Source organism: Prionailurus bengalensis, chromosome B2 (assembly GCF_016509475.1).
Source record: "Prionailurus bengalensis isolate Pbe53 chromosome B2, Fcat_Pben_1.1_paternal_pri, whole genome shotgun sequence".
Taxonomy (NCBI): Eukaryota; Metazoa; Chordata; class Mammalia; order Carnivora; family Felidae; genus Prionailurus; species Prionailurus bengalensis.
In genome coordinates this window covers 79,779,549-79,850,839 of record NC_057349.1, presented here as the reverse complement: position 1 = coordinate 79,850,839, position 71,291 = coordinate 79,779,549, and the positions used below count along the sequence as shown (strand labels likewise).

The window sequence follows — 71,291 nt, the reverse complement described above, 5'->3', positions numbered from 1 at the left end:
CAGTCCTCATAACTTTTTCTCATTTCTTGCCTTATTGTGCTGTCTAGTCCTTTCCATACAATATTGAATAGAAGTGGCATTTATATTCTCATCCCATTCTCAATATTAAAGGAAAACTTACAACACTTTACCATTAAATATGATATTTATTGTAGCTATTTTTTGGTAGTTATCTCTTTTCAGATTCAGGAAGTTCCCTTCTATTCCTATGCTTAAAAAAATCATAAATGGGCACTGATTTTGGCAAAGGCTTTTTCTATTAATATGAAGGATTATATTGATTGATTCTATTTTTGTAGTTTACAGTTTTAAGAAGAATTTCCCAATCTTAATTTTTTAATCTATTTCACTTAGTATACTAAGATATTTTTTTAATTGTATTTTTTTAGAGTTTATTTATTTTTAAGAGAGAGAGAAAGGGAGAGAGAGAGAGACAGACAGACAGACAGACAGACAGAGAGAGAGAGTGGGGGAGGGACGGGGAGAGAGAGGGAGACACAGAATCTGAAGCAGACTCCGGGCTCTGAGCTGTCAGCACAGAGCCTGATGCAGGGCTTGAACTCAGGAATGGCAAGGTCATGACCTAGGCCAAAGTTGGATGTTTAAACAACTGAGCCACCCAGGTGCCCCCACACTAAGATATTTTAAAGTTGATGCGATTTCAATATCTAAAGCCCCTTTTTCCTATTCTCAATTTTTTTCTGCTGGTTATTGTGTATGTCTTATTGTGTGCCTGGTTATTTTTATTATGAACTATATATCATATTTATGATATTTTTAATAGATATAATTGAAGATAACACCTGGGATGGTGTTATCTTCCTCCAGAGTGGATTTCTGTTTATTAATACCAGATGCCTGGCAGCACGAATACTCTGTGCTGCCTGAGGCCACTACCACTCCAGATAACTTCAACCTACTGACAGAGTAGGGACTGATGTGATTTGAAGCTGAGCTACATATCCCGCAAGGGCCTATCTACCTTCACTGTTAAGGTATACTTTTGGAGATCCTAAGGTGGAGCAGCCTGCTTGGTGGGCCCTGGATTCTAATCCCAGCCCCAAAGCTTCCTGAAACCATCAAAAGCATCCTTCAGCTTCTCAGTTGCCTTCCTCAGCTAGCAGATGCCCCCAGGAGAAGTGGATCCAAACATTGAACATCCCTCCTTGGGACTCTGGTTCCTTCTCACATCCTCATCTAGGTTTATTTTGTTAGTATCAAAGTCTTCAGAAATAAATTTTTATATTTGGTCCAGCTTTTTAGTTTTCAGTAGAAATGTTAGTGTGAATTATTTAGCTTGCTAGTATTCAACGTTGGAAGACTTTGATTGATTTTCCAGTGTGAAAACAACCTTGCATTCCTGGAATAAACCTGATGTAGAAGTGATTTATCTTTTTTTGTTTTTCTTTTTTTTTAATATATAGCTGGGTGTGATTTGTTACTATATTGTTTAGGAGCTTTGATTCTATGTTCACGAGTGACACTGACTGGTAGTTTTGCTATCTAGTGCAGTCCTTGTTCTGACTTCATAAAATAACTTGACATCTTTTCACATGGATTTTGATTTTCTAAATATTCTTTTTATATTTTCTGGAAGAGCTTATGTAAGATTGTGCTCTTTCCTCCTAAAACTTTGCTAGAATTTACTGGTGAAGTCATCTGGACCTATCATTTTCTTTGTGGGAAAATTTAAAGACTCCGTTTTTAAAATAGTTAAAGGACTTTTCAGGTTTTTGTATTTCTCTTTTTATCAGTGTTGGTCGGTATATTGTATATGCTTGGGGATTAGATAATTTCATCTAAATTTTATTTATTTATTTATTTATTTATTTATTTATTTATTTAATGTTAGTTAGTTACCTGTCTGTCTGTTTTTGGAGGGAGGAAGGGCAGAGGGAGATGGGGAGAGAGAATCTTAAGCAGGCTCCTTGTCCAGCTTGGAGCTTGATGCAATGCAGGGCTCAATCTCATGACCATGAGATCATGACCTGAGCTAAAATCAAGAGTCAAGAGTCGGACACTTGACTGGGCCTCCCAGGAGTCCCTCATCTAAATTTTAAAAGTTATTGGCAAAAAGTTGCTCAGGATAACTTCTTTAATTTTTTTTCATGTTTGTAGCATATACAATGATGCCTTTTTTGTTCCTGATAGTGGCTATTTTTGCTTTCCTTTTTGCAAGACCAATCTTTTTAGAATTTTATCAGTTTTACCAGTCCTTTCAAAGAATCAATATTTGGCTTTTAACAGTATCCTTTCAATTGTGTGTTTGTTTTCTATTTCAATACTTCCTGTTTTTACTTTTATTATTTCCTTTTATCTACTTAAATTGCTTTTCTTTTCCTAAGTTTTAAAGATGGATGCTTAAAAAAATAAATAAATAAAAATGGATGCTTAGCTCATTGAATTTAAGCATTTCTTCTTTTCTGAGATGGTAGTTAAAGTTATACATTTTCCTGTAAAAAACACTTAGCTTGCATTCCATGAGTTTTGATGTGTAGTACTTTTTGATCATTTTGTTAAAATTTTCATTATGATGTCTGCACTGACCCATCAGTTTTTCCAGAAGTATATTGCTTAATTTTCAAATGTATGGAGATCTTCTAGCTATATTTTTGTTATTAATTTCTAGCGTTCATTGAGTTCATAGTTTATATAAATTCTAACCCTTTAAAAGTTGTCAGAATTGCTCTTTGGAACTGTATATAGTAAATTTTTGTAAGTGTTCACTGAGTGCTTCAAATTAATGTTTATTATATAGTTTTTGCATTCATTGTCCTATATATGTCCATTATGCCAAGTTTGTTAAATGTTTTAATCTTATGTGCTCTTACTGGGATGTTTTTGGTCTACCTGTTTTATAAATTCTGAAAGAGATGTATTAAAATCTCCCACTATAAATGTAAATTTTTCTGTTTCTCCTTCAATTATGTCTACTTTTGTTTTTGCATTCTGAAGTTATATCAGTAAATGCACACAAATTTATATGTATATTTTGTTGGTGAATTGAGTCATTTATTATTACTAAATGCGCCTCTTTATTTATCTCTTTGTCTACTTTATTGATATAATATAGCTACACTCATTTTCTTTTGGTTAGTATTTGAATGTTTTATCTTTTGCATTTCATGTTCTACTTTTCTGTATCTTATATTTTCAGTGTGTCTTTTTAAATAGCATAAAGTTGGGTTTTGTTTCTTGATCCCATCTGACAAACTTTAGCATTTCTGAATTATAAAGTTGGACAATGTTTGTTTGTTCAATGGAGCATTTAGTCCATTTTTATTTATGAATAACTTATACGCTGGCTTTAAAACTATCATCCTACTATGTCTTTTTTATTGTCCAACCAATTCTATGTTCTTTCTTTTTCCTTTCTGTTTTTTTGTGGATTGATTACTTTTGGTTATTCCTATTTTGGCTTTCCTATTTTAGTTTTGAACATGCGTACTCTTACTATTTGTCAGTGGCTTCCCAGAAAACAACAGGAACTCTTGGCTTATCATACTAGTATGTTAATTAGCTACTTTTACTGTTCTCCCAGACAATGCAAAGACCTTATCACTTTTACTCCATTTATTCCCTTTCTCACTTAAATGTTATTTTTGCTTGCATTTCTGTTTAGCTTTTTCATTTCCACAATACGTTATTAATATTGTCTTATGGGGCACCTGGGTGGCTCAGTTGGTTAAGCATTCAATTTCGGCTCAGGTCATGATCTCAAGGTTTACTAGTTCAAGCCCTGCCTTGGGCTCTGTGATGACAGCTCAGAGCCTGGAGTCTGCTTCGAATTCTATGTCTCCCTCTCTCTCTGTCCCTCCCTCGTTCATGCTTTGTCTGTCTCTCTCTCAAAAATAAATAAACATTAAAAATTTTTTAAATAAAATTCAAAATAAAATAAAGTATTGTCTTACATAGTCAGTGTTTACTTAGAATTGTGCATATGTTTACCATTTTTGTTGTTCTTTATTCATTTTTGCATCCCCAGCTTTCCCTCTGGGATCAAATTCCTTCAGCTTGAAAAACCTCTTCATTTAGGGCAGGACACATGTTGGCAAATTCTCTGTTTTAGTTTGTCTGAAAATTCTGTCTCATATTTATTATTGGAGTCAGTGGGGAAGAAATGACATATATTTTAATTTCAAAAATGGATAAATTCCTAAGTGTGCTTTTTAGGACCATGTGAGGAGAAATGATAGGAAGGCTAAGAACTGAGAAAATGCTTGACTACACAGGTATCTCCCTTACACTGCCTTGCATTTGTCACCTCATTGGCTATACTGCATGAAATCCCACTGGTGACTTCTATTTAGCTTACCAGATCCCTCTCTTAAAGCAGCAAAATCCGTAGCAGTGTGAAGAGGCCAAAGCATGAATGCCTACTTAGTTTAACTAGGCTTTTCTGTCTATGGGACCCAGGCTTACTCAAAACATAAAATTGTTCACGGAAGGAGGAGAAAATCCAGTAATTTGGAAGAATTCTCCCAAAATCATGTTAGGAAGGGTCACAAAATAGACAGTTCAGGAGAGCCTGGAAACATTAGCCCTACTAGTGCACGTCAAAGGCAAAGGTCAACTCCATTGCACTCAGACCAAGGAGGACAGAGCTGTTGGTTCTGTTCAAACTTGAGATGTGAGTCCCTAGGAATATAGCTTTAGAGCCTCCTGAACACACAGATTGTTTACCTCCAATGACCCAGGTCTCCTGAGAACTTGACCTGCACTCCCACGTGGGCAGTACCTCCGGAGCGCTGACGTCATCCTCACAGGCATTATCACATTTCTCTTAGGGCAGCTGTGGAGAGCAGGGCAGGCCCTGAGAACAGAGAGACACAGTAACAGGCTCCAAGCAAGCTGATATATTTTATCTTGAAAATGTCCTTTGCCAAAACCAGCTCCTATTCATACACCGTGCCCATTATCTGAAAACCGGGCCACTGGGAAGTAGGTTCAAAGAGGGCGATGGCTATATTGTTTCTTTCCTTTGGCTCTTGGAATGACCTGATGTTGCAGATCCCGTGGCACCTTAGAGAAAGGGAGAGGGGGAAAGGAGAGCCGGTCAAGTACAGCACACATCCATGAGAGGCAGTGGTGCCAGGGTTAAGAGCTCAGACTCTGGTCTGTTTTAACATCTCTGGCAACAAAGGGTCCAGAGGATGAAGGAATTAACCAGCCCCACTTCCCCGATGGCAATGCTGGGGGCACATAGCCCCACGAAAGGGAGCAGGGTCTGGGTACTAGGAGAGGACCCTGGCCAGGCTGCCCGCAGACTCTCCCTCATGTTGCAAGCCCCCTGGGGGAGAAAGGCAGACCAGTCAGACCTAGGAGGGAGCCTCCTCCCCACACTGAACATTGCACTCTGGCACCTTCAAAGCACCCTGGAAGCCTAGAATAAAAAGAGAACACAGCTGTTAGAGCAGGGACGTCTCACGGGCCCTGACCTAAGCTCTCAGTTGAAAAATACGAGAAAATAAAAAGATCAGCTTACCCCCTGATTTATCCGAGAGGGAAAAAGTAAAAATAAAAAATAAAGCATTGTATTCATTTACTTTCATGTTTCAGAACATAGGAAATACCGATTAAATTCCACTAGTAATAAATAAAATTCTTCCATTCTATTAGACTCGGTCAAAAAAGAAATCTTCAATGGTGGGATTGCAAGTATTAGCAGGTGTACGGGGGACATTTGAGGGAGTTGGTGAGCCCATCCAATGCTCTAGGCTACCTCCATGAGGACCCTTGGCCCCCCAGTTTGGGCTAGAACTGAGGATTGAGCCTTCTGGTTCCTACTCCATGTCAGAGTCTCCCATCCTTTTTCCCAGCCCATGACCAAAGTCTTGGTGCCTTCCAGACCTTCCAGACCCTCTGGTCCCTCCCAGACCTTAGGTCTCTTCCTAAGACTCAGACTCCTCCAGCCACCCTAAGGTTCTCCCTGCTCAGACCACAGTGGGTCAGCGTGCCCTCGTCCTGCACCCCCTGGCCAGGGTTCACAGGCTCCAGGTGCCACCGGGCTGGCCTCATGCCCTCTGTCCACCTGCCACCTGACTCTCAGAGATGTTTTTTTGTCCATAACTATAATAGCATGTGTTAATATGCTTGATAAACACAGATTTTTGGCTTTTTCCATTCTAGATTTAAAAAATAGATTAAAATCTGGGGCACCTGGGTGGCTCAGTCGGTTAAGCATCCGACTTCGGCTCAGGTCGTGATCTCACGGTTTGTGAGCTTGAACCCCGCATCGGGCTCTGCCCCTGGAGCCTGCTTCAGATTCTGTGTCTCCTTCTCTCTCTGCCCCTTCCCCACTCATGCTCTGTCTCTCTCTCTGTCTCAAAAATAAACAAATGTAAAAAAAGTTTTTAAAAATCTTAAAATCTAAGAAACATTTTATGGAAGTATAACATACACACACAAAGTACACAGATTAAAGTGGGCAACCCACTAAGTTGTCACAACGTGAGTGTAACCATCATCCAGCCCAAGACATAGAACAGGAAGCCACAGATAAACCCACCGCTAAACATGGTTTTGGAAATCTTGCCACAGGCCAGGTGGAATTGAGTGTCAAGCCCCTGTGCTATGTATTCTCCTACTTCTCATCTGACACGACCTGAAAGGTTTTAAAAATCTTGTACAGTTATGTCTTTTGCAGTGATCTGACTGCACAGAGATCTTGTCTCACAGCAGACTGAAGATTTCGAGAGGGCAGGATCCCAGGTATCTGTTAGGTCCTCTGTAGGTAGAGTTTGAATAATCGAACAAATCTAGCCCTGGGCATGCAGGTGTCCCAAGCCCAAATCAGAGGCCATTAGGCATTATCTGTCCTCTTTAGATGTCACAGGAGGACAACTGACCAGGGTCCCTACTCAGGCACTAGAGCATTATTCCCTTGACCCTACAGAGATAACCCTGGGATGTAGAAAGTAGTAATCCAGCTCATCAATTCATCCAACAAGCATGGGTTAAACATTCTCTTTGTTTGGCCCAGGAAAGGCAACATAAGGCAGACACAGTCCCTGCCCTCAAGAAGAAAGCTGAGGCACCCAACATGTCAGGAAGTAGCAAGAAAAAAACCCTCATAGAATTCGAGCCACTGCCTCACCCCTGCTCCAGTCAGGCTACCCCCAGGAAGGGGATTGGGGTTGCTGACCCAGTGGTAGATAGAAATGTACCTTCACCAGATGTCTTTGCTCTTCTGCAGGCCCTGCTATCCCGGTGGGTGTGGACGTGCAGGTGGAGAGCCTGGATAGCATCTCGGAAGTGGACATGGTACTCAGGGCCCTTGGTGGGGCAGCCTCTGGTGCGGAGTCCTGGGGTTAAGGTTCTGTGAGCACCCGTGGCTGGTGGGGCTGCATGGGTGCAGGCTGTCCCCTGGTTGGTGGAGCAGGGGCCGCAGGGAATAAAACGGGGACTCACTCAGTTGGCTCAAGTGCACTGAAGCCTAGAGCAGAGATTCTCAACTTCATGGGTAAAAGTAACTTGGGGAGTTGGTTAAATGCACATTCCTGGACCCCACCGTAGACTTCCTGAATGAGAGTTTCTGGGAGTGGGACCCAGCACGTTATATTTTGAACACACTCCTCAAGTGATGTGACTGGTGAGATGAACCACACGTGGAGGAGCACGGGAGGTGGACATTTTCAGACAGAAATTCTGCAGTTTCTGCTCTCCAGTGCCTGCCTTGAGCATCGCTCCCCTATGCATTCCTTGGCAGGGTCCACCGAGGCCAGGTGGTAAGGGAGGGCTCTTTGGAGAAGCCTCGTTTCAGCTAAGACTTGAAGGGTAAGAAGTAGACAGTGCGGGGAGCGCCAGAGCAAGAGCAGGAAAAAGGCCCCTGAGGCAGAAGAAACAGGTTTACAAACATAACCTAAAACAGTGCAGCATAAAAGGAGGAAGAGGTGGGAGTAGAGGACTGGGCAGGTAGGGTGCTCCCTTCCATGGGTGACCCTGCAGGACAGCCAGAAGATGTATAGGTGTGCTGGTAAAGTAGAAGTTTGTGGGCACTATGCTCTGAGACCACCACCACTAGGTGTCTTTCCATCCTTGCTCCCAGAAGAGGGTGTTTGGGAGCACTTATTTACTTATTTGCACTTATAACTTAGCACTCGTATCTTCTGGCTATGGCAGAAGAGTCAGAGTCTTGGTCAAAGCATCAACTATGCAGGCAAGGAGACACTGTTTAGCAGAATGAGCTTTGAGGATGAAATTATAGCAGATATGCAGCTGTCCAACCCTTCATGCATTCATTCCTATGCCCCCCATTTTTCCATCCTGCAAATATCTATTGAGCGCCTACTGTGTGCCCTGCCAGGCACTGAGTTAGGGCTTAGGGATTCAGTGGTGGGCAGGACACACTTCTGCCTTCAAAGATTCTACAAGACCAATGATAGAAACTCTCTTAAACGGTTTCTATCATTGACTGTACAGGTTTCTCTAAGTGTGCGCTAACTTGAAACTGAATGCTTAGCCAACAGGTAAGGAGCCCTGTGTGCACAAGTCGAGGTGAGAGAGAGCAGGACTTTGGGGAAATCCCGCCCTGCTGTCCCCCATGCCATGCTGTCCGCCTTACAGCTGCGGGTTTCATTTGCAAAGCCTGAAGGATAGGCTGCTCAATTTCCTGGGCTCCAACCTCATGATGCACTATGAACCATTCTCTTTCCTACGGTTTCCTAGCAGCACCATTGTTGCGGCCACTGTCCTACAGGGCTGCAGAACTGTCACCTCCAACTCTGGAAGCTGAGTCTGAGGTGTCTGTTACATTGGTTGATGATGAGTTGGCTGTAAGAAAGGAAGATTTCTGGGGCGCCTGGGTGGCTCAGTCGGTTGAGTGTCCAACTTCGGCTCAGGTCATGATCTCACGATACATGGGTTCAAGCCCCGTGTCAGGATCTGTACTGACAGCTCAGAGCCTGGAGCCTGCTTCAGAGTCTACGTCTCCTTCTCTCTCTCCCCCTCCCCTGCTCATGCTCTGTCTGCTTCTGTCTCTCAACAATAAATAAATGTTAAAAAAAAAAAAATAAAATAAATAAAAAGAAAGGAAGCTTTCTAAGCATTTCTGTTTGGTGTCATCTCGGGCTCCCATAGGACTTCACCATGACCCTGTACCTGCGGCATTACTGGAAGGATGAGAGGCTGGCTTTTCCCAGCACCAACAACAAGAGCATGACCTTCGATGGCCGGCTGGTAAAGAAGATCTGGGTCCCCGATGTCTTCTTTGTTCATTCCAAAAGGTCATTCACCCATGACACCACCACTGACAACATCATGCTGAGAGTGTTTCCAGATGGGCACGTGCTGTACAGCATGAGGTAAATGCCCATGGGGTCACTGTTTCTTTGTCTAATGCCATTCTACTATGTATGATCAGTCTCTTTGGCCCTGAAGAGTTTATCGCCGTCGTTGGGCTTGTGGGCTATACAGATGGTCCAAGTCTCCTGACGCCTGTTAGAACTTTCTAAAGATGAAATGATCACCCTAGTAGCCAGTGACTTCCCGTCATCTGGGATCTTAAACTCAGGCTAGGAGACTAGTTAGGCTCGAATGAGTTTGGGGAATCAATGCCCTTCTAGATACCTTCCACCCCTGAGAGCCTATGATTCTAGTTTGTTGGTAATAGAGATTTAAAAAGGTAACAATAGGGGTGCCTGGGTGGCTCAATCAGTTATGCGTCAGACTTAGGGTCAGGTCATGATCTCACAGTCCATGAGTTCCAGCCCCGCGTCGGGCTCTGTGCTGACAGCTGAGAGCCTGGAGCCTGCTTCTGATTTTGTGTCTCCCTCTCTCTCTCTGCCTCTCCCCCACTCCTGCTCTCTCTCTCTCTCTCTCTCTCTCTCTCTCAAAAATAAATAAACATTAAAAAAAAAGGTAACAATAGCTACTGTTTATTGAGTGCTACTGCAGATTGACTTGTGGACTAATGAGTGTTACACAGGCTTATTCCACATCTTCTTGGCCTGCTTGTATGCTTCACCAGAATTCAATGCTAATAGCCTTGGGGCGGTGGAGAGTGGGGGGAGGGCATAACCACCCAGGCATCCTTGAGGGAGGCAGCCCGCTGGCTGAGGGCAATGCCCACAGAAGGGTGCAGATGTGGGCCACTGACGGCCAACACCCTCAGTAGCCAGGACCTGGGCCATGTCTTATGGAAGGACAGAACTCTAAAAGTTAGGGTCCTGCAACTTAGATACTGGGATTTCCAAACTGCTGAAGTAGACGTGAGGAGGCAGCTGCTCTTGGTCATGCCAATAACTCACTGCATGAGCCAATATGCTCTTTTGGGTTGCCTAGGATTACAGTCACTGCCATGTGCAACATGGACTTCAGCCACTTTCCCCTGGACTCCCAGACCTGTTCTTTGGAGCTGGAAAGCTGTAAGTATCCGTATTCTTAATGACAGATCTTTGCCTTTTTCCCTGTCCAATCCTTGTGCCATTTTAGTAACGTGAGACCACGTACTGCCTGCCAGTGTTAAGACCTGTTTTCACCAAAGCTGGTGTAGGATTTCCCTGTTGTTTCAGCCTGCGTCAGAATCAAAGGAGTCAAATTAACTTATTTTCCTCTCCCCAAAGATGCATATACAGATGAAGATCTGATGCTGTATTGGAAGAATGGGGATGAATCCCTGAAAACAGATGAGAAGATCTCCCTGTCTCAGTTTCTGATTCAGAAATTTCACACCACTTCCAGACTGGCCTTCTACAGCAGCACTGGTAGCTGATGTTTGCCATGGTCTAATTCAAATGTGGAAGAAAATACATGAGAATTCGCCAACCTTAAACTTTCCCCTTTCTAATGAAAATGAATTTGCATTATTAAATAACGCATAGTTCTACCAAACATTAGCAGCGCTTAAAAGCAGAGTTTTAAAAAGTTGCTGTCATGTCTCTCATGGCCAGAGGCAACCACTCCTAACGAAGTGGAACACACCCTTGCAAACATCTTGCTTTAATTATGTAATTGCACAGTTGTGGGGTCATGTTTTACATGCTGTTCGGTAATCTAGTTTATTTGACTTAATGATATAGATGATAGCTTTCCGAGGAAATGTATTTATTACTTATATTTCAATCTATAGATTTATGTTTAATGCTTGGTGTAACGCATCCTGGACCCTGGGCTGTGTCTGAAGTTTTGAGACGATGCACTTGTCAGTCCCTTTCTAATCTCACTGTGAGCTCTTGTAGTAGTTTTCAGAGGGCTGTCATAATAAAGTACCATGGTCTGGGTGCCTGAAACAACTGGAAGGTATTTGCCACAGTTCTGGAGGCCAGAAGTCTGCAGGCCATGCGCCTCCCTTAGGCTCTAGGGAAGAACCTTTCCTTGTCTCTTACTAGTTTCTGGTGGGTGCTGCATTGCTCTGATGTCGGCTTCTGTTGTCATATGGCATTCTCCCTGCGTCCCTCTCTGTGTCTTCACATGCTGCTGTTTCTGTGTCTCTCTGTCCACACTTCCCTCTTCTCTAAGGACATCAGTTGTTGGATTATGGCCCACCCTAATCCAATATGACCTCGTCTCATCTTGATTCCATGTACAAAGACTCTATTTCTAAATAAGCTCACATTCACAGATACTGGGAGTTAGGATTTGGACATATCCCAATTCAACCCACGATAGCCCTGTGGTAGCTACAGGACCCTAGAGGACTTCTCACTTAATTACTCTTGGTGTATTGGGAAGCCCAGGCTCTTCTGTGGAAAGCTTTTGTTCTACTTTCTGCCCCCACATGGCCACCATCTCCCTGTTCATCTGCCCCCCACACACCCCTCTGTCCCCAACATCAAACGTGGAGAAAGTTCGAGCCTCAGTCAAGGTTGTGTTAGTGTTTAGACAGCTCAAGCTTTCTTCACTTTATGCCCACAGTGCTTGTCCTCATCCCTTTCTTCCCTTTTCCGTCGATACGTAGGTCGACAGAATTTTCTTTTCTCATATCTTCTTGGTAAGTTCAAACCAACTCTCTTTCTAAAACCAATTTTAAGAATGTCTTACATAACTTTTTATTATGTGCCACTGTTTTTTAAAAATATTTTTTCTTTTTTTATTGAGGGACAGAGTGAGTGCATGCACGCGCCCTCGCGCACAAGTAGGGGAGAGGCAGAGAGAGACGGAGACAGAGAATCCCAAGCAGGATCTGTGCTGTCAGCATAGAGCCTGATGCAGGGTTCCATCCCACAAACGATGAGATCATGACCTGAGCCAAAATCAAGAGTCAGACACTCAACAGACTGAACCACCCACGCTCCCTTTTATTTATTTTAGAAAGACAGAGAGAGCATGAGTGGGGGAGAGAGGAGAGAGGGGGAGAGAGACAGACAGAGAGAGAGAGAGAGAGAGAGAGAGAGAGAGAGAGAGAATCTTAAGCAGACTCCATGCTCAGCATGGAGCCCAACATGGGGCTTGATCCTAGAACCCTGGGATCATGACCTGAACTGAGATCTAGAGTTGGGAGCCCAAAGGACTGAGCCACCCAAGCACCCCCAGAGTATACATTTTTAAGGATCCTGGTTTCTTCCTAGTGTTTCCAAGGCAACTCTCCCTGATTTTCTTCCAAGGAAAGGATAGTGGATTAGTCCTTAGCAGAATGAGGGCAACTCTCAGCCTTTCCAGAAAAACCCTGTGCAAACCTAAGGAACAATGTGATTTGCTTCATGGGTGCCGATTTAAGTGTGGAAAATCTGACATGACTGGGTAAGTGCTGTGGTATGAATAAAGGATTGGGAGTTTCTGTCACAGTTGAAGATTACTTTCTATTTATCCACTCCACTGAAAGCACCTACCTCATTGAAATAACCCATGAACTTACACAGTAAACCATGTGCCAAGCTTCTAATGGACCCATCCTATTGTTCCAGCCTTTCCCTATTGATCCACCCCTTCCTTTCCCTGACTCAGTACTAACTTTCCATGCCAGCCAGTTGGGCTTTGTCCCCTTCCTCAGCAGCATTTTTCTGGGTGCAGCCTGAGGTCCTCCTGCATCCAAACCATCAGGGCAGTGTGCTTGACAAACAGATTTCTGGGCCCTCTTGCAAGCTACTGAGTCAGCATCCCAGGCTGGGCTGAGATGGGAGTGGGGTAGGTGTGTGCACACAGTTTCAGTCCACTTTATACATTTATACTGTCCTTGCCACCATCTGTGGTCCCAGTGATTGGGTATCGATTTTGTGGATCATTTGAAGCCTTACCATTTTAGTCCTTGTTTGCAACCACTCATCTTGTGATGTATGTGGAGGTTGGCTCAGCTGATAATCTACAACAAAGGGAATAGTGATAAGATCCCAGCTCTGCGGGCTCCTGCCTCACTGGTATTGGAATCAATAAAATAGAACCTGTCCCCCTGTCTTAGGTTCCTGAGCTGTGAGTCCTCAGGAAATATGGTCCTGGTTTGCAAATAACAAATACCAAACAAGCAGCTAAACATAGATCTCTCTTTCTACCTTTTCCCAAAGTGCTGTGGAGAGAAATTAGGTAACATTGAATAAATAAATGTGTTTATAGGAGAGAGGGCTTCGATTTTAGAAAGGAGATATATTCTATTAAGTCAATGATCATTCACTTTGAACTTTCTGCTGGAGATGAGAGCAATATGGGGGAACCCAGGGAAGGAGTTTGTTTTTGCCTCTTTCACTGAACCTCACGCGCTTCCTCCTGTGTCCCCCAGGCTGGTACAACCGTCTGTACATTAACTTCACGTTGCGACGCCACATCTTCTTCTTCTTGCTCCAAACCTATTTCCCTGCCACCCTGATGGTCATGCTGTCCTGGGTGTCCTTCTGGATCGACCGCAGAGCTGTGCCCGCCAGAGTTTCACTGGGTAAAAGCATGTGATAAGGTGTGATAGGGTGGTTATTTTTTCATTACTGATCACTATAAAAAGAAAAAGTAGGGGCGCCTGGGTGGTTCAGTCGGTTGAGCATCCGACTTCAGCTCCGGTCAATATCTCGCAGGTGACGAGTTCGAGCCCTGCGTCAGGCTCTGACAGCTCAGAGCCTGGAGCTGCTTCTGATTCTGTGTCTCCCTCTCTCTCTGCCTCTCCGCCACCCATGCTCTCTCTCTCTCTCTGTGTGTCTCAAAAATAAAGATAAACAGTAAAAAAAAAAAAATTTTTTTTTAAAAGAAAGAAAAAGTAAAATCATTATTCAGAGTTCTTAACTGATTGGCTGCCGGAGCCAAAAGGAGCAGACTTTCCTCCTGCTTCTTGCCCTCACTGTTCCCACACTGCTCTCAGCTTCCTAGACTATTTTATGAAAACCACAGGGAGCTACAACTGCATCAGCTTTGCTCGAGTCATTTCAGAAGGAAGAGGCTTGTCTGGGGAATAGATGTCCACTACCAGCAGTCTTAGAGCTCACTACGTCGATGAATAAGACAATTCTGCAAATGCCAAAAACTTATTTTGTAAATACAAGAATTTTGTTTGCTGGCCTTGTTTGCATAGAGTGAGAGTTTGAAAGCAGGGCCTGTATCAGGAGACTTGGGGGGAAGGAAAGGGCTGTATGCCCTGGAGTTGTGGTTTTAGTCCTTGCAGACCCTAAATTCCAGAGTGAACCATAACAGCTCATCGTTGTCAATCTGGACAAAATCAGGCTGGGCTCCCAGAAATGTGAGGGTTTAACCTGCAAGGCACAGGGAGGAAGAAACTAGCATGCAGGCTTCCGGGAATTTCCACAGTCTTCAGAGACTTAACGTGGCCCAGAGAGAGAATGAGGCCATTCCTTGTGGTGTGGGAAGTTTCCTTTAGTGGTGTCCTTTACTCACTGTTTCAAATTCCACATCTGGACGGGTCCTCCGTGAAGCCCTGCTGATGTGGTCAGCCATATCGCAGAGACCCAGTCCCCCAAGGGGTGTAGAATGAAAGAGGACCAGCAGTGAGCTGGCCAGGAGGGGGGCTGCCTGCTGCCTGTGGGGCAGATCCTCAGCATGGATGTTTCCATGCCCCGGGGGTTTCTCGTTAGATTTAAGAGATGGAGAATATAACACAGTGACTCAGTGGACTGTGGGAGCAGTTCTGTACCCTTGTTGGCGGCTGAACTAGAGCTGGATGTTGCAGGTATCACCACCGTGCTGACCATGTCCACCATCATCACGGGCGTGAACGCCTCCATGCCCCGCGTGTCCTACATCAAGGCGGTGGACATCTACCTCTGGGTCAGCTTTGTGTTCGTGTTCCTCTCGGTGCTGGAGTATGCAGCTGTCAACTACCTGACCACGGTGCAGGAGCGGAAGGAGCGGAAGCTCCGGGAAAAGGCGAGACAAGTTTCATTCATTTCCTGTCCTAGCTCAAGCTACTGGTTGGATGAGAATGGCAGGAAGGAGGGTTGTGTGTAGAAAAGGGCGATGTTTATGCAAAAGGAGGGAGATCTATTTTAGAGTAGGTTCTAGCTTCTACCACAAAGGATCCCAGAAAGCAGAAAGTCTTTGGATCAAGACTAGGAACAGGAAGACTTGGATCCTTAGGTCCAACTCTGCTACTTATACTGGGCTTCCGTTTCCTCATCTGTAAAAATGGTATAGCTGAACCCTCACCTCGCCTTCCTCCCAGGGTTATTGTAAAGATCTCATGAAGTAATCTATATAAAAATTATTTTGAAGCTGTGGGGTTCTAGAGTATCTAGTATAGTATAGTATCTAAAGCATCTAGATAGTATAGTATCTAAATTGTCACTGTTACTATTGAACATGTTTAGGGAAGGTGCCTCCATGTCCTATGACCAGACAAGGAGAGTTCTAGAGTTGAACATTCCTGTGTTTATCTGCGCTCTCACCCAGTGAAAATTCAGCCACATACACCTTTAGCCTTTAGACTCATTGGAAATACTATGCTATATACACTGCACTGCAGTATATTAACCCATAGTATGAGATACAGTGGAAATGAGGAATTCAGGCAATGTGCATAGGCCTTTGGCACAGGGAGGGAAAGTCAATTCCTTTTGTATTCAGACTCTCATTAATCGCAGTAAGAAATAAAATGTCAACTTGTTAACCAAATCATTGCTCATCATCGCACCAATCGAAATGGGCATTCTCCTAAAAGGTATAAAGATCAGGGGATATGAAAATCCCACATTTATGCACATCTAGGTGGCTAATAGCTCCTTCACATAAGGGACTTTTAAATTTTAGGAAAAGAGGATGTGTTACCTTTTCAAAAATAGTCTTTCAATGCCCACATCATACGTGTTAAATATTTCTACACTGCCTCCAAATAGGCTAAATCGTTTAAGAATTTATTTTTAAAATTCTATTCAAACCTTTTCTACTTTATTTTTTTATTTTTATTTTTTATTTTTATTAAAAAATTTTTTTTAACGTTTATTTATTTTTGAGACAGGGAGAGACAGAGCATGAATGGGGGAGGGTCAGAGAGAGGGAGACACAGAATATGAAGTAGGCTCCAGGCTCTGAGCTGTCAGCACAGAGCCCAACGCGGGACTAGAACTCACGGACCGCGAGATCATGACCTGAACCGAAGTCGGCCGCCTAACCGACTGAGCCACCCAGGCGCCCCAAACCTTTTCTACTTTAGCATTTGAGTGGCATTCACTCAGATTTTCAATAATCTGTGCATCAGTCATTGTCAAATGATTTTGGATTATATTTAAACATTTTTTATTTATAATCAAATGAACTTCCCCATATAGAGCTGTTGAAAAAAATAACAAGCCTTCACCTGAAAATATGGGCTCATGAATTGTTGAATGGTGCCAGCTAGAAGCCCACTCTTTGCTGACTCAAATTTTGGAAAGAAGTGAAACCATTTCCTTCCTTAAAAAAGGCATTGCAGGGGCATCTAATGGGCTGAGTTGGTAGAGCATGTGACTCTCCATCTGAAGGTTGTGAAGTCAAGCCCCGCATTGGGAATGGAACCTACTTAAAAAATAAAACAAAATAATAAAAATGCATTGAAGGCACCATGACCTTTTATGCTTTAGAATAAGGACACTCTCCTACCTAGTCATCTTTTGATTCATGCACAAAGAGGTGGAGACCCACAACTGGAATGAGAATGCGCAGGTTTAAAGTTTTGACTCTGACGCTAGCTATCTAATTTCAGGAGAACTATATAGCCTCTCTGGGTCTTAGCCTCTCTGCAGTTGAGAGCATGTGAACTCAATCAGTGATTCTGGACCCCGGCTGCACAGTAGAATCACCTGGGGAGCTTCGAATTAATTCGTTTAGAGTGGAGCCTGGGTGTGGCCATTTTAAAGAGCTCCTGGATGATTCTAATATGCAGCCAGGGCGGAGAGTCATTGGACTGAGTGATCTCTGGAGATCCTTCTAGTTCTGCCTTTCTGTGGTTCTGAGTAGACAGAGGGCTTTGCTCTCGGCCCAGGCCACCTCCTCTGCACCTCCACAGGGTCTAAACATGCCTGCCACCTCTCTTGTGTTTGCTGCCTGCAGTTCCCCTGCACATGTGGAATGCTTCATTCAAGAACCATGATGCTGGATGGAAGCTACACTGAGTCTGAGGCCAACAGCCTGGCTGGGTACCCACGAAGCCATATTCTGACAGAAGAAGAAAGACAAGACAAAATAGTGGTCCATCTGGCTGTGAGCAATGAATCCAACTCCTCTAGGAAGAAGGGGCTTCTGAAGGGCCAGATGGGTCTTCGCATCTTCCAGAACACCCATGCCATTGACAAGTACTCCAGGTTGATATTTCCTGCCTCCTACATATTTTTCAACTTAATTTATTGGTCAGTGTTTTCCTAGAAGCCCTGAGACTATGCTTGGGAAAGGACATAGACATCTATGGGGCCTGGCCAGCCGTCTGCACATGGACCTGCTGACCACTCTTCCCTCACCAGACGGAGCAGCTGCCCCTGGACCACCAGACCCTGGACCATGATGGCAGTACCCCCTCTCAGAGGAGCCCAGGAGCCCTCCAGCTCCCCTTTCCCTGACCTCATGGGTTTGCTCCTCATTAACGGTGTGTTCTGTGTCCTACTTCATGCCTCATTGGGACTGTCTTCTTCTGTTCTTGTGTGTAAACAAGAGCACAAGAGCCCCCCCCCCTCCTATAAAAATGACTCAAATGCCTCCTAGATATTCTGATACCCTAAGGAAGCCCAGGATTCAGTTGTGAAGGGACAAGGAAGAATAAAGGGCAAGCTTAGGGGCTTTATGGATAAGAGACAGGAAATAGGATTCAAAATAGGAATTAAAAAATATGTAAACCCGTACAACTAGATTAAGTGCCTACCTGGGAAGGAAAAAAAAAAACTCAGATCCCTGATTGGAAATGATTTGACCTGTGTGAGTCTGGCAACTCACAGGATTTTGCAATCCATTCAATCATTCGTTAAATATTGAGCACCCACCTTGTGCCAGGTACTGTGAAAACAAACCAATAGAAGTCTCTTTTCTCAGAGAACTTCTCTAAGCTTGCACTCATATACATATGGCAGAGGGTACTTCTGCCCTTCTTTCTCTCCCAGCCCCCACTTACCCCATGGATCTGTTCTGTTTGCTGGTGCTTTTACTTCTATGTCTGTCTAGAAAAGCACTTTCTGTCTCCTGTGAGGCCCTCCTAAGGCCAGCTTAATACTTCTTTCTTGGAATCTCCATTCAGGGCAAGTGTAGTATTGGGGAGAAGGCCAAGGATTTGAGAATGGGTGATAACAGAACTTGGTCTTGGAGAGGAAGGAGCCATGAGTTTGCTGTGGAAATGTGTTCCACATGCCGTCCTACCTCCCTTTCTGGGCTTCTCCCCCAGCAGACAGATGACCTCAATAATTCCTGTGTCCACCCCTTTCCCCACCCCAAGGGTGGGCAGAACTGCCCCTGCACCCTGGAATGATTTCTCCTTTCCGCAAGGAATTGACTTTCCTCTAATGTGGCTAAGCTCAAATTAGGAAAGCAATCTGATTTATTGAATCTATAGTAAGTTGTGAATGACCATTCCTCTTAATCCTATTTTAGGTGTTTTCTAGTTAACTCAAGTGAACCTCTAATTAGCAGTATTTATGGAAATATAAAGGATATGATTTTGAGAAGGGGGCCTTTTCTTTAAATCACAGCACTTGGAATCAGAGGGCTGATCTGGGGAGTAGGGAGGGAATGCCCAGCTCAGATTTCTTGTGTAATAAAAGAAGTTGTTCTGCTCTGTCCCCTACCTGCTGCCCCTTCTACCTTCCTGCTCAGGGTCTGAGCATCTAGTCCTTTGGTCACAAGTATACAAATGGTACAGGAAGAGAGTATAACCCTGCCTTAAATGAAGTGAGCTCTGGCCTGTGGAGTCTGCTTTGCAGCTCCTGACTTCCAGGAGCAGAGCTTTTTAGTTCCTGAAGATTAGAGCACAGGTAGGTACCAGAGCCTCCTGAAGTTTCAAGTCAAGGGCCCGTACATCCCTGATCTGCTCACTTCTCCCTCACCACAACCGCCATACGGTTGCCCTGTGCATCTCCGCTTCTCTGGTCCTTCCTTTCATCAGTTACCCACCCATTTCCTCTGTTCCCATACCCATTCCTTGTGTGATCCTGGTCCCAGACACCCCTTTGCTTCGCCACTCCACTGTCCCTGTTGAGACCCAGACTCACCATCTCTGGCCACCAACCCTACCAGTCCAGAGGCTGTGTGATCAGGACTGGGATTTGAGGAGTTAAACTCTCAACCGGACAGCCTCCAGGCAATAATATGGCATAGATTACCTTGGGCAACTGCAAGTTTGGGAGGTTCCCAAGACCACTCTCAGGTTTAATAATTCACTGGAAGGACTTTCAGAACTCAGAGGAACCATTATACTCACAGTTATGCTTGGATGTGACAAAAGGATACAGATTAAAATCAGTGAAGGAAAGCAGCATTTAGGGCAGAGAGCAGGAGAGACCAGGCACAATTTTTAACTGTTCTCTGTCAGTGAAATCATGCAGTTAGTGCTTATTTCTCTCAGCAGTGATGTTTGACAATATGTACCAAGTATTGCCAACCAAGAAAATGTACCCAAGTCCATCAAGGTGTGCAGAGTTTTTATTAGGGGCTGGCCAATGTACATACAGCTAACTGCCCACCTGGCTGACCTTAGTCTCGAGCCCTTTCAGAGGTTGAGCTGACAACTCTTATCCTTAGGCCTCCATCATAAATCACACTGTTAGTATAGACTATCTGGCTTGACCCAAGGCTCCAAAGTAAAGACTCTCCTATTAGGCAGTATATTCCAAGGGCTTAGAAATTACCTCCAAGGAGCTGAGGCTGATCCAAACCCTTTCTTTTGTCAAGGCTAATCCTTTACTGCACAGCAATCTTTGTAAATTACTTATTGTTAATGCTGATCATTGGGTTGCTATTATAGATTCATGCAACAAACATTTTAAACATGCCTTGCACTGGGATGTTCAAATTAAGAACAAGCGTCAGTTGCAGCTGTCAGAGAGGGTATACATATATAGAGGACAGTGTACACAAATATCTACAAGTTAAAAAGTGTTAAGTGCTACAGTAGTGGTTCAAAGTGTAATGGGAGTGCAGAGGAAGGAGAGAATGATTTCTACTGGGAACACTGGATCTCATGGAGAAAACACCCCTGAGCTGCCCCTTGAAGGTTGGAGATTTGGAGATGAACATGCTAGACGCACATCGCACATGTAGAAAAGTACATACTGGATCTGTGCCGTCCAATATGGTAGCCACTAGCCATGTAGCTACTTAAATTTAAGTTAAATTAAAAGTACGGTTCTTGCCACTGCACCAGGCACATTTTCCAAGTGCTCTTCTCAATTGCCGCATGTGGATAGTGCAGACCTAGAGAATCTTTCCGCAATCACAGAAAGTCCTGTTAGTGCTGCTGTGGATGAAGGGGTCAGCCTGAGCAGGGGCAGGAAAGTCTGGGGCTGCACAGTGTAAGGTTTGTGGGACAAGTCATCTGTTTTTGCTGGGTCCTAGGCTATGGGAAGAGGAGGTGAAAGACCAGCACTTTCCACAACACTAGGGTCATGGCAGGCTTCCCCCATGCCAGTGCCAACAAGGACAGCGCCCCCTCCCTGGAGTTGTCTGGCCCAGAACCACTGGGTTTCCTAGCCTCATGGACAGATGAAAGATGAAACTATGAAAAACAAGGCTTATTGGATGATACAGGGCATCTGGACTTGTTTAGAAATTTTTAGTCTCTGTAGATTCTGGTAGGCCACAGTGCTACTCAAAGAATAATTATGTTGTCATTAAATAGATTGCTGTAGTTGTCTTATTTAATTCCAATACTGCTCTGCTTCTATGTTGTCTTCATAAATTGAGGCTCATATAACATGGTAGCCTGTTCACACTCAAAAAAATAAAGATGTGGGGCGCCTGGGTGGCGCAGTCGGTTAAGCGTCCAACATCAGCCAGGTCACGATCTCGCGGTCCGGGAGTTCGAGCCCCGCGTTGGGCTCTGGGCTGACTGCTCAGAGCCTGGAGCCTGTTTCCGATTCTGTGTCTCCCTCTCTCTCTGCCCCTCCCCCGTTCATGCTCTGTCTCTCTCTGTCCCAAAAATAAATAAACGTTGAAAAAAAAATTTAAAAAAATAAAGGTGTATTTTAACTAGCTTACATATTTAACTGGAGTTAATAGTTAATAGTATGATGTTTACAATCATAAATAGCATTTTATCATGTAGAATCATAATATAATGACACCACTGTATTTAATACTGCCTTACTGCAGTGTAACACAGTCTGACTCTACTTAAGAAAAGTAGAGAATTAAAAGGAGGTAAAGAAGAGACAATAGTAGGGGTGTCTGAGTGACTCAGTTGATTAAACATCTGACTTTGGCTCGGGTCATGATCTCCTGGTTCACAAGTTCGAGCCCAGCGTCAGGCTCTGTGCTGCAAGCTCGGAGCCTGGAGCCTGCTTTGGATTCTGTGTCTCCCCCTCTCACTGCCCCTCCCCCGCTTATGCTCTGTCTCTCTCTCTCTCAAAAGTAAATAAACATTAACAAAAAAAAAGAAGAGACCATAGTAGGAGTAGAAAACAGGAACTAAGGAAATGCTGAGGACATGGAATGATTCACTCTAGAGGCAGGAAGACAGCAGTAAACATGATTGTTATCAGGGATGCTTGAATGATACTTTATTTCACTGACTCTAAGGCACCATTGATGTAAGATGCACCCATATTTTATGTACCACCAAGAAAGAAAAAATGCTATGATTTAAATTACAGCATGCTAGTGATTATGAGTCCTGATTTCACCAATATTAAATTGTGAAAAAATATGCATGTTGGATAAATGAAATAGGTATTATACAAAAGCTGGTGACTGGACATACTTCTTTGACACCACAGAACCAACATTTATTATGCACCTGTCCTCAGGGGCTCGTGCCTGGGTGGGGGAATGGGTGATGGCAGATACAGAAATAAATGGGAAACACCTTTCAGTGATTAAGAAGTTTACATTGCAGTGGATGTGTTTCAAATTTTTTTTTTAACGTTTATTTATTTTTGAGACAGAGAGAGACAGAGCATGAACAGGGGAGGGGCAGAGAGAGAGGGAGACACAGAATCTGAAACGGGCTCCAGGCTCTGAGCTGTCAGCACAGAGCCCGACGTGGGGCTCGAACCCATGGAGCGCGAGATCATGACCTGAGCCGAAGTCGGACGCTTAACTGACCAAGCCACCCAGGCGCCCCAGCAGTGGATGTGTTTCAAAGGAGAGAGAGAGAGATCATAGAATTTGAGGAATAAATGCTATTTGTGGTAAATTCTGAGCAATGGGTAGATATAATTTCAACTGGTAGAAAGGGAGAGTGGGGATGGTAACATGGCAGAAGGAAAGCTGAGGTGTGTTCAGGAGACAGTGGGCAGATACCCTACCAAATGTACAAAAGTCTCAGGTTCCCATCTTTCTAGTTCCATGACCCTGATATCAAGAGTCCTTTTAGGTACATTCTGCTTAGAATAAACCTGGGGAAGAGATTTGTCTGGTCTGGACTGGGCCACACATGTTGAAGATGATCAGAGCTCTGTGTTAGAAAGTTAGAAGGTTTAGAAAGTTTAGAAAGTTAGAACTCTTCAAAGACATTTTGATTTGGTTCAGTATTTTTGTAAACATCTGCATAAGGGAGACCAGGAATTCAAAAAATGGAAAGCTGTGTAGTCTGAGGGAACCGATGAGGGGGAAAAATAACGATAAGTATAGTGGAGAAAGTTCACATTAAGTTCAGTTATATGTGAGAACCACAGCCTGTGTGCTGACATTAACAGAGACTGGGAAGCCAGGGGAAAGAGCTATTCCCTGTGGAGGGTGAGGAGTTTGGTCCTGGCAGACAAGTGGAGATGTGAATGAAAGTTATAAACATTGGTCTGGGGCTGGAGGGAGGTAAGGCTCCCTCTTAGATGCTCAATGAAGCTCAAAGCTCAGTGAAGCTGTCAGAGTGGGTGGAGCTCCAGGAGCAAAGCAGAAGAGAAGAAGTCTGCAGACAGGAGTTTAGGAGTTTATTTTTAGGTGGGAAGAGAAGGACTGATCAGAGAAGTAGGAGACCCAGAAGACTGTTGTGCCTTAGAAACTGGAAGAAGAGAGACTCTCAAACGGAGGAGGGTACAGCTGGGGGCAAATGCTAACCATAAAAATAGAGAAGGATAAACACTGTGATCAGACATGGCAAGATGGAGGCCAAAGGCTTGGTGGGATCAAGCACACAGGGAGATGTTAAAGAAGAGGGACCTAACTATAAGTGATTTAGGGAGGTAGAAGGGAAAACGTTCAGAGAATTACTGCTATCTATTATGGAAAGAATATTTTAGACTCTTGTTTTCTTGGAGGATTTAAACATAACACAGTGGCATACCTGGCCTGAATGAGGATTGTGATCTCAGTGGTTGGTTTCCCAAATTATTATATTGGAATTTAGGGGACCGGTCTGAAAACAGTGTTTACGACCTAGTTGCCAGGTCTGTGGACCAGCAACAGTCTTGAGGACTTGTGCCATCCTCTGTTCCCACATGCATGGGGCGGGCACCACTGGAGACAGTGTGGCCACTGCTTCAGCCATCAGGGAAGATAGAACAGATGTTAAAGCAACCTCATTATGTAAAGGGCCAGGTTTTGAGTGCATTCTCTTGTGCTTGGCACTGTGGTGAGAGTGGATATATGGTTCCCAATTCAATTCTCACGTAAGCCCCGCTGAGGTGGGAAGGATTGCCCCTACCACATACCCACCAAAGCGTGCTGTCTTCCATAATTGTGTTCAATACATTTAGGTAGGTGGACTTCGTGAAGCAATTATTATTTCCCATAGTATTTTCAGGAAAAAGGGCGATTTATTCCCTTACTTAGATGGGCAGAAATGAGGTTGGAAAGAGTAGAAAGAAAAGAAAACCCAAGCTGGTCTGGGTTGTGCTGAGACATGTGGGCATGGAGTCACCCCTACACCCAGGTAGAAACTTGGAGTCAACTAGGACACGTGGCTAGCTCTTGAGGCTGGAAGCTGGCCTGTGGGACCCACAGCTATTCAGGGCGTCCAGGACAAAGCAGTATGGGTTTCCATCACCTATGCTGTTATAGGGAAGGAAAGTTTTCCTCGACCCTCTTAGAGTCCCTGGCTGAGTCTGCAAGTGAAACTGAAAAAGACAGAAAGACAGATTAATAGGAGAAAAGCATACATGTTTATCTAATGTAAGTTTCATGTGACACTGAGGATTTGTAAAGAAATGAAGACCCAAAGAAATGGTTAAACCTGAGTGTTTTTGTGCTAGATTTGATGAAGTGTGAAGCGTCATCGGAAGATACAATAGGACAAAAGGTATGAGGTAAGTGTAGTAAATGGGGGTGGGGGGATTTAGCAAGCCTTGTTTCTTCAGATTCCTTCCTGTGTCCCTTCATCTTTGGAGATAAGGGTGCTCCTTTCCTGTGGGTGTGGAAAGGGCAGCTGTCACATAAAGGTTATGACTTGCTTCAGGGGACGGTCAGAAAGTCCTTGCTGCACAAGCCGTTTCTCAAATTCCTTACTCTTGAAATAGTCAATAGGTTATAGTTTGGGGGTTGCATGTCCTGTTTAAATGGTACAGACCAGCACGATTCATAACCCCACCACCATAGACCTCTTCCTTTTTCCTTTCGTTGCAAAAGAACAGACAGCTGTGCTTGTGGGATTAACACTGGATTGGAAGCAGCTGATGCCCCCACCCCCACGCGGTCACTAGGAAATGTGGCAGGAGTTAAAATGGTTCCCACAAGGAAGGCTGCGTGCCCAACCCATCTGAGGGTGAACGTGCTGGCCGGTTTGCACAGAGACCCAAATCCCGTGCCAGGAGGCTGCATTGTCCCAGCCTGTCCCACCCCCGGAGTCACCGGTGAGCATCTGCACGGGTAGTATAAAAACATTCGCCATTAGTAGATTGGATAAAGCACTCAATCCTCACCCTCAGACCTTCAGATGTCATTACGAAATGACATTTGGGTCAGCCATTGAGAACATTAGGTTTGGGATTTATTTTAAAAGAGAAATTGAAAGATAAACCTCGGCTATAGTAAACCATTGTTTAAACCGACCAGGTTTGTGGTGGCAAAGCTCTTCACCCTGTCCATTTAGCCCAAGGCATCCCAGATTCTGCAGTGCACATGAGTAACCTGGGGGGCTTGTTAACATGCACACTCACATCCAGTAGGTGGGGAGGGGACCCAGGATCCTGCACTCCCAGCAAGCACCTGGGAGATGTTCCAGCTGCTGGTCTGCAGACCACGCTTCAAGTGGCAAGGCCTTAGAGACCCCTGCTCATCATTTAAAGTTGAGCTTAAATGTCACCTCCTCTCTGTTGATTTCCTGACATCCTCTTCCTTCCCAAAGCAGAATTTATTACTACCTTACTGGCATCCTCCAAGCATTTTATGCATTTGAGCATTAAGAAATTTCCTTTATGTTGTGATTATCCTCCTTAATCCGTGCTTTCCTAGCTCTGGCTAATGGTAGTACCTGGGGAGTTTAAAAAAAAGAAATCTCAGTGCCTAAGTCCCACTACCCCAAGAGTTTCTGATTTTATTATGGTCCGCACTCTTGTAGCCAGGGCAGAGGGGTATCAGAGCACCTGGCTCCGGGGTCCCACACAGACCAGGTTCCTCCACTTGTCACCGACAAAACCCAAAGGCAGAGAAATGAGTGGTGGTGAAGAAGAAAGGAGTTTGTTTCAGTGAGGCCAACACTGAGAAGACAGCAGACTAGAGTCTCAAAGACTGTCTCCAAAGTGCTGAAAATACTTCCAGGTTTATGTGAGAAAATGTGGGACAAAGGTTGGTGGGAAAGTGCAGGAGGGCAGCGAAGATCAAATTGCACATTGTCCTGGAGTCAGTCGGAGTGGAGTCTTGCTGGCTCAGGGCGGTGCTTGTTGCCTCAGGGGGTAGTTTCAGTTCCCATCAGAGGATGCTCTGCCTGCAGGGTCTTTTGCCTGAGTTAAGTGATAAGCTGGAAAGAAGAACTTAATCAATTAGAAAATACAGATCAAGGTCAGAATGGAGGTAGTTGAAGTCCTCTTTCACTCTCTGTCTCTCTTTTAAATAACACTGATGCTTTTTTTGAAGACTGATACTAAAATCTGAAATAAATTTCTTTGGGAGAGTATTGTCTCGACTTGGTTTGCATGGTTTGCAAACTGTGGTCCCCGGGACCCAGTGGGTTCTCTGGGGGTGCTTCAGGGACTACTCCAGGGGTGAGAGATGGGAGAATAGGAATGAGCAGAGGGTGTGGGGACAAGGCAATGGACCCAGCCAGAGTGGGGGAACAGTAAGGAAGGAACAGAAGCTCATCCTTCCTCTTTTCCCAACAATTTTTTCATCCTGCTCTTGGACAAAGCAACCAAAACAACAAAGAAGACAGCCTACTGTAAGCAAGTGCCCAGTGCTTTAATCTTTCTAAGAACCCCATGAAGTAGGGTTCACAGAGGAGATAAGAGGTAAATACGTCAAGTTACAGGGCCAGGACTGCAACAGAACTTCTGACCCCAAGTCCTTTCACTTGGCATGGTTCCCTGCAAGAAAGCTGTGGAGTCTGAGACACACAGGCCCCCAGGGAAGCCTCAGTCTTCTCCCATCGGCACTGCTCGGATCAATCCCGAAGGTGCCTGGCTTGTTGGTGGCACAGGTGGAAGGGAGGTTAGAGGTGGGAGGGGCAAGTAGGCACCAACCACCCACAGAACTTTAGGTTTCTGCACTGACATCTGCCCAAACTATTTGGAAAAACTCCCAGCCCTGGGTCCTGGTCTTCTGGCCTCCAGCCTTCACGCTTCACCCACTTCTTCCCGTCCCCATCACCTCTCCTCTTCCCTAAGAGAGCACCACTGCTCAGCCTCCGGGAGGAAGCTGGCAGCTGTTGGCACGAGGGCCCCATTTCTCCCCTGATGTCTGCTCTGCCATTGTAGGGTTGTAGAGTTGAACATGGCCACAAACCTTTTTCATTCCTCCTATGAGCAGAAAGAGTGCATGTAGGTGAAAGCTGCAGCAGAAATGCCATCACAGATGTAATGAGTCCTAGAATGTAAGCTCCACAGGACAGGGATTTCCATCTATATTCTTAATTGCTGTCTCTCAAGGCATGACAGTGTTTGGCACATGGTGGATGCCCAGTAAATATGGAAGGAACGAATGAAGTACCCACTATGTGCTAGACACTGTGCCAGGGGCTTTACTTACACTATGCCATTTCCTGTTAGCTACTGAAATATCCTACTCGTGTTCAGTGTGGAGGCGGGAGGCTGGAGATTCCGTGAATGCATTTTGCTAACCATCTGACATTGAGCAATGTACTTAATCTCTCTGAGCTTTAGTTTCTCCATCTGGGGGGAAAAAAGATGGTAATTCTGGCGTCTTAGGGTGGATGTGAGGAGTGAGTTAACCTGTCTGAAGCACTCAGCCCAGTGCCTGGCCCAGGAAAAATACAATGTAGGCAAAGGAGAGGAGTTTACCCCACCACCCTTACCACCCTAAAATGCCCTACCACCCAAAATATCAGTTCCATCTGTGATTGCAGTCATTTTTTTTTAAACATTTATTTATTTTCAAGAGACACAGAGCATGAGTGGGGCAGGGGCAGAGAGAGAGTGAGACACAGAATCCAAAGAAGGCTCCAGGCTCTGAGCTGTCAGCACAGAGCCTGACGTGGGGCTCGAACACACAAACCATGAGATCATGACCTGAGCCAAAGTTCGCCGCTTAACTGACTGAACCACCCTGGTGCCCCTGTGATTGCAGTCACTTCTTTTTTTCTTTTTTAATTTTTTTTCAATGTTTATTTATTTTTGAGAGATAGAGAAACAGAACACGAGTGGGGGAGGGGCAGAGAGAGAGGGAGACACAGAATCTGAAACAGGCTTCAGGCTCTTGAGCTGTCAGCACAGAGCCCGATGCGGGGCTCAAACCCACGAACCATGAGATCATGACCTGAACCAAAGTTGGATGCTGAACCGACTGAGCCACCCAGGTGCCCCTGCAGTCATTTCTAAAACAACAAACATTTTAATACTAACCCTGATCACAGCGTATATAAAATTCTTCGCAAGAGAACCCGGTTTACATTTCAGCCAGCCATTTTCATCAAAAGGGTAGATGAAAACTTTGTCATGGATCAGTTCATGGTTTGGGGGACCACTTTCCTTTTTAAAAATGTTTATTTATTTTTGAGAGAGAGAGCATGTAGGGGGAGGGGCAGAGAGAGAGGGGGACAGAGAATCTGAAGCAGCCTCTGTGCTGACAGCAGTGAGTCCCATGCGGGGCGTGAGCCTTGACATGGAGCCGAAGTCGGGCGCTCAACTGACTGAGCCACCCACCCAGGCACCCTTTCTGTGAGGAGGATTCATTCTTCATTTTGCAGATGAGAAAACAGACCCAGGGAGGTTGAGTAACTTGCATACTGGCAGACAGCTAATTTTCAAAGGAAAAATGCTTACCCAGATACTCTCTTCTGCCAGTTACAGAATTTAGTTAATACTCCTCAAATGACATGAATTGGTAACAGCATGTGACTCGGGTTAAGACTTCTCCCTTTGTCTGGAGATTCCATCTTCTCAGGCCTGTGACCCACTGGGACACCTACAAATGCCCAGACTTTGGTACTTCATGTGTTTTTTCTGAAGTTGGAAGATGACATGGGTTACCTCTCAGGATTCTTCACTCAGTCATGCTTTTCACTGAGTTTCCTAGAGCATATCTCTGGCCTCAGGAAAACTCCTTTGAAAAAATTGGCTTGGTGTCATTGAATACTATCCAGGTTTATGCATTTGCTTATAGTGACTTGCTGAATGTCACCTACACCAGTTTCAGTTAGATTCAGCTACATGTAAAGAACATGGTGTTAAAAAGAAAGAAGCCCACAGGGGCAGTCCAGAATGCTCTAGTAGCTCTGTTCCATGTAGTCTCATGAAAACTTAGGCTGTTTCCTGCTCACTGCTTGCTCCCCTTAGAGTGTGGCCCTTGACCTCACGGTCCAAGATGGTGCTAGGAATCCTAGCGATCTTTCTACAATTGAAAAGGCAGGATGTATGCAAGGGGAGGAAGAAGGAAAAATGAAGCATGCCAGCTATCTTTCAAGGAAAGTTCCAGGGGGCTGTTGCACACTTCCCCATTGGCCGGAACTTGGTCTTATGGCCGCATCTAGCTGCAAAGAATGCTGGGAAATGTATTTGCTCGGAATAGACATATACCTAGGTAAAAATAGGGTATTCTGGAAGAAAAGGAAAAACACAGAGTGTAGGAAAGAGCAGTTCCTGCCATACAACCCAAGAACACAGCCACTTGTTTCCATGAAGCCCCAGCTGAGAACAGTTAGGAAGGTCATAAGAAAAGACAAAATGTTCAGTCATTGCCTCCTCCCTTCCTCTCACCCAGATACCTTCTTGTTCCTATTCTCAAGTGTGAAGCAGGGCAGAGATACATGGGTCTTTCTAAAGCATTGTGTTGATGCCAGGAGCTTCTGTTACTACTGAGCTCAGAGACTTGGAATGTTTCTATGCCCAGAAATAGGACCTGGGAACTGAGTCCCTGCCATCATTTATTTTGAAAGAGGGCAGGAGTTTTATTTCCTCCAACTCTGCCAATTTTAGGGACAAGCAAATGGGGTTAGCAAATCTGAGGCCATTCTCCTTGGGATAGACTGTGAGGGCCTAAAGCCCGTGCCCTCACTAACTGTTCCACCTGTTTGCGTGACTGTTGTCTCCAGGGGCTGAGCTGGTCTGTCCCCCTCACACTCTAAGGGGCCTCGAATACTAGAATCAAGAGAACAGAACACCCTCCAAGGTGATTATCAGTCTGAGATTGTTTTCCCAGGAATAATGAAGGGTTTGCCCTGAGTCACCCCCCCTATCCTCTTTGTTAACAGTAGTACATTGTTTTGAGATCTCCTGTTGGCTTGAAGGATGTAAATGTGACACAGAGGAGAGCTTCTTCTGAGTTTGAATAACTTTAGAAATTGAGTCGATCAGCAAATATGATATAAGTATATTAAAAATAAGAGGGGCACCTGAGTGGCTCAGTCGGTTAAGCATCCGACTTCGGCTCAGGTCATGGTCATGAGTTTGAGCCCTGCGTGTGGCTCTGTGCTGACAGCTCAGAGCCTGGAGCCTGCTTCAGATTCTGTGTCTCTCTCTCTGCCCTTTCCCTGCTCCTGCTCTCTCTCTCTCTCTCTCTCTCTCTCTCTCAAAAATAAATAAACATTTAAAAAGTAATAATAAGAAAAATACCAGAGTGAGGTAAGTAGTTGGAGTCTATTGTTCTGGAGCTTCTTTCTTAATAAAAGAAACAAGACTACATTTAAAACAATATATTGTGAATAACAATGTGTTAGTTAATGAGTTAGTAATTTGAACCATTTGTGTGCCTGTGATTCAAGTTACTGCCTACCTTAAGGTCATAATGTCCAAGAACAAAGCCATCTTTCATTTTCTATAATCCTCTTCTGTTCTTGTCTACTTCATGTTAATCAATAGTCCACATGAATATGGGCATCTACATGGTTGGCATGTCTAGTCATATCTGTATTTCTGGAAAAGCTACCTTTTAATAAACTATTACTGTGTAAACTACCTACAGCTGACAGCTTTTATTGATGTATGTTTTACATGCAATGAAATGTGCAGATCTTAATTAAGTGTATTGTTTAGTGAGTTTCAGCAAGTGTGTATACCCAGTAACCCACCTTCCTATCAAGAGACAGAACCTTTCTGACAAATCTTATGCCTTATTTCCAGTCAGTCCTTATGTCCACCTCTCCCTAACCTCACAACCACTGCTGTGGGTTCTATCACCACTAGATTTGTGTTGTCATTTCTCAAACTTCGTATACATGGAGTCATAAGGTATGTATTCTTTTGTGTCTGGCTTTTTTCATTCAACATCCATTTCTGAGTTTCATTCATGTTGTTGCAAGTATCTGTAGTTCATTCCTATTTGCTGCTGAGTAGTATCCCGTTGTATGAATAAAGCATGATCTCTTTATCCATTCTCCTGTTGATAGACATTTAGATCATTTTCAGTTTGGAGAAGTAAAGCTTTCTATAATAATTATAATAAATAACTTAAATAAATCTGTAAGTAATAAATTTGTAGCTTATAAATAAGGAAACTGACGGGTGTGTGTGAGTATATTCTTGACTTATCACAGAAACATGCTCATCAAAGATACTCGACTAAAGCTCTGAGGCACAAGCATGCATCTGGAACCGTGCTTTGGGTGAATGAGGAGTTTGTGGACGACGGGAGGATGATGGGAACAATTACCAATTCATGAACTTAAAAAAAGTTTATTTCTTTTTGAGATGGGGGAGAGGAAGTGGGGGGAATTCATGAGCTTAAAGTGTTTATTTTTGAGAGAGAGAGAGAGAGAACAGGGGAGGGGCAGAGGGAGAGGGATACAGAGGATCTGAAGCGGGTTCATGAACCATAAGATCATGACCTGAGCCAGTTCAAGAGTCTGGAGTCAGATGCTTAACTGACTGAGCCACCCAGGTGCCTCAGAGAAAGGAAAAGTAACCGCCCAACGTGGGGCTCGAACCCACGACCCTGAGATTAAGAGTCTCATGCTCTACCGACTGAGCTAGCTGGGCAGTTCATGTGCTTTTGAAAAGTTGTTGTCTTCCAATTGCAATCAAATGAAGGAAGTAGGCTTGGTCTGAAAATGCTTTACAATTTAGAAATGAGTCACTCCTGATTAATTGCTCCATTTTACAGTGGAGAAATTCTTGGACTTTTAGTTTTCTTTTGTGAAAAATGGAGGCACTAGTTTTTACCTAGCTTACCTCGCAGAGTTTTTTGTTTTTTGTTTTTTGTTTTGAGAAGCAAATGAGAGAAAGCATACAAGGTATCTGTCAGCTTAAAGCTCTGTGTGAGTGCAAGGTGGTAGTGTTGTCTCTGACAAATTCACACGGTTTTCCCTTAAAAGCTTACAGTGGAATATTTCACATGTGTCATGCATGTTTTGTTTATTCACTCATTTACCTTCCTAAAAGGTAAACACTACTGCTATCATTCCCATTTTATGGATGAAGAACTCGGGGCCCGGACAGGTCTACCTCTCGTAGGCCACACAGGTATAAACGGCATAAATGGGATTTGAATCCATAGAACTGGCTCGAATCTGAGCTGTTACTATTGTGCCATCTGCCTTTCTAAAAACATGTCATTATACCTCCTCCTAGCAGCTCACTTTACAGTAATCGTCTTCATCCACCGCCTTTATTTCCTTGTGGGAGGGTTGCTATATTCAGATTTGTTGGTAAGTTGTCTCCAAGATATAACAGAAGGAAACTGCAAGTTTGCCTAAAATCTTACTGATTTCCCATTTCGGTCTTCCTGGAGGTTTGTGGTGAGACTGCTGGGTCAGCCATATTCTCAGCGAAAACTCTGCATTTATGAGATAATCAGAACCACCCACAGGATGGAACAGATCCTGTGATCTCCTACTTTCCCAGGACACACAGTTTGGTGCCCTGGTGAGGTGGGAAACACCCTGCAGCACTGAATGCTAAGAAGGAAGCATCCCCATATCCAAGACCATTTGGTCATTTACTGGCATGTCTATCCTCACTGCCTGGACATTTGGCCTTGCTTCTTATAGACTCCTGTACTTCAGGCTGCACCCCCTTCTGTCCGAGACGCTGTGGACAACTGAGTCAGAAGGCACCTTGCATTTCTGGGTGGGGACTGGGGAGAGGGGATGGACAGCACAGCATTTCTTTTTTCTTTTATTTATTTATTTTTAAAATGTTTATTTGTTTTTTGAGAGAGAGAAAGAGCACGAGCAGGGGAGGGGCGAGAGGGAGACAGAGGATCACAAGCAAGCTCAGCGCTGACAGGGAAAGCCTGACGCAGGGCTCAAACTCACTAACAGTGAGATCACAACCTGGGCTGAAGTGGGACGCTTAACCGACTGAGCCACCCTGGTGCCCCTTTTTCTTTTTTCTTTTAAAATTACTGGGGACCACTCCTTAAAAAAAAAAAAAAGAGGGGCGGGCACCTGGCTGGCTCAATGGGAAGAGACTACGACTCTGATCTCAGGATCATGAGTTCGAGCCCCACGTTGGGTGTAGAGCTTACTTAAATGAATAAATAAATAAAAACTTAAAATAAAATTCCTGGGGACCACTAATTAACACCTCCAAATTGATCTGAAAATAAAGTTCAGTTTTTAAGCAAAATGATCATGGTTATCTAAAATATTACATGTCCCTAACACTGAGGTTTCAGAATGTGAGTTGTGGAAATTCTAAAGTTAGGTGAAATTTAGCAACTCCTGAAACTGAATATTCAACCCGAGAAGAACAGGCTGAGAAAACCACCTGTGCCGCTTTTTTTTAGCATTTTCTGCAGAAAAATTAGAAGTAGGAGTTATGGCCCCCACAACCACATCACCAGGGATTGGCTATCTATCTTCAGCATTGACTAAAACAGGAAGTTACCAGTGGTACCTAAATGCAGCTAATAAGAACGAGAACCTCCTACAACTTTGTAGCCACTTGGAAAAAGCAACCCAAACCAAATTACCCATCTGGATCTGTTTTCTGTTCATAAATGAGGTAGATGAACTTGGGGAGCACCAACACCTCCCCCCAGCTGGAATGGTCATGATTCTATCCATCAGTGACCAAGATATGATTCTATCTATCGTTGATCAAGGACTGCAATCCTCCACTGACCTGTGAATTTATAATCACATGGGAGCTATCCTGGATGTTCTCCTGCTGGAATGGCAGAGTATGGAGCAAGATTTGGGGTGAGTTCAGAAGCCCCTAAGGAAAGCCCAGCATTGGCCCTCAGAGGGCAGAAAGTGGACACAAATCTACAAAAAAGCATTCATTTCACTGACTCTTAAGGGTCTCCAGTGTTTTTTCTCTCCTTAAAGCAAAGAACCAAGTCATTTGAAAAACTGGAGACAAATGAATACACTCTGAAGCTAGCCATTTTGTTTTTATTTTTCAACAGATTCAAAGAGACGGTGGAATTTATGTTAATTTATTTTAAGAAATGGTATGCAACGAAAGTTAATCTGGGAGTCAAGGCAGTCACATGCTACAAAAAGTTAAATAGTCAGACATTAAAAATTGCACAACTGTTACGTCCTTCTTTGCTGCTGCTGAGTTCAGTTTAAGCCTGTTGTTTATTTTATGGTAAAATTAAATTACATTCTTTTCTTCAAGTGTTGAGCAGTTCCAAACGTGGCTTCTTAGTCAAAGAATCCATTCTTACTGTGGCCAAAAAGCCTCTCTTTCGTTCAAATGAATCATTTCCCCTAATTAGCAGGGAAGAATCTGGACCCAATTAACTAAAAGATCTGAGATGTCTTCCAAATGCTTTGGGCAACATGTTAAATAAAAAAAACTGTGTGACAGGGGCACCTGGGTGGCTCAGTGGATTAAGTGTCTGACTTTGGCTCAGGTCATGATCTCACAGCTCTTGGGTTCGAGCCCTGTGTCGGACTCTGTGCTGACAGCTCAGAGCCTGGAGCCTGCTTCGGGTTCTGTGTCTCCCTCTCTCTGCACCTCTTCCGTTCACACTCTGTCTCTCTCTCAAAAATAAATAAACACTAAAAAAAAATTTAAAAAAGAAGAAGACTGTGTGACAGATAATATCATTTTGCAGACCAGCCATTTCAGGAAGGGGGAGGGGTTAGAGTCAATGGAAAAGCACAGGCTCTGGGATCAAAAGTACAAGTTTTCCTGTTTACTACCCACGTGTCCTGGGAGAAATAACTTAATGTCTTGGGGCCTCAGGTTTCTTGTGGATGAAGTAGAAGTAGTACTCCTGTGCCTGCTTCCAGGGCTGGTTCTCGGGGCCAAATGGAACCCTGGATATAACAGTGTTTTGTAAATGCCACAGGACCACTCAATAGCAAACTGCAATTATTCAGTAGTTGGGTTGGTTTGGGGACAATGAAAGAAGTCCTTGTGTTTTGCATTTAGCTCTCAGACCACATCATGCCACTGAGGGAGCCTCACATCAACACCCTGCTTAAATCCCAGCTACCCCACGAAGGGCTCCAAACGGTCACTGGGGCTTTAGGAATAGATTGACCCCACAGTATTTCCTTTTTTCTCCACAGCGACTCCCCTGGAACTGTGACAAGCATATCAAACTCCACCAACAAGAAACTAGGGGACATTTTATGAAGTTATACTTGAACCTAGAAGCCTCTGTGTTTCAGTTAAAGACAGACTTGGAAATGATAAAAAGGTGCCTCAACAATTTTAACATGATTCCAGCAGAGGGAGACAGGGCTGCACTGACTCCGCACAGGATCAGTGATGTAATTGATAGATTGACATCACAAACAGCCTTTCTTCCTTCCTTCTTTCCTTTCTAATCAGATGACTGTAGTCATAATTAAAAAGAAAAATTTTAATGTTTATTTATTTTGAGAGAGAGAGAGAGCAAGCAGGGGAGGGGCGGAGAGAGAGGGAGAGAGAAAATCCCAAGCAGACTCTATGCTATAAGAGCAGAGCCCCATGTGGGTCTGGATCTCACAAACCATGAGATCATGACCTGAGCTGATATCAAGACTCGGGTGCTTTACTGACTGAGCCATCCAGGCGCCCCTGTAGTCATAATTTAAATATCACTAGGTGGAGAAAATATATGGCTGAAGGCCCTTATGAATTCAGCTGTACTTGCAAAACACTTCTAAAATGGGTTCTCATTTTATCGCTCATAGAAGCCACTAAGGCGGTTGGAAACAGCAGCAAAGGCAGGTCGTGCATTAGTCTTCACAGTGCACAGACTTCACACCTGTGGTGAGTACCACTGGTGGCTGAGCCAGCTTTCACCCTGTTTTCCTCCTTCCTGAGTCACAGTTCCAGTTTCGTTCAAGCATCTGCTCCATTTCCAATCCAGAGGTGGATCCTGATTATTCCAACTCAATCAGATCACATTTTCCCCAGTGAAGGTAACTGGTCCAGCGATGGACTTATGACCTTACTTGGCCCAGTCAAACTTAAGGGAAGGGCTTCTCTTCCACGCTCTGGGAAGAGGTGTTCTCTCTTTCTCTCCCACTGGATATGAATAAGGAAACTTACTGCCGTTGGCAGCCATGTTGCAACCATGAGTAAGGAAACAGAAAACACATAAAAGAATGAAAGAAGGAAAGAACCTGAATTGTTGTTTTTTAAGAACCTGAGTTTTTGACGACACCACTAAATCAAACAAACCTGCAGCCTGGATTTCTTGTCTTGTGAGATAATACGTTCCTTTTTAAACCTGCTTGAGTCAAGCCTCTATTTTTTGCAGATATAGTATCTGTATAGATTGATGGACTCCCTTGGCTTTTGCCAAAGTCACCCAGTAGTCTTCAGTCCATTGGGTGGACTGAAATAGTGGTTGAGGACCACTACTTTTAATTTTTTATCTTTTTTAAAAATTCCAGTATAGTCAACATACAGTGTTATACTAGTTTCAGGTGCACAATGTTGTGATTCAACAATTCTATACATTACTCAGTGCTCACCATGATAAATGCACTCCTTAATCTCCATCACCGAATTCGCCCATCCCCCCAGTTCCCCTCTGGTAACCATCAGTTTGGACTCTGTAGTTAAGATTCGTTTCTTGAGAGGCACTACTTTTGACTACTTTTTAAACGATCTATTGCTTTTCTACAGGTCACTTGTTGAAAAGGTTGTTGCAAATTATTTCAGTGATATCATTCTTTTCATTGACATAGCACTTTATAGGTACTTATTATTTATTGCTAGTCCTAGATGGATCTGTGGCTTAGAAGGATTATTCCAAATGAGAGATTGCAGTACAGCAAGTCAAAACATATCCAAAGTCACCCAAGATGTGAAAATACTGAAAATACTGAAAATACTCTGTATGTCATAAGTGCTCTTCTCATTACTAGTTTTAGTCTGATGGAGGGAAAAATTCAAGTCATCTAAAATGGCAAACCATGATAGTTTAAAAAAATAGGAATTGTTAGTGCTGCCTTCCTTCATTCTCTGTTTCAAGGGTGGGAGACTATATACATATTTTTCTTACTGATTCTGTTGCTAGTTGATGTTCATAACTTCTAATCAAATTAAACTAAAAATTACATTTTAAAAACTCACTTGTGGCTCCTACTGGAAAGAACTTGCCAAAACAGGAAGTAGGGGTTGCCTCATAAGAAGGAGACCGAGTGCCCAACCTCCCAAGGATTTTGGCCAAATGTCTGAGAGATTGTTCAGAGAATCACCAGATAAGCATTCATGAAACATGTATTTGTCTAAGCATTCATGAAACATTTCTTTTTTGACCATATTTATGAGAAATAAAGAATCAAAAAGGAATGTAATTTTTCAACCAACAGTGTACAAAGTCTTGTGCTGGGTGCTGCTGTGATGAAAAGATGAATAAGATACAGTTAATGACATTTTATATTGCCCTTAGAGAAAGAAGGCTAGTACAGTGTATGTGAAATAAGTAGCCAACCATTTTAGGCAGTAGATAATTAAATGTTAACCTGGAGCTAACCTTGGAGGACTTGGGTGGCTCAGTTGGTTACATGTCTGACTTTGGCTCAGGTCATGATCTCGCAGTTTGTGAGTTGGAGCCCCACGTTGGGTTCTGTGCTGACAGCTCGGAGCCTGGAGCCTGCTTCGGATTCTGTGTTTCGCTTTCTCTCTGCCCCTCTCCCATTCATACTCTGTCTCTCTCTCTCTCTCTCTCAAAAATAAACATTTAAGAAAATGCTGTTTGCAGTACAGAATAAGTGATACCAGTACACGGAGAGAGAACTTAAGATGAGTTATTGTGATCAGGAGAGGTTATTTTATAAAAACGATGAGCTACATAGGATGGGTTTGGATGAACTTTCAAGGTGAGAGAAAAATATTTTTTGTTTCAAACATTGTTGAACGTTTTCCTATCAATACATGAGTATCTGAAATTGTTTCCTATATTTTGAAATGCTTCAGAATTAAACTTAGAAAAAATTTAAATGTATTTATGTATTTTCTTCCTTAGGAAATAAAAGCATTGGGCATTTAATATGTTCATTATTCATTCACTAAATATTTATTGAGCACCTCCTGTGAGCCAGCTAAGATTCTAAATGATGAGCAAAAGAGATATGCCTCATGGATGACTGAAATCTTGTTCAGGGAGATAACAGTAAATGAGTAATTAGAAAAGGGAAAGAACAGATATGAAATCTGTTTATCACAGGAGCCACTAGGGCATCTCTTATCTCAGATTTCCCTCCTGGCAAACTTCAGTCCAAAGCTGGGAAACCACATTTAGACACTGAGCTCAGAGTCAGAGCAAAATTGGTGTGCATGTAGAGAATGTTCTGGAGTGAGTAACTTGGAAACAGTTCATGAAGGCCCAGGGCCATTGTCTTGGAGCAACCAGGAGTGTGGTGTCTGAAGTTGGCCCTCTTGGTCAGTGAGTGCCTTGGGCATGGAGTGTTGGGCTGGTTCTGAGGGCCAGAGGCAAGGAGACACTTGAAGAGCTTAGAAGAAGCAATGAGAAAGCAAACTAGCCTCAACTACTGCCTGTTCCTTTCTCCACTGAAGGAATTACTACCCTGGAGTTCCTGCATTGATGTAGAGAAGGCCATGATAATTGAGGAATAAAAAAAGAAATTAGAAAGAGAGATTGTCATGCTAAATAAAGGAAAAGGAGGATTTGGTCAAAAACAGTGGTTTTTAAAATTGGTCTGGAAATACTATACTTGAGTCGGTCAGTGTGGGTCCTCGATAAGCCTTGGATTATGATTTCTAACCCCTCTACCTTCCTGAATCTGGATGTTAGCCCCAACTGGTGCTCTTAGACCACATATACTCTTTATAAACCCCTCTTATGTCCTTGTCTTGAAAAAATGTCATGGATATTCTCTGCAATAGAGTCACATGGTGTTGATGGGAGAAAAAACATTTATTAAGAACACTTATAAGTAGGGTGGCACCTAGGTTGCTCATTCGGATAAGCGTCCCATTCTTAATCTCAACTTAGGTCTTGATCTCATGGTTATGAGTTCAAGCCCCATCATGGGCTCCACACTGGGTGTGAAACTTACTTAAAAATAATAAATAAATAAATAAATAAATAAACAAACACCTATAAGTAGGGAAGTAGCAAAGTGCACATGACTTCTTGAGCCCTCATGGTCCCCCCAAGAAGGGTGCTTGGGCTGGGTATGGTTGGCTAGGTCCAAATACAGAAAGGGCTCTAAGACAGGGTTCCTCCCCTTAGGGCTCTGCCATTGGAGCTTTCTGGTGGGGGAAGTGGCCTAATTGGGAAGGCTGGGCATCTAGCATCAGCCCGTCCTCCCATTGAGCTAACTCAGACCTGCTGAGCTGGCTCTCTGCTAAGCTACTGAGAGAAGATTGGAAATGCATATTTGAGGCCATCTGGATTTGCTCTCTTTGGTTATGCCCAGGGTCCTCCAAACAAGAAAGAAATGCATTTTCCAAAATGAGCATCAAAGAGCAATTTGATGGTCCCTTCAATGACTTCTCAACCTGGAGATTTTTATGTACTCAGCCCCAGAATCTTTTTTCTTTGCCACTTTGGCTCTTCAGGTCAGCAACTCCCCACCAATGATCTAATCATGCTTGGCTTGCATTGACTTCTGGAGACATCACATATTCTGCCTTTATTTCTATATGTTGAATTATTTTCAGCATCTATTTATTGAGTGCTGTTAAGGGATAATTTATATAAGAAGATCTAATCACAACTTTCATATAACTATGACACATGTCAAAGTTTTTATTTAACTCATTAATTGGTTAGAGGACCAATAAGATATTACAACTAGTACATTTGAGGATTTGATTTATAGAGATTTGTATTCTTTACTGGATAAAAGGAATAGGTTGCATAGTTATGGGCAGAAAAAATATATTACTGTCAGTTTTCTACATGTTAATGTCTACTGTTATGGCACTGTAAAATAACCTGGTCAAAGACAATCAAAGGCCACGTCGTTATAGAATGAGGAGGGTCCATTGGACAAAGCTTTGCATTCTATTGTAAGGACATGCAATAATCTCTTTCGACCATTTCAATATCCGACAGCTTTTCCTGACAGACTTCTTTCCCCCTGTGATCATACATAATTTCAAAGATTATTCTTGGTCACCAAAAAAAGCTGGTCACATTAGCTTTGGCTGATTACTTAAAATAGGGGCATCAAGATTGTTGATTGATCAGAGAGGCCTCTTTCAGCTTGCTTTGCAAAATCTAGGGTAATACAGCATCAAATGGTACCAAGTTAACTCCTACCTACAAGTTATCATAAGGAATCTTAGACTGGACTTTGAAAAGCATGTCTTATTTGTTGTCCCAAGATCCTCCACCAGCCTTTAGCTGCAGTACCTTTGGGCAAGTTCCTCTCTTCCTGAGGTTTTGAAAACTACCCCAATGGCTTACCTTTGAAATGACCTTTCTTAGTACCTAAAAAGGGTGGTCCAGGCCAGTTTTCCTCAGAGGACTTTGCAGATGTTGACTCCATAATTACAGCCTAATTTTGTTCTTTATTTTTTAAATTAATTTATTTTTAAAAGATTTTATTTTTAAGTAGTCTCTACACCCAACATGAGGCTTTAACTCACAAGCCCGAGATCAAGAGTCACGCACTACCCACTGAGCCAGGCAGGTGCCCCCAAACTTGGTTCTTTAAAATGGCTTGTCACATCTAGTCAACTGAGTATGACGATGACAATATTTCAGGCAAGGCCTTGATTGCACAATGGAGTCTTTTAGTTATATTCTGGCAAAAAGGAGGACAGATTCTTATGGAACATATGTAAATAACTGTATTGAAAAGTAAAGAGACTAGGTAAGTTTCTGAATTCCAAGGAGGGTAATTGACTGTTGGTGAGAATCATATATCATTTTTAAATGTCTCATTTTAGTTTACAACAGCAGAATTTACAAAATTATTGTGAATAGCATAGAGCATAAAAAGAAAAAGAAAAGGCTTCTTTACACATCCAGTAAATAGAGCATTAAAGCAAATCAACAATATTCCAAATAACCTCAATAAAATTTCCTGCAGCAATTGGTTCAATCTTATATAATTAATTCTCATTCTGATGGATGTCGGGTTAGCAGTTTCATGAAACTGTCTGCTTTTCAACTATAAAGAGGCCTGGAAATCCCAACTAACTTCTGCTAAAGTTCTCTGAAAATTATCCAAGCCATGTCAGCCAAGATTTGAAGAGTCAGTAGTTTGAAGGACCTTGTGCTGTCTTCTTCCATGAGATTCTGAGACTGCTTTTCTTTGATGAAGACACAAACTCTGGCCAGTTGATTATAGCGGTCTTTTGAACAAAAAAAAAAAAAAAAAAGAAAAGAAAAGAAAAACTATGATGTTTACAAAATTCAGCTGAAGAGGCATGGTTCAGTCGGTTGAGTGTCTGACTCTTGATTTTGGCTCAGGTCATGAATCTCACAGTTTGAGAGTTTGAGCCTAACATGAGCTCTGAACCAAAAGTGCAGAGCCTGCTTGGGATTCTCTCCCTCTTTCTACCCCTTCCCTGCTCTCTCTCTCTCGCTCTCTCTCTCTCTCTCAAAATAAATAAACAATAAAAGCAATTCAACTGAGTACATTTTGAAGATCTTATTCATTCATGATCTGATTCATGAATCAGGCAACACCTAATCTAGTAGCTAGGAAAGAGCTCTGAGGAGTTCTATAAAATGAGAGATTTGTAGAAGCAGAAGTGCAGTGTAGGTGGGCGACAAGGAAGTTATACTTGACAAAAAAGTGGACTGGTTAGGGGCACCTGGGTGGTTCAGTTGGTTAAGTGGCGACTTCAGCTCGGGTCATGCTCTCGTGGTCCGTGAGTTTGAGCGATCCATGAGTTTGAGCCCCATGTTAGGCTCTGTGCTGACAGTTTGGAGCCTGGAGCCTGCTTGTGATTCTGTGTCTCCCTCTCTCTCTGTTCCTCTCCTGCTCACACTCTGTCTCTCTCAAAAAATAAATAGACATTAAAAAAAAATTTTTTTTTAAGTGGACTGGTTATTGCAAGGTTGCTTTTTTTTTAGGGGATGACAAGGGTCTGTCAGGTAGATTCCCTAACTAGTGCTAATTAGGCGATTCCTGATTGACTGATTTAAGATTCCATTTCTGGGGACTCCTGGGTGGCACAGTTGGTTAAGTGTCAGACTCTTGACTTCAGCTCAGGTAATGATCTCACAGTTCCTGAGTTCGAACCCTACATTGGGCTCTGCACGAACAGTGCAGAGCCTGCTTGGGATTCTCTCTCTCCCTCTCTCTGCCCCTCCCCTGCTCATGTGCTCACTGTCTCTCTCTCCCTCTTTCTCAAAATAAACAAAACTTAAAAAAAAAAAAGATTCCATTTCTGGGAGAGCTGAAACTAAGTCTTGATTTGGTGACATGAAGCTTAGCCTAAGTGACTCCATTTTGGGCCCGTTGTTTTTAACAATAGATAATACAGACTTAATGGCTACTGTTAATTTATTTCTGGTATTTTTTTAAATGTGAAAAGTCTAGAGAAGTTCATAATACAAATAATACAGCTGACAAAAAAATTTAGTTCTTTCTGTGCAAATGAGGACAAAAAAGCCTCTTCCCCACTAGCCCTCCCAACCTCAGCCATATAGAAAACCTGCCCAGGTAGGAAGCCCAGAGGTTCTGTGGATTCAGTGTAGGAAGGAGTGGGGGCGGGGCGCTGTACAAATCCAGCCTTCAGCTAAAGCAAATAATAATGGCCGGAAGCTTAAAATAGATCCAGGGAGGAGCTCATTAACTTGGCATAGGAAGTGGTTCAGCACCTCTGGCATTTGTCATTTTGGAAATTGCTTTGGTCCGTTTTCCTTCTATTCACTGGACCAGAAAATACAGACCTTTACTAACATACTCACCGCATCTGATGATGAACTAATTTAGACTGGTCGAAATAATTGTTCGACAGGAACACAGGGCTTCAACCTCAGTTCAGAAAATCCCTGACATCTGACGTAGGAGGATTTATAGGTTTAGTGGAAATTGCTTTCTCCTGCTCTCCAGATTGCATACTGTGGGTTGATTTTTTTTTTTTTTTTGCATGAGTAAACATCTTTGTAATAATGAACAGACCAATAATGTCTTAAGAGACAAAAAGAACATCCTTTTCCTTTTTGGTGTTTCTTGAGAGAACCATTTGGATTTGGAAACCCATGTTGGCTGTCCAGAATATGAAAGTTGGCATCTTCCTGTTGTGGTGGGGATGGGTTTTGGCCACTGAAAGCAGAGTGCATTGGCGAAGAAGAGAAGTACACGAGATGTCTAAGAAGGGCAGGTGAGTGGACTTTTAGGGATAGAGCTAATGGTATTGTTCCAGAATCATTTCCATAATACTGTGTTTTATGTGGATGCCTTTCCCCACTTTTCCCTCTGTTCTCCTGCTTTCTATCTTTTAGGAAGTTAGAATTATGTTGTTTTTTAATGATGCTAGATTAGATATAGTGCTACCGTTGCATATTCTTAAATCTCTTATGAATTGTCCTGGGTGAAAGATAGACTCTGGGAAAAAAGAATATATGTATGTTTTTTAAAAAATTAAAGGCATTTATTTGATGTCTGCAACCTAGGTGGAAACAAGTCTGCAAATTCCATGGGACTTCTAATTAGTGAAAATGATTCTCTTAGTTCTAATTATTTCTGTTAGATTTGTGGGTCCTTTTTAACATCTTTTAAAAGAAAACAAGGCAGCTTTCTTCAAGCTGTCTGGCTGGATGGATCATTGGATCATCCCCTACCAGTAAGTGGAAAGGGTGCAAGGATGGACCTGCCTGCAGACCGGACCCTTGCTCGATGCCAACGGTATGTGCCCCCCTGGCTGAAGTGGTGTCCGAGCGCATCTTAGGCAGAAACAGACACCCTCTGACACTCGGCCTCTCAGGCAGCTCTGATGACGGTGCTGGTGATCAAGTGCACACTTGCACACCTGCTTGCCCGACATTTATCAGTAAAATAGCCCATTTGGAGAAAACCTAATCCAGCTCTCTTCACTGATGAGGAAATAGAGGCAGTAAGGGCATCTTGACTCTCAGTTTCTTTATCAGCATTGGGTCCAAATTAAGCTTCAGGTCTCCTTATCTCTGGATGTAAATACAAATAGAGGTCAGAAATATCAATTTATGTGAAAGGAAATCCAGCTTTCTAGCGTTCAGGGCTAATGAGAGAGCTGGGTATCTAGCTCCTCCATGTCCCCCTCCTGGGTCTTGAGAGCCTCCCTACCCCCCACAGGCTTCCAAACAGCCAGCTATGGCTCACAGCACTTGTTTCAGGATATTTTAGCAACATCGCAAAGCTAGGAGCTGAAATATCCGGGGATCGCGGTAAATCCTGGACACTGAGGGGGACTGCTGTGTACAAGCCATATGCCCTGGTTCTGTCAGAGTCAGGAGTTGCTTGGGCAGACAGTGGAATTTGTGGAGCGCTACAGCCATAGAGATTATCTGAACCAAATGTGCTCATGAGGATTAAAAGCAACAACAGCAACAAACCCTATTGGTTGTCGTCAAAAACTTCTCAGCCTCTCTCCTAAACCAGAGTCGGAGTGGCGACCAGTTGGTAAATACCAATGATGAAGAGAAGTCCCAGAGAGTGAAACAGATTTTCTTTAAAAAAAAATTTACTTAAAAGAACTTTCTTTTTTTATTATGAAAGTTATACATGACCATTATTTAACATTTTAAAAAATGGGAAAAAATGTTTTAGAAACACACAAAAACCACCCGTAATCCCTAAGCTCAGAAGTTTATGGGTGTTAATGTTAATATTTTTGTGCATTTTCTTTCAATCTTTTATTATTTTTTTTTTCTAAGCATGTCCTGGGTATTGACTAGTTTGGGATTACTCTATACGTCCAGTTTTGTAAACTCATTATATTTATATGGTTTTGTCTGCATGTTTACTTATTTAATGTCTACATAATTATCACTTGAGTGACTGCATTATAATGCAAAATGTACCACCATTTAAGTATTATAAATATTATACATGAATATCTTTGTATATAAGAATAGTTGTTTACATACATGTTTATTTTTAAGTGAGCTCTATCCTCAACATAGGGCTTGAACTCAAGACCCTGGGCTAGTCACATGCTCTACTGACTGAGCCAGCCAGATGCCCCTACATATGTGATTTTTTAATTAGAATAGACTCCTAGAAGTGGCACAAGAACCTTAAATCTCCAAATTTATTTGGCCGAACTGTTTTCCAGACTGGTGGACCCAATTTATATATCCACCAACCAGATTAAGTTTTAATGTGCCTAAATTTTTATTATTTTATTTATTAAAAAAATTTTTAATGTTTATTTTTGAGAGAGAGAGAGAGACAGTGCAGGCAGGGAAGGGGCAGAGAGAGAGGGAGATGCAGAATCCAAAGCAGGATCCAGGCTCTGAGCTGTCAGCACAGAGCCCAACGTGGGACTCGAACTCACGAACTGTGAGATAATGACCTGAGCCGAAGTCAGACACTTAACCGACTGAGCCACCCAGGTACCCATATGTAACCTAAATTTTTAAAGGGATCACTTAATTTCATCCAGAATCTAAACTCATAAGATGCTAGTAGTTTGTATCCAGGCTTTTTTTTGTAATTTATCCTAATGGAACGGGAACCAAGATGAACACACTCACAGAACAGGGTGAGGCAAGTGCGGTGTCTATGGTGCAAAATTGAAGGAGGCGCTTGCATGATCCTGAGAGTGCCTCCTTAGGTTTTTTTCTCACTTGCCTCACTGTAGTCTCCACCCTGGCAAATTATTCAAGTGTTTTTCCCCTCCGAGATCTCCGTGGGAGGCACATCCAGGTGGAGTTCCTTTCACAGATCCGTGCTTGGTAAACATCAGAATGTCAGGGCATTGAGCAATGTTTCCAGGATGAATCAATAGTTATTGTTTCTCTCTCCTCCCTGGAGGAATGGAGGCATAACCTGTCTACACCGCAGGCCCTGGGACAAATGCCAGCTCTTGCTCTGGGAGGGCAAACTGAGCTACCAGAAGCCGGAAGTACTGTTACTATACTTGCTTTGCTATGCTAAAGAATTCAAGTTGATTCTGAAGGTAAAGAGGGTCCGAGTTGCTTCAGCGGACTTCCATTTTTGGAGAGATCACACTGGTAGCAGTATGGTGGGAGGCCAGAAAGAGTGCTAGAGGGGAGACAGAGAAAGTAATCCAGAGTCTAGCCCAGGTGAGGGATGCTGAAAGCCGGGAGTAGGATATTTGTGGAAAGAACAGGACTAGGGGAGATGGATTTGAGAGCTTTAAGGGGCTAGAATTGTCAGAATTAGCTTGGGTGGAAGACTAGTAGGTATTTGGATTGTGTGACTGGGTAGAGGGTGGTGCCAGGGAAAGGAGACGGGAGGAGGGGCAGATTTGGGGGGAAAGAGGTGTTCTGTACGAGCATGTGGATGTGGATGTGCCTTCACAAGATGCTAAGAGATAGCTGTCCAGTTGGAGGCTATAGGTCCACAGCTCAGGAGGGAAATCAAGCTTGGGGATGTAGATTTAACAGGAGTCCTCACAGGAGGTGGTAGGTGAGGAAACCCAAAGACACCATGTTGCATGAAATAAGAATAGGAGCAAGGACAGAACCTTAGGGAAGAGCAACATTTAAGGAGAGGACAGAGGAAGGAACCTTGGTGAAGGACACTGGAAATGAGGGACCAAAGAAGTGGGCACATGATTGGAGTAGAGGGGTGTCAAAGAGGCCAAGACAGCCATTTATTCAAGAGTTGTCAGATGCTTGTTATGGGCCCAACACCACACTGGGCAATGAGTGCTTCATCGGTGACTAAATCGGACACAGGTTTTGCCCTCAAGAGGCTTATACACCAGAGAGGCATTCCGGCAAAGTGTTAAGTTTCCAGAAGGGGGGAGTTAACAATAGGGTCAGATCACACAAAAACACAGCAGCCAAGAGCCACTGACGACGTCAGAGAAGAGAAGAGCAGGGCGGTGGGTTGAAGAGCGGGGAGAAGATGGGGCGGGTAGAGGTAACTCATACAAGCAACTCAGCTGTGCCCAGAAAGGCTGCGACTGGTGAGGTTGACAGGCGAGAGCTTTCAGGCCAGAAGAGACCCAGTGGGTTCACGTGATGAAGCAAGGAAGCCAGGGGAAAGGTGGTGATGAGGCAAGAGCCATTTGCTCTCAAATCCCTGTCCTGACAAAGCACAAGCCACTTAATTACGAACTGGGTCTCTGATTGCCCAGAGTGTCTTGGAATTTGATTTTCTCCTGAGTAAGTGGTGTCCACTCTTCATCTTGTCCCCCAATTCTCCAGATGGTTTGCTCAAACTTTTGACTCTCTGTGCTCCTGGTTCTTGTCCAGTTATTACCTTTCGCTCAGTCTTAATTGTTTTCTGAGGCCTGTGCTCAGGCTGCTCCCATGCTCATGACGCCCTCCTTCCCTTTCCTCTCTCTCCTGCTCATTTCTTTTCCTGCTCCTATGCTTACCAGAGATGTCACTTTCTTGGAGGAGCCTTCCTGGCCCTCCTCCACCCCTGCCTCTCAGTCTCAACTGGGCGACTTACTTGGGAGTTTCCACAGCCCAGTCTGTACCATCTCAGAGGACTAATCTCTCAGCATTAGCACTTCCTCCTCATCTGCCTCGGCTTCTAGATGATGAGCTCCTTGAAGGCTGTGTTAGTCTGCTCAGGCTACCATAATGAATTACCACAGACTGGGTGGCTTAAACGATAGACAGTTATTTTCTCACAGGTCTGGAGGCTAGATGTCCATGGTCAAGGTGCCAGCAAATTCGGTTTCTAGTGAAAGCTCTCTTCCTGGCTTATAGACAGCCACCTTCTTGCTCTGTCCTTACATGGTCTTTCTTCTGTGTTTGCCAGCAGGGGCAGAGGGGGCATCTCTGGTGTCTTCCTCTTCTTGTAAGGATGTGAGTCCTATTGGATCACAGCCCCATTACTATGATCTTATTGAACTGTAATTACTTCCCTATAGGCCCTATCTCCAAATATATTCACACTGGGAGTTAGGGTTTTAACATATGGATGGGGGGGGGGTGGTCACAGTCCAGTTCATAACAAGGACTCCACTAGCACCTTTATCCTTGTCTCCCTAAGTTCAAGTACAATATCAGATACATGATAGATACTCAAGAAGTGTTAAGCATGAATAAATGAGTTCTGATTTTTGCTATTCCTGTACTTTATTCGCCCCACAAATATGTACTCGCTACATTATGCTTCGGGTACTGTGCCCAGGGCTTGGTGGAGGCAATGGTGGTCCCTTGAGATGCTGAGTTTAGTGGAGGTGACAGACATTTAATCAAATAATTTTTACAGACTGTCAGAATTTCAAGGACCTTAGAAATCCCTTCATTTTAAAGATGAGAAGAGAAAAGCCCCCCAGATGTACAATGCCTGTGGCAGGGTCATGAAAAATCCCTTCAGAATTCCACATTCCTCTTTTCTCCATGTCCAGTGCCCTCCTCTCACCATCATAAAGTGAGAACAGGACATTACATTGACAGATGTAAGGTTCAGGTTGAACTATATGAAAATGTTTTTCTAGGTCAAAACCAGTTGAATGTCACCCGTTTTATGTGGTTCAAACATTTTCTGGCTTAATCTTTATAGCAATCTTGTAAAGTTAGTATTATTTCCCCATTTTATGGAAAATTGAGGCACAGAAAGATCAAGTAACTTGCCCAAGGTTTACAGCTAGTTTGTGGCTACCCTGAGATTCACACTGAAGTCTGACTGGTGACAAATCTGAGCTCCTTCCCATATATAAGCTGCCTCACTTCAAACAAGTGATTGTGACTTATAATTACTATGACGTCAAGTCCCCTTGTGGGCCTTTACTACTCACTCTTCTAGGCCTGGTCCTGCTCCACTTCCAGGTGAGAGGGCGAGATCTGGGGTAAGTGGACAAGTTCACTTAGTCACTTCACTTATCAAAATGCATTGTAAGCTGGCTCCTTGACAAACATACCCTTTATTTGCATGCTTATTTTGGTCTTGGTTTTTTTATTTTTAAAATAGGTTTTTTTTTTTTTTTAATTTTTAGAGAGAGAAAGAGAGTGTGAAGTGCAGGGGAGAGGGACAGAGGGAGATAAGAGAGAATCTTAAATGGGCTCTACCTCAGCAAGGAGCCTGATGTGGAGCTCGATCCCACAACCCTGGGATCATAACCTGAACCAAAATCAAGAGTTGGACACTCAACCTACTGAGCCACCCAGGAACCCCTGGTTTTGTTTTTGTAAAATCTGATATATTTAATTAGTGATGGGAATTCCACTCAAAAGACGTTTATTGAGAGCCTAAAGTGTTCAAAGGCATGTAGGTACACGGTGGATAGTATATGATCAGTAAACAAAGTTTGCTTATAAAGGGGGTAGCATTGGAAATAGAGACAGATCTCTCCAAGGTCAAAAGTGGTATCTAGAAAGTAGCTGAAGAACTTTAATAAATGGGAAAAATACAACCTGAGAATTCTGATAAAGAGAATAGGTAGAAAATAAATCAAAGCTTTAAATTAAAAGAAAGCAATCCAGTGTCTTCAAATGGGAAGGCATAGGAAATTTATGTTGGGACGTATGTAGAAGATAAAAGAGATGATCTAGGTCAAGATTTTACCAGAGACGCAGGGTGACAAGCATGTTCTTGCTGTGCCCTGTCACTGAAGGTGATAGCAGCCCAGGCCTGTGTGCCAAGGACCTGCCAGGTTGGTGGGAACAGGAGTCCGTCATGGTGACAAGAAGAAGGCTTGATCAGATGACCTTGAGCTAGGACTCTGAGACAAGATCAGAAGGCAAATGAAATTGGGCTGGTCCACCCACACCAGACACAATCTCTGCTGTCTTTTGGTTCCAGGAAGCTCAGGTCTCCCACAGGTGTGCAGACCTTAGGTGTCCATGAGTATACACATCCTGTATTAGTCAGGGTTGTCCAGAGAAATAGAACCAGTAGGATGCATGTAATATGTATCTGTCTATCTGTATATATGGTATTACAAAGATATATTGTGTGATGTACTGAAATATATACGTATGTATGGAGGGAGAGGTGGGGAGGAGGATTTATTCCTTTGAAAGAATTGGGTCATGTGGTTGTGGGGGCTACCGAGTCTGAAACTTATGGGGCAGATAGCAGTCCAGAAATTCAGCGGCAGATGATGTTGCATCTTGAGTCTGTAGACAGTCTGGAGGCAGAATTCCCTCTTCCTCAGCGGACTCAGCATTTTCGCTTAAGGCCTTCATCTGATAGGATGAGACCCACCCACACCATGAAGAGCAACCTGCTTTGCTGAAAGTCTGCTGATGTAAATGTTAATCACATGTTTAAAAATACCTCACTGTAACATCCGGGCTTGTATTTAACCAAAAACTGGATACCATGGCCTAGCAAAGTTGACATATAAAATTACCCATCACAAATTCTTAGAGGTTGTGGTTTGAAAAGCAGATTATCGGTTACTTACCCAAAATTCCACTTAATAAGAAATCAAAAGAAATGAACTATTTATACCCAAGGAAAAATACAGAATACTTATTCACTACGTGGAAAAATGCACAGCCTCTATAGCAATTCAAGAAATGTAATATAAATAACATTAGGGTAACATCCTTATTAGATAAATAAAAGTTAAATGCACACGGACACACACACTCACATATACCCTGTGCTGGGGGGTCTGCGAGGAAGCCAAAACCATATTTGTGGGGCTCTGCCAGTGGACTGACCCTTTCCACATTGCCATCCACCCATAGGGCTAGAGCTATAAAGTGCCTTTAGTACCATAGGGATGATGCCTTCTGGAACAGACTTGAAAGGTCTCCAAGCTCCCCCATGACCCAATCCCTTATTTCGCAGCAGAGGAAACAGAAACTGATAGCAGAAACGTGTGGTGTTCTGTCAACAGCCAGAAAGGCTGGGGCTTGAGACCGTGTGCTGGCAGGTATCCTCCCTGCTAGGTCAATGCCTCAGAGAGCAATGTGTACAAAATATCATAGCAGGGTTCCTGGGTGGCTCAGTTGGGTAAACATCTGTCTTCGGCTCAGGTCATGATCTTCCGGGTCGTGGGTTCGAGCTCCATGTAGGGCTCTGTGCTGACGCTTGGAGCCCGGAGCCTGCTTCAGATTCTGTGTCTCCCTCTCTCTCTGCCCCTCCCCTGCTCATGCTCCGTCTCTCTCTGTCTCCCAAAAATAAATAAATGTTTAAAAACTTTTTTTACTTAAAAAAAAAAAAATATCCTAGCAGCCTTACTCACGGTGGGCACACTGGAAAGCAGCCCCGTGTTCAGTCTCAGGTAAGCAGCAGAGCAAACTTGGCTGGTCTGGCCCATGTCTCCTCCCCAACCTCCCTTCTACCTCCACACAGGCCTCCTTGCTGCTCCTGGGGCACACTGTGCAGCCCCACTTCATGACCTCTGTCCACTCTTTTCTGGCATCGGGAGCTTGCTTTCTCATCTTCTTCAGGCCTCTGCTTGATTGTCACTTTCAGGGAAATGTTTGCTGGCCATCCATGTAAAACAGCCAGCTAAGTGCCCACTCCCAAGCCCTTACCCTACTTACCATCATAGCTCTGAATTTATGTTCCCTTAAGGTAAGGTGGAACCCTGGCTGTGCCCGTGATGATTTCCTTTGAAGTTTTGGCTTGGGCAGGCACAGTTACAGGCAACCCCGATAATCCATCACCAAAGCCCCTCAGCTAGATGGGGCAGCGGTGGCAAGACTGGCTCCAAACAATAAGAAGGCTCGGCTTTGGGACTTGGAGCTGCCACATAGTCATTCCATGACTTTAGATAAGTCACTTGACATCCTCGAGTCTGTTTCTTCTGTCGAGTGGAGTCAATTATGTCTGTCACCTCAGGGTTATTGTAAGGACTGTGTGAGCCAAACTATGGGAAAGTGCTTCAGATGTTGTAAAGCTCAGGAAACCCCTGAAGACCCTGGGCCCCACCTATGCCATCTTGTCATGGGCACGGTTAAGAAGCTCCCGTGTAGACTGTCATTCTACCGGACCCCCTTAGGGCTCGTCTCTGCTTTGAGGACAGTTACGCTACGCACATCACCCAGTGACACTCCCCGGATCTGCCAAATGGAGGCCCCACTCAGGGAAAGGAGATCAGTTTAGGGTTTAGGATGTCTTGCTCTGTCTGAGCTCTCATTGGTTTCACGCCATTGACGTAGTGGGACACAGCAATGTTCCTAAGTTGTCTTTGTAATCAAAGTTCTAGCACATGGCCAGGAGACAACCTGGAGCTTAACTTCCGCAGTTTTCATGATACCCTTTGTTCTTTGTGACTATCAAGAAGCATTTTCCCACCTTCAGTTTTCTGGCCTGTCTCTTATTTTCCAGATTTTCTCTGCTGCATAATCCTTAAGTTTCCCAAGCTGTAATACATCTGGGTCTGTAGGCTTACGTTCCATTAAAAAAGCTAGAACAGTAAGTGGTTCTCAATATTGGCAGAGGAGGTTTGAAAGCTACTGATGGCTGGGTCCCACCTCTGGTGTGGGGTGTGGCTTGGGAAGTTTCAAGTTCCTCGGGTGACCCCAAAGTGCATTCATACTGAGATACCCTGAGTTAGATGATCTCATGCCAGCATTTTCACCGTGCTGGGCAGCAACTATTTCTTTTCACTGCTCCCTTCCCAATGCGAAGGCCAGTCTCTCTGATGGAGATTGGATTCTATTAGCAGACTCCCAGCCTGACCCTTACCGTTTGTTAACATTGCTGCCTACCCTCCAAGCAGTGTATTTCCCTCTGCTGACTCTTCTGGCTCAGAATACTTTAGGGAAAGCTCCTTGCCTTTAGCACCTTTCTTGAGTCTCACCTCGTTTAAGCTTTGGCCTCCTTGGCACATTTCTCGCAGGTCCATTCAACTCTTTAGGATACACCTTTAGGTTTACGTTTCTCCTTTTATATTTTGTACGTGTTTTTGTGAAATCTGATTTCTTCACACTGCCAGGAGCTGGGGCTACAGAGATGTATGAGAGAGATCCCACCCTGATATAGCTCACGGTGAAGTGTGTGAAGTGGTCAGAAGGCCCCTGGCCACACAGGCTGGTGCACATTCTAATAAGGCATGTGAAGAAGAGAAGTGTTGATTTGGGCGGGAAGGATGGAAACCTAGGAATTCTTCCAGGAAGAGTTAATACTTGATCTGGGAACACAAGGCATTGTCTAGGTAAGGAGTATGAAGAATGGAGGCAAGGAACTTCCAGACAGATGGGACAGCAGGAGCAAAGGCATAGAGGTGTAACCAGCAACTGTGGGGGACAGAAGTGGGGAGAGCTGAGGCAGAGAAAGAGCCTTTATGTATACGTGGCTATTACACATGCCACGAAAACAAGAGTGTTTCCATTAGCTAGTTGAAAGGATTCCTTCCTTGTCAAAATTAAGTTCTCTATCTTCTCAGAGGTGACCTCATCAGCAAAGTGAAGTATAACTTATCAGGTGCTCTGCTCTTAGCCAAATGAGGGAGACGTCCAGCAGACCCCTTGCTCATCATGGATTCCCAACCCTGCTCTACCTAACCTCTGAGAGAGTTCTGAGATGTGCTTTGGGAAAACACCATCCACACACGAGCTGACTAGGAACTATAAGAAGGAAATGTCAGGATGTACCCTAGGTCAGAACTTTTCATTCTGTCCAAAAGGATAGGATGAACATGGGTGTTCAAAAAATGTACAGCCCAAAACTTTACTGCCCCCAAAGCTGTTTCAAATGTTATCCTATATCATCATAACTTGGGACATGTCTGTGCTTTCTCCATAACTTCCCAGAGGCTCATTCAATAAATGTGTGGGCATCGATTTTGCGCTGAGTCCATGCTAGCTCTTATGTGAGGGAAAGATAAGCTTAGACCTTTTACATCTAACCCAAATTCCAGGCAATCAGAGCCAAATCTTCCAACAAGACACTGTATTGACCTTATTTCCAACCCTTGGAGCCAGACCCTCTGGATTTGACTCCTGGATCCATCACTTTAGCAAGTTACTCAGACCCTCTGTGTCTTAGTTTCCTCATGTATAAAATGGGAATAATGATAAAGCCTACATCAAGGTTATGAGGACTAACCCTAGATAATACATGTAATGTAAGTTAGCATAGTACCTGACAGATAGTGAGTACTCAAGCACTGTTGGTTATTCCTATTATTTTCTGTGTGTCATACTTCGTTTCAAGATTAATAATCAGGGGTGCCTGGCTGGCTCAGTCAGTAGAGTGTGTGACTGTTGATCTGGAGATTGTGAATTCAAGCCCCACATTGGATGTGGAGCCTTCTTTTAAAAAAATGAATAATCATACTTCTGGCTGGTAAAAAGATGCCAATGCCATGTAGAAGATTTCATGATATATTGCAACTTGAGTTTAAAAGCAAGTTACAGTATCTCCTCTTTTTCTCTCTTTCTCCTTTCAAAGGATGAGGGTATATACAGATGGCAAAGATTATTTCTTTCTTTTATTTGTTTATTATTCATTTTTGAGAAAAAGAGAGAGTGTAAGCAGTGGAAGGGCAGAGAGAGAGGGAGAGTTTCAAGTAGGTTCCACGCTGTCGACACAGAACCCAATGTGGGGCTCGAACTCATGAAACTGTGGGATCATGACCTGACCATGACCTCTCAAAATCAGGAGTCCAATACTTAACTGATGAGCCACCCAGGCGCCCTGGCAGAGATTATTTTTGAATGGTTTTTATATTCTCCTTTATTTTATAATTTTTAAAACATGGGCACATGAGGGAAAAAATGTTATTTAAAAATATTAAACATCAATGCAAAAGACTTTAAGAATCTTGTTTATCAGTCTTTTCTAGGCTAGAATCTAGGCTTCACGATGGGAAAGGCAGTGGCGTCTCAGAGCCCAGTTCTGTTTCAGGCTGGCCCAAAGCCAAAGAAAGAACTGGGTCGAGCTCAATTTCCATTCTGAGCCCTTCTTTCAGTTCCTCCTGCTTCCTTTTTCAGATGCCCATCTAGGGGGCCATTTCCTTCCTTCAATTAACATGCGTTGAGAGCCCACAGGAACCCAGCACTGTACAAGGTGCTAAAGATAAGACTCTGCCTTTGGTGGCCTGTGGTCTCATCCTGTCCCTGCCGACCATCACTTGTGATGGCCTGTAGCCCAAGGAGCAGCCCTCCCTCCAATCTTAGCTTTTCCCTATGCCTGGGACCCACTCTTGGGACCCACTCCTGCTGAGCTCCTGCCTCTGTTCCACTTTGCTACAGATGACATAATCCTTATGCATCAGTCCCGATGTGTGTGCATCATTCGAGTCCTGGCAGAAAACAGCAGTGCACTCAAAAGGGCTTAAACAATAATTGAACAAAGGGACTACTCGCAGAGCTGTGGCCAAGGTTCAGAGAACCAACCAGGACTAGGAACAGAAGGAAGCCATGACTACCCACAGGCCTGGAGGGGAAATAGTATTATTGGAAATTATTGAAGATACTGTGATTATCTGTAATTACAGAGCAACACAGACATTGCTAGTCCCTGGCATTGAAGCAGGAAGAGATTGAGGAACAAATGCCCTGCTCTGTCATCTCCTGCCAGTGCCCATGTGGCTGAATCCACAAGCCAGACGCCAAGGATGCCCAAGTGATACAGTCCACCTGGCAATGTGTTACTCTCTGTAGTAACGGTTTCGTGGTAGATTCAAGTAAAGAGTGGCATCAATTTCTGATCTGCCCAAGGGGGAGAGGTTTACCTTCTGGTAAACTGAGGGGGGAGAGGTTTTTAAGTCAGGTCTCCTCAGACCAGTCTAAGTAATTAATCCTCCAAATCCCTGCTCCTGTGAGTACTGGGAAAATGCTCAGCAAAAGGCTAAATTAATGCAGTGAAGCGTCATAGTTTTGTTTTTTTCGTTCATATTTTATTCTGACAATATTGGCAGTAGATCTGAAGGGTGAGGAGTACTTTGTTGATTTGAGTACCTAGACTGTCTCTAGCATGCCTTTGTTTTTAATGTTCATCGTACACAGAGACAGAAGCACACAAAGATGCCGGCAGACAAGGCAAGCATGGCCATCAACACATGCACACCATTCTAAAGATGTCTCTTCCTCACACGTCACCTGTGGTGATTTTCAGAAGCAGTCCCCACCCCTGGTCCATTTGCTGGAGGCAGAAGGTGGGGGACCAGAGGAAAGGAAAACTGGAAAGGAAAAATGGCGGGGCTCCTGGCTTCAGCTGGGTGAGAGAGAGGATGAGGGAGGCGACAGGGACCAGCTTTCCTCCTCTCGAAGTCCCTAGCTTCTTCCTCCCTTACATCCATAAGCAGCGTAGCTTGGTCCTGGTTCACTAGTTCAAATTCTTTCCCCGAAGTGTTTCCTTTGCTGTGAGCACATTAATTCCCTTACTTTGGAAGGAAACTTCCTTACCAGCTCAGTAACGACAGTGACTTCTTCCATTTGTGTACCTTTTAGAGTTTGAAGAGTACTTGCACGCACATTATCTCATTTATTCCTCACACCCCTTGTCAGGTCACTGAGCTTACCTTCTATCAGTTAAGGAAACTGAGTCTCAGGAAACAAGTTGCCTAAAGGCACCACGCAGACAGCGTCAGAGTGAAGGTCAGAGCCCTGTTTTTCTGTCTCCCCGCCACATTTTTTCTCCCCACAATGATGGAGGTTTCTTCAGGAAAGAAGATGGCAAAGGACTTAAAGGTGGACATAGTTAAAAAGGAGGAAACCACATATATTGAGAATAAGATGAGCCAGGGCAGTGGCTCTTAAAGTGTTGTCTCCAGATGAGGGACATCAGGGGCATCCGGGAGCTTCTTAGAGATGCAAATTCTTGAGCCTCAGCCCAGACGTACTGAATCAGAAACATCAGAAGAAAAGGGAGTTTCAGGAACCTAGGTTTGAAGAAACCCTCCAAGAGATACTGATGCATGCCACAGTTTGGGAACCACTGCATCCAGGGGAAAGGTGTGTGTGATGGCACCCTGAAGAGAACACATGACTGGTGTTAGCATAAGGAGGAGCAGGGAAGGTAGTCAGTTATTTCTGTGGATTCCAGAGATGGTGTTGATGGCTGGGTGAAGACTATTCAAGGACATTGAAGCATTGCCTATAATAGCAGAAAACTAGAAACAATTCAAATATCTACCAATTGAGGACGGTCATGTGAATTACAGTGCATCCATGTAATGGATGCTATGTAGTACAAAACAGAACAAGAGGCTTGGGATAATTAGATACGGAAAAAAATCCAAAGAATAGTTAAATAAAGAAAAAAAGAAAAAGTAGGAGAGTTTATATGTTAACTTTGGGTTTTAAAAAGGGGAGAACTGGGGCGCCTGGGTGGCTCAGTTGGTTAAGTGGCTGACTTCAGCTCAGGTCATGATCTCGCGGTCTGTGAGTTTGAGCCCCGCGTCGGCTCTGTGCTGACAGCTCAGAGCCTGGAGCCTGTTTCAGATTCTGTGTCTCCCTCTCTCTGACCCTCCCCCGTTCATGCTCTGTCTCTCTCTATCTCAAAAATAAACGTTAAAAAAAATTTTTTTTAATAAAAAAAATAAAAAGGGGAGAACTAAGGACATATATTTGTATTTACTTGTACCTACAAGAAACCTTGCAAAGAAACAAGAAATCATTCAGAGAGATACCTGGGGATGGGAGAAATGTGGTAGAGGCAGAGATGGGAGGGAAACTTTTCACTGCATTTCCGTTTCTAAAATTGTCCAACCCCGTAAATGCATTACCTATTTAGAAAACATAACAATAAATAAAAATGGCCCTAGGTGTAATCCAGCAGCAGAACAAGAAGCTGCCTCTGATGGAATAAGGATGGTGGACTTCCCAAGGGCAAATCCATCCTCTTTCCACAGAATGGGCCAACAGAAGCCAAGGGTACCAAGCTCTGCCCACACCCACTTCCTCTCCCCTCTAGCTCAAACCCTCCCGGAATGGCCATGGTGCTTTGGAGGGGGATAGACTTCTTAGTAAGGCCAGGACCAGCAGTTATCAGCATTAGCTACACATTAAAATCATCTGGGAAGCTTTTAAGAATACTAATTGCCAGGCCCCATTCCCAGAACACCCAAATCCAAAATTCTGAGGTGGGGCCTAGGCATTGGTGTTTTTAAAGCTCCTCAGTTATGATTCTAAACTACTGTCTTGGACCTTCTGGGTCAGTTCATTTCTCTAGAAAGCTGGAGAGAGGGAAAGAAGATATCCAATAGCTTAAAAGAAGAAATCATACATCTCATCGAACCTGTCAGGATCACATCTGAATGCAAGAAATTTTTTTATCTGCTTTGATTGGAATATGTGCTCAACCCATTTCTCCCCTCTTGGCAGTCCAATTCTGAAACGAAGTCCCGATATCACCAAGTCGCCACTGACAAAATCAGAGCAGCTTCTGAGGATAGACGACCACGATTTCAGCATGAGGCCTGGCTTTGGAGGTATGAGCCACAACTCGCCGTGGTTGTCTTCTCTTTTTGGGTCTGTTCACCTATGCCTGGGTATAAATCAAAGCAAGGGACCACGCAGCTTTGCTCTCCCCTGGTCAGGTCCATCTCTGTCATGCTTGGTGGCCAAGATGGAACCCACAGTGTCTTCTGAGCATCACCCCTGCCCAGCCCCACCGTGGGCCCTGCTAAACACATTCTCAGAAGGTGCCTGTTGGCCGATGGCGAGGGTAGGCTAGCTGAGCAGTCCTCAGGCCACTACTCCTGATAAGGAAGGCTTGGGATCAGTGAGGCCAGCAGCTGGCTGCGGGAAGGACAAGGGGAAGATGGGGCTGCTACATCCCAAAGCTGCCTCCTGAAAATACTCTGAAACCACAACCTTGGACTAAATTCATTCTCATCCGGGAGCTGGCAGATGGAACGAGGGGTGTGTATCTGAGGGCAGAGTGTGGTCTGCTGGATTTAATTAAATGAAAATAGCTTGAGAAAATGATGATCTAGAGCAGAGGGATGTCATGGCACTTTGAAGCTTAGCCTGCAGCTGCCAGATTTCAGCCTGCTCAGTGTCAAATAGGGTTTTCATCTACATGGGTTTCTTCCTGCAATAAAAAATTTATTTTAGAAACTGTCCCCATGTTTTTATTTCTTCTAGCCACCTCGACCCAAAGAATAAACAGATTCTAGAAGGGAGTCTTTATTTAATCTGTAACCTGCTGCTGTTAGATCCAAACCTACCTCAATCCATGATAATCTGAGTCTGCCCCATGCCTGCCCCCCATGCCTGAAAGCAGGGAGGAAAAGGGGCAGCAATCTTCTCCTTCTCTTTATGGAGAGTAAGATTTCATGGCTTAGAAATGCCAAAGGCCACCCTATTGCATCATGTTGCCCTTGGAAGCTACCCCATCCTGTGGCAAAGGTACAGATGTGTGGGCTTGGCCAATGACCTGAATGTGGCTTTGGTTCTGGGTGCCTATTAACCAGGTAGAGCCTTTCTCATGGCCAGAGGCACTGGCTTCCGTGACACAAGAGGCTGCAAAATCAGGAGGCAAATATAAAAAATAAAGTGGATAACCCCATGCTAAGGAGTAACTCCTTAGATTAGACTCAGCTTTGAGCTAGGTCTTCATTGTATCTTTAGATAAGTATGTGCAACCAAAGAAGAAAGCTTTATATTAACCTCATCATCTCAGAATCACCTGAATGATTCAGATAAAGAAAACTTAAAAAAAAATATTTACTTATTTTTGAGAGAGAGAGAGAGAGAGAAAGAGAGCACAAGTGGGGGCGGGGGAGAGAATGAGGGAGAGGGAGAGAGAATCCCAAGCAGGCTCTGCACTGTCAGCGTAGAGCCCAATATGGGGTTCAAACTCACAAACCACAAGATCATGACTCTAGCTGAAGTTAGACGCTTAACCAACTGAGCCACCCATATGCCCCAAAACTTCTTTTTTTTAAACCTTTGTTGGAATATTCCAGGGAGGCAGCCTATGACCCAACCCTTTGATTTCTGGCTTCATTTGAGCTTGAAATGTGGGGACACCAAACCTTCAAGTCTGACAGGAAACTGAGGAAACTGGGGCTCCAGGGAGGGGAAATGCTCCTATGCCTGTCTTTTCTATAGTGAAAATTCAAATAGAAAGAATAAATGCTCTTTCCATGCCCCATTTGCAGGTCCAGCCATTCCTGTGGGTGTGGATGTGCAGGTGGAGAGCTTGGACAGCATCTCAGAGGTCGACATGGTAAAGTGCTTCTTTTTCTAGGGCTGTAGCAGGTGGATTCACACAGGGCCTATGCTGGGCCAGGAGGTCCACACACCCGAATTCACTGGGTCTCACAACTCTCTGGCTACGGGAATGCCCACACTCATTTTATAGGTGGCTCAGGAAGGTTAAGACACTTGCCAAAAACCACCCAATTGGAACGAAGCAGAGGCAGGTGACAAAGCCGATCTCCCTCCCGTGCCTTTTGCCATCGGGATGGTTCTCTGGGCAAAGGCTCTCAAACATAAACCGTAGGGTCCGCGGTTGAAGCTGCCAGATATCCCACAACTGTAGATCCTATATCTGGCTGCGGAAATGCAGATGAATTGCTGAAAAGTGTCCCTTTTTTTCCTTTTTAATGAGTTTAGGTGGAAAAATAGAATGTTCTACAACTCCTCGACTTACAGGACTTTTTACAGCCTTAGCTTAGTTTGGGTTCTCCAAAAAGCAGACTTGAGAGAAGCATTCTAGCACAAGTTGAGAGGTGATCCCAGGAAAATCGAGAAGAGAGTGGGGGGAGGTGAGATGAGGGTGGGGAGGAAGCACATAGACCTGAGCCTCAAGCCAGTTACTACTGGGAATCTCAGTCCCACTGGAGGTACTCCAGGAGTCAACAGAGAACACGCCTCACGGTTATCCCAGCTGAGGGGCCAAGGAGCTGGGGTGCTTAGCTGGTACTGCCCAGCCCCCCGCTCGCCCCAGTACGTTGAGGGTCACAAGCGCTGACAGTAGCACCTTGTCAGTGTGGAGGCACTTGGCAGGGGATGGGGTGGGTCTCAGGGACACGGGTTCTGCTAGCGGTGTCTTGCTGTGTCCCTCCCCTGCAGTCCCCCTCCTACTGTAGCAAACCCCGGGGACTGGAAGCAAGACCTCTACTCTGCTGTTGCATTCTCAGCCGCTGACGGCTCCACGGGGTGCACAGTGTCCTGCTGACACCCGGTGGGTTCAGTGTGTGGGGTTCTCCTCTCTGCCCTTCCCCTCCAGGACTTCACGATGACCCTCTACCTGAGGCACTACTGGAAGGACGAAAGGCTGTCCTTTCCGAGCACCAACAACCTCAGCATGACGTTTGACGGCCGTCTGGTGAAGAAGATCTGGGTCCCCGACATGTTTTTCGTGCACTCCAAGCGCTCCTTCATCCACGACACCACCACAGACAATGTCATGTTGCGGGTCCAGCCCGATGGGAAAGTGCTCTACAGTCTCCGGTAAGGCCCTCCCAGCCCTCAGGCTGTGCCTCTTCCTGTAGGTCCTTTTACACCTGAAGCCTGGGCAGAAAGGCAAATCATTTGACCACTCACACCTGCAGTTTTGCTTTTTTGGCTTTGAATAGCTAGCTGCTGCTTCTTTTTTTAGAAAATGTTTTTTTCTATTTATTTTGAGAGAGAGAGAGAGAGAGAGCACGCAAGCAGGGCAGGGGCAGAGAGAGAGATCGAGAGAGAGAGAGAGAGAGAGAGAGAAAGAGAATCCCAAGCAGGCTCTGCGTTGTCAGGGAAGAGTCCTATGCGAGGCTTGAACCCATGAACCATGAGATCATGACCTGAGCCCAAATCAAGAGTCAGACGCGTAACCAAATGAGCCACGCAGGTGCCCCTCATTAATATTATTCCTGATACATTGTATACAAATATTGGACATTGATAAAATCGACAAATGAACAGAAAAAATGGAATTTATCAACAAGAGAATAATATATGCTCCTATGATTTCTTTTAGGAAACAATATCACATGAATTTTTATTTCACAGGTTTATATTGATAGAGGCCATTGCTTTGTTAATATGCTTCAATGTGATAGAATTTACAGAGATAGACACCCTGTTGGCCTCACCCTGACGCTGGAGTTAAACATAAAAACCAGAGTACTCCAATGACTTTATTATACGCAGGCTACTTACCTAAGTCTTGACACCTTGCTTATCAATTATAAGGAGGCAGTTACATGGGAAGGAAACAGAGGCCTTTTCTGTTTGATCATTTTGCACTTGTATTTTGCAGCCTCTGAAAATTTGGATTTTGTCTTTTGGCTTGCAGGGTAACAGTGACTGCAATGTGCAACATGGACTTCAGCCGATTTCCCCTGGACACGCAAACGTGCTCACTTGAAATTGAAAGTTGTGAGTAGACTGTCCTGGACATTGGCACACAAACCGCGAGTAATCGCAAACACCGAGAACTGTCAGTAGCACGAACAGCATGTGCTCCTCCTTCCTGGCTGTGCTTTTCAAGTGATTTTTCAATTATTTATGTATCTTTTTAAAAGTTTATTTGTTTATTGTACGTGTGTGTGTGTGAGAGAGAGAGAGAGAGAGAGAGGAAATGTGAGTGGGGGAGGGGCAGAGAGAGAAGGAGAGAGAAGTGCAGAGCCCGACTCAGGGCTTAATCTCACGAATTGTGAGATCAGGACTTGAGCCAAAATCGAGAGTCGGGTGCCCAACTGACTGAGCTACCCACATGCTCCTCAAATGACTTTTTAAGATATTAAACCTAAGTCCAGAGTCGTTTTGAAAATCAGGCATAAGTTTGAAACTAAAACCTTCTGTTCCCATAATGGTTTTAAACTTGGTTCTATGGAACCTGAGCTGGGGAGGGCGGTAGAGGGCTCAGCAAATGCGGGTCTCCTTCTGTAGCTGTTTCTACACACCGTCCATCCCGAGAGCTCATTTTTGACCTGTTTAATTGTTCCTCTGAATGAGATTTCTGTGGAAGAAAAGATTTCTGGACAAAAACAAGTTTGGCAACAATCGTCGGAGGGAACTGCCCAGGCGAGCGCACGTCGTGCTTGAGACTCTCAGGCACAACTGAGGGGCATCGGGACACTTGCACACAAAGTCCTGGACAGGTTCAAAGCCAGGCCCCAGGAAGGGCAAGGCTGAGGCAGCATCAAGGACTAACCGCTTGCATTTCCAGCACTCTACACAACTGCTCTGTTTTTCAGTCTTTGCCCAAACGCTTCCTCTGGTGGGTGCAGTCTGGACTCCCCCATAACTCCAGCTGCTCTGCTCCAACCGAACACCTGCCCACTGGCCCTTCCTGGCTGGTGGCCAAGCCTAAGTGAGGAATCTCTTTGGCCCAGGACACCTTTGTAAGCCTCCTGCACTGTGGCAATGGTTCAGGGGTGCCCTGGCTCCAGTCATCTGGGGCTGAGGAGGACAGGGATGTTGACCCCCCCACATAGCAGGGGCCAGATAGACAGCTCCATAGGGCACTGAATGTGGGAAAAGGGAATAATAAATCCTAGGACCAAGGAAATCACTACTCACTGCACAGTGACTTGCCACCTGCTGTCATGTAATCCTCACCAGATCCTGTGAGAAGGTTACTATTATCTCTGTTATGGGTAGGAGGGGTGTAACTTGCCTGAGGACATAGTGCTAAGATGGACTAAACTCACTGACTCCAGAACCTTGTTTTCCCTACCACACCCAGGCGGCTCCGTCAGGAATGTAGCTTTTTCCAGGTTGCATCAGTCAGGGTACCACAGAGAAGCAGAGTATCAGAGATACGTAGTAAGAGATATTTAGTGTCAAGGAATTGGCTTACTCGAGCCTGGGGGTTAGCTTGGCAAGTCTGACACGTGCAGGACAGGCTGTCAGGAAGGGTGGCTGGGAACCCTCGGGTGGGACCTGATCCTGCCCGTGGAGGCAGGAAAGGCAGAATTTCTTCTTCTTGGGGAAACCTCAGGTCTGATCTTAAGGCTTTTCTTTTGATTGGATCAGGCCAACTCAGATTATCCTGGATCATCTCCTTTACTTAAAGTGAACTGGTGGTAGGTGTCACACCCACAAAGCATCTTCCGAGCAACACCTAGATTTGTGTTTGATTGAATAACGGTACTGTAGCCTAACCAAGTGGAGGGGATACATGACACCAACTATCACGCAGGTCAAGGGTAAGAAATAGAAGAAAATAGAGGAATGAAATAGGGCGTCAGGGAGCTCCGGCAAGAACTGTCTAACACATGAGCAGACTGGACCGGCAACTGTGAGGTTTTACCTCAGCTCTGTCCAGGCCGCAGGTAGGTTTGTTCAACCGGAGTAAGATGTGGGCTCACCTAAAGTGGGATCACCAGAGGGAGTGATCCTTATGGAGAATCACTTGGATTTTTCCCTGGGTAGGAAGAGCAAGAGGAGGCCTGCAGAAAAGGGACTTGTGTCCTGCTGCCATCACTTTGTGGCTCCTTTCCTGCTAGAATGCACCCCTTATTACCTGAGAGTATTGCAATAGGTTCACCATCAATGGATGCATTCCTACACTTTGAAAGGAGGAAAGAAAGGGCTAAATTAGCCTGGGCTTGTAAGGCTGAACCGTATGCGATACTGCAGCCATTTATCCATTTCTGATCTACAAGCATAGCAACTTCATTTTTTCTTTTAATATTCGTCTGAGAGACAGAGAGAGGGAGCCGAAGTCTGATGCTTACCCGCCTGAGCCATCCAGGCGCCCCACAACTTCATTTGTTTTAACCTAATAAATGGCAGGCTGAATTGTGAAGTGAGCACTTTTGCAGGCATTATGAGCATTTAGGCTTGACAGCTTTGCTCTGATGACTTCTGGAAGACTGGGGAGAATTAATGTGGATTTTGTTTTGCTTTGTTTAGACCGTGGTTTGTTTATTCAGACTCTCTTACTACAATCCCAGTCGTCCGTGTGGGAGGTCTGGAGCTGCTGCCACGGAGCCCCACAGGCAGGCCTGTCCTCCCACGGCCGCTGGCCGTGCCTGATGCTGTCTCCCATCCTTTCAGATGCCTATACAGAGGATGACCTCATGCTGTACTGGAAAAAAGGCAACGACTCCTTGAAGACAGATGAGCGGATCTCACTCTCACAGTTCCTCATCCAAGAATTCCACACCACCACTAAGCTGGCCTTCTATAGCAGCACAGGTGGGGGTGGGGTGGGGGGCAGGGAGTGGGGGCTTGGCTGTCAAGCGAGCAGAGCTTGTGTGCTTGGATTTGAAGCCAAAGGTGGAAATCCCTAAATCAGCATGGCAAACACTGGGGAAGGTGATTTTCAGATACCACCAAAGCATTGGAAGTGATAACCTAGGAAATATTAGTAAAGACTCAAACAGAAGCTATGGGAGGAGGTTTGTTCGAGCCAATTACTTTGCCAGTTTAGCAGCTGGCATCTCACCCCTGATAGGATCTCCAGGGCCCCTTCCTTTATAGACAACAAACAGTTCAATTTTAGGTCTGTTGATTTCCATTCTCTCTGCTCCATTCAACCAATTCTCTCTCTCTCTTTTTCCGCCCCATCCCCACCCCCCAAACAGTCCTCTCTTAGCCATACTGCTTGCATAGGTCCTCCTTAAGACCTTGTGAGCCTCAGTGCTCAGGTCGGGGTGGCCTCACCCCCTCTGGTTGCCTGAGGGCTTGCTCTGTGGTCTTCCTCTGGGCAGCTGAGGGGAACAGCTTTCTCCAACCTTTGTCTCTGTCTTGACTAATCATCTTTCAGGATGATCTTGTTCAAATCTTTATGAAGCTTCTATTGCCAAAAACATCGCATGACTGCACAAAGAAGTGCAACCTTTTAAGTCTTTATAATCTGCAACAGAGGCACTGTTTTATTTCCAACACATGGCAATGCGGCACATCTCATCTTCTGTATACATCACTCAGGAGTCTTGATTTTTCAGGGGATCTCCACTTCACCTTAGCATTCTAACATTTCCTCTTGTCTTAGTCTGCTCGGGCTGCTATAACAAAATTCCATAGACTGGGTGGCTTCTAAACAACAGAGATTTACTTCTCATAGTTCTAGAGGCTGGGAAGTCCAAGATCAAGATGCTGGCGGATTCAGTGTCTGATGTCTATAAACTTCCTAGTTTACAGACAGCCACCTTCTCCCTGTGTCCTCATATGGGGGAAGGCACAAGGGAATGATCTGGGGTCTCTTTTATAAGGGCACTAATCCCACTAATGATGTAATCACCTCCAAAGGCCCCACCTCCAAATACCATCACACAGAGGATTAGGTTTCAACATACAAATCTGGCGGGGACCCATTCAGTCCATAGCACCTCTACACTCGCTTTCTGGGACTGTTTTACAATGATCACTATTGCATTATAATTGTCTAGGATACCAAGTTTTCAAGTTAATGTCGCCAAGTCTCCATTTTATTTTCAGTCCTCGTCGTCTCCCATTTATCCTGCCTTCTCCTTTTCCTTCCTCTTTCTCCTGTTCGTTAGAACTCCTCCATTCATATTTTTTCCTTGTAGAGAACACGAGGGGAGAGCTAAAGCACAGCTGAGCCTGTGACCTTTCACTGTTCTGAAATGTAATGTTATGGTTAGCTGGGTATTTTAACTTTGAAACATTTTCCTCTATAAAGAAATCCAAAGGGGCTTGTTTAAATAAATGTTTCCCAAGCTTTATTGTGCGTATAAATCATGTGGGGAGTATTGTTGAAAAGAGATTCTGATTCAATAGATCTGGTGTGGGGCTGAGAGTCTGCATTTCCAAGTAATCAAGTGACAGTGACTTTGCTGGGCTCTGTCCCAAAGGATGAGTAATAAGCCTTAAATGGCCGTCTCAAGGGGCTCCATTTATGTAGAAGACAGGGGCCAAGGATTTCTTGAGAGGGACTCACCCATGTGGTTCAGGTTATCATATAATCACTCTATTCCATGTTTTTTTTCTCCCTCCCAATTTATAAAGGTATAGCAAGGTTCCAGGGAAGTGTCTAAGGCATTTACGATTCCCCAGATAAAATGTGTTGTGTGAAGTTGCTGAGTGGCTATGGTGTGTGCTATCTTTTCCTCCTGTGTCCCCCAGGCTGGTACAACCGTCTGTACATTAACTTCACTTTGCGACGCCACATCTTCTTCTTCTTGCTCCAAACTTACTTTCCTGCCACCCTGATGGTCATGCTGTCCTGGGTGTCCTTCTGGATCGACCGCAGAGCTGTGCCCGCCAGAGTCCCTTTAGGTAAGGAACATCTCAAGTGCACGTTCCAGGCATCTGAAAATACAAGCCATTTCTTCCAGATAAAAACAATTCATTTCAAATTGATTGTAAACCCCTGTTAGCATTGTAACTTGGGAAAACCGGGTTATTGATTCACAAGTAAAATGCCATTCTTAAGAACCTATGTGGCAAAAGAACTGTTTCCAGGTCCCCACAAGTACTAATGTAAATAACCCACCTTCAGTCTTCTTAGAACCATGTTCTGGGGTCAGTGGTCCCGGTGTGTGGGTGCTTTCTCTGCTCACCTGCATAAGAAATCATGTTCTCTAACAGGGCTTCTCAAAAGGTGGCCCAAGGGATCTTTGCAACGGAATCCCTGGGGGGATCTGTTAACAGTGAAGAATCCTGGGGCACCTGGGTGACTCAGTCTGTTAAATGTCCGACTTCGGCTCGGGTCATGACCTCACAGTTGGTGGGTTTGAGTCCCCGCCTTATCGTTATCGTAGGGCTCTGTGCTGACAGCTCAGAGCCTGGAGCCTACTTCGGTTTCTGTGTCTCCCTTTCTCTCTGCCCCTCCTCCACTTGCACTCGCTCTCTCTCTCTCTCTCTCAAAAATAAATAAACATTAAAAAAAATTTTTAAAAACAAAATAAAACAAACAATGAAGAATCCTGGGTCCCTTCCACATGTATAGCATCAGAATCTCTGGGAAAGGACTAGGAACCTACATTTTGAACAGTCTCCTGGTAATTCTTATATATACTCAGGTCTGAAAATCCCTATTGTGTAAGCATTTCATGGATAGGTACTTGCTATCAACTCTCTTCCCCACTTTTAAATATTTCACCCACTCAGTCACACACATCCCCATTGTTCAGATGATTCAGAGGCTTCAAGGGAGAGGGTGACCCCTCCCCTCAGATTTTAGTGACAGTGGAGTTGGCCCTTAAGGTGACCCCAGTCCCCTGTGACTTGGTGTTTGCCAAGCAAACATTCTGAGCTTAATTTGAAATCCCAGGCAAATACCATTGACAAATGCCCTGTCCTTTAACAGTTGCTCTATCGCTTGAATAGTTACTGTGCTAAATAAACAAACATTCTAGTTTTCAAAATCTAATCCCCATTAAATGAGGTTAACATCATTCTTGGCAAAATTGACCTCTGAGTCCTCAGGTCAACATTGCTGAACGGGCAGCCGGGTCCAGCACGGGGGTGGGTGCCATAATTGCCCTGATGGCTGATTATACGGGCCCAGGACTGCAAGACCAGCAACAAGGACACAAATACTAAAATATAACTTGTGCTCTTGTTTCCCTTTTGGAGAAAGAGTTACAAGAAACACATATGTACCTGCTCATATATATAAACTCTGTTTTAAACAATTGAATGGAAATTCACATCTTGCTGCCCAAATGTCTGGGGCGGGCGCTCTTCAGAAGGACAAAGTGATACGTTTGCTCTAATGAATATGTTCGTATATGGAGTGAGGAAAGGGTGAGCAGGGGGCGGTGGAGGAGTAAGAGAAGCTTCATAAAAGCTACATCTTGAAAGATGAGTAGGGGGCAGGGACAGAGAAGCAGGGATGGAGATATTCTAGGCCCAAGGAGCAGAAAGGACAAAGAACAGAGGTGTGAAGCCACCCAGTGTGTTTGGTGAAAGACAAACACGGGCTTTTTTCTCGCTCTGTGTGCAGGTATCACCACCGTGCTGACCATGTCCACCATCATCACGGGCGTGAACGCCTCCATGCCCCGCGTGTCCTACATCAAGGCGGTGGACATCTACCTCTGGGTCAGCTTTGTGTTCGTGTTCCTCTCGGTGCTGGAGTATGCAGCTGTCAACTACCTGACCACGGTGCAGGAGCGGAAGGAGCGGAAGCTCCGGGAGAAGGTGACCTTACCATAAGTAAAGAAAGTGCTCAGGGATAGAGTCTGGTCCGGCTATGGACTGTGAGAAGGTCAGACCTTCTCTGTAGAAGTGGGTAGTGACATCCCATCCTCAACCTTCTCCACCGATTGGTGTGGAGATCAAACAAAATAATATGTTAACACAGTGCTAATTTTACCCTGGGCTACATATTTCAGTCACTCAAAAATTTATTTAGCACCTACCATACACCAGGAGCTAAGCCAAGTTAACTAAGACATAGGCCCTTTAATCTTGGTGGTGTTCAGTGTTTAGTGCTAAAAATCGATGACAATTCAACACTGTGAAACAATTATTTGTGAACACAGAGGTGTGATAAAAAACCTTCCAGGGAGGTACATCCTCCATTCTGGGAACTTTCCTTTCATATGTGATCTTGTGCATCTCCCGTCATTTTCCCGATCATCTTCCCTCTCGCCTGGCTTTCCTTTCTTCCCCCTGTCCGCGGTCCCATGGTTATCTCCTCCAGAAAACCAGAACTAAATAAGAGTGAAGTTTCTCCACAATGCTACACCTTTCAATCCCCACCTCATCACATCACACACACATAAAATTACCAGAAAACATTTTTATCAGGGCTTACATCCGTTTATGATCTCATGGAGAACAGGGCAATTATCTGATCATGAACATTCTCATCGGTCTCTGATGCAACGTGATGTTTCCTAAGAGTTGCTTTGTAGACTTCAAACAAAAACGGATACCTGCTCTTTTAGAACGACTACAGTGTCACCACCATTATTTTCCCACGCCCTGCCCCTAACTGGGAATAAAAGAAACTAGAAACGGCAACCCCGTCCACTATTGCAGTTTCTTGTGAAGGGCTTCCGAGAGATGAAGCTGAGCTGGCATCCCAGTGTGTGTTTGCTGTGTTCGCAGCTTCCCTGCACCTGTGGAATACCCCAGCCACGCGGGGTCATGCTGGATGGCAGCTACAGTGACGGGGAGGTTAACGACCTGGGCAACTACACGCCGGAGAATGGAGAGAAGCCGGACAAGATGATGGTGCAGCTGACCTTGGCCTCAGAGAGGAGCTCCCCCCAGAGGAAAAGTCAGAGAAGCAGCTATGTGAGCATGAGGATCGACACACATGCCATTGATAAATACTCCAGGATAATTTTTCCAGCAGCATATATTTTATTCAATTTAATATACTGGTCTATTTTCTCATAAACGCCTGTAACTCTATACATTTCACATTCTTCTGTATGTACCACAGAAATACCTGTACGATGAGAGTAATTTAAGGTTATGATGAAATTAAAGTTCCCACTACCCACTCTTCTCCAGCTTTCCAAAACGACATTGACAAGACACTTACTGGTTTAATCTGCACTTAATAACCATCTATTGTGTCCACAGAATTATACACGGTGCTGCAGGAATTGGACACCTGTAGCAACTGGGGATAGTTGTTACCGGGATTCCCTGGAAAAGCACACTGCCAGCATTGTGGGCACCCTGTAGTCAACCTCTTTTAGACCCTAGGTGCTTATTCACATGAATGATGCCCTTTATGTGCACATCACTATATTCTCTGGGACTAGGTGGAATTGGGAAGCACCTAAAGATCACCTGCATGGAACATACATGCACCTAAATCCCTGCTTTGGCCAAAATTGATGCTTCACTTTATAACCTATTACCTATTTTTCAATATTTATTGAAATGCATGTTTATTTTAATGCAAGGCAATAATAGTATTTCTATTTTTGTTTGTGTCTCATGGTTCATGAGGTTTCACCTCTCTGAAGCAAAGCTCTTTAGATTGATACAATGGCTTCTGATTTGGCGGGGAATTTCTCTGGTAGGGAAATTTTAAAGAAGAGGGTCTATGCATGCATTTTGTCAGTTCTGTCATAGAAATAACTAGCCTAGAAAATTTCTGTTAAGTGTTCCTGTTTCATAATCACTGCTTCGTGTATCTCCAC

General features: G+C 44.2%; 2 protein-coding genes and 1 non-coding gene across 3 annotated transcripts in view; 2 read left to right on the top strand and 1 right to left on the bottom strand.

Moving 5' to 3' along the window:
- The window catches only part of GABRR2 (gamma-aminobutyric acid type A receptor subunit rho2), a 44,890-nt gene extending 23,707 nt beyond the window's left edge, over positions 1-21,183 (top strand). The window contains exons 3-9 of the mRNA XM_043591928.1: positions 7,196-7,263; positions 9,079-9,302; positions 10,282-10,364; positions 10,563-10,703; positions 13,649-13,801; positions 15,038-15,234; positions 17,392-21,183. Of these exons, the coding sequence (XP_043447863.1) occupies positions 7,196-7,263; positions 9,079-9,302; positions 10,282-10,364; positions 10,563-10,703; positions 13,649-13,801; positions 15,038-15,234; positions 17,392-17,703 (1,178 nt within the window). The 3' untranslated portion in view covers positions 17,704-21,183. The remainder of the gene's footprint in view (positions 1-7,195; positions 7,264-9,078; positions 9,303-10,281; positions 10,365-10,562; positions 10,704-13,648; positions 13,802-15,037; positions 15,235-17,391) is intronic.
- Positions 21,184-31,918: 10,735 nt separating this feature from the next.
- Positions 31,919-31,991, bottom strand: TRNAK-CUU. The gene has a single exon. It is a non-coding gene; the product is annotated as a tRNA-Lys (tRNA).
- Positions 31,992-43,166: 11,175 nt separating this feature from the next.
- On the top strand, positions 43,167-70,639 carry GABRR1 (gamma-aminobutyric acid type A receptor subunit rho1). The gene is made up of 9 exons (XM_043591927.1): positions 43,167-43,667; positions 58,651-58,757; positions 60,435-60,502; positions 61,508-61,731; positions 62,558-62,640; positions 65,269-65,409; positions 67,303-67,455; positions 69,128-69,324; positions 70,240-70,639. The coding sequence occupies exons 1-9, from the start codon at positions 43,546-43,548 to the stop codon at positions 70,531-70,533; spliced, it is 1,389 nt and encodes a 462-aa protein (XP_043447862.1). The 5' UTR covers positions 43,167-43,545; the 3' UTR covers positions 70,534-70,639.
- The last annotated feature ends 652 nt before the right edge of the window (positions 70,640-71,291 follow it).

Bases quoted from the DNA above. Each gene is read 5' to 3' on its own strand.
- GABRR1 (XM_043591927.1), top strand. From the start codon at position 43,546: ATGTTGGCTGTCCAGAATATGAAAGTTGGCATCTTCCTGTTGTGGTGG. The intron at 61,732-62,557 runs GTAAGGCCCTCC...TTTGGCTTGCAG, and splicing joins AAAGTGCTCTACAGTCTCCG to GGTAACAGTGACTGCAATGT. The intron at 67,456-69,127 runs GTAAGGAACATC...CTCTGTGTGCAG, and splicing joins GCCCGCCAGAGTCCCTTTAG to GTATCACCACCGTGCTGACC.